This window comes from Mobula hypostoma, chromosome 5, assembly GCF_963921235.1.
Source record: "Mobula hypostoma chromosome 5, sMobHyp1.1, whole genome shotgun sequence".
NCBI lineage: Eukaryota > Metazoa > Chordata > Chondrichthyes > Myliobatiformes > Myliobatidae > Mobula > Mobula hypostoma.
In genome coordinates this window covers 193,026,873-193,098,412 of record NC_086101.1, presented here as the reverse complement: position 1 = coordinate 193,098,412, position 71,540 = coordinate 193,026,873, and the positions used below count along the sequence as shown (strand labels likewise).

At 47.3% G+C, this 71,540-nt stretch overlaps 2 protein-coding genes and 1 non-coding gene across 4 annotated transcripts; 2 read left to right on the top strand and 1 right to left on the bottom strand.

Moving 5' to 3' along the window:
• Positions 1 to 12,472: 12,472 nt before the first annotated feature.
• Positions 12,473 to 45,728, top strand: LOC134346396 (coiled-coil domain-containing protein 80-like). The gene is made up of 7 exons (XM_063047754.1): positions 12,473 to 14,327; positions 20,580 to 20,736; positions 22,989 to 23,122; positions 24,364 to 24,515; positions 31,862 to 31,965; positions 35,643 to 35,723; positions 43,186 to 45,728. The coding sequence occupies exons 1-7, from the start codon at positions 12,642 to 12,644 to the stop codon at positions 43,446 to 43,448; spliced, it is 2,577 nt and encodes an 858-aa protein (XP_062903824.1). The 5' UTR covers positions 12,473 to 12,641; the 3' UTR covers positions 43,449 to 45,728.
• Positions 45,729 to 52,203: 6,475 nt separating this feature from the next.
• Positions 52,204 to 63,691, bottom strand: LOC134346395 (olfactory receptor 1M1-like). Of its 2 annotated transcripts, none has more exons than XM_063047752.1 (3): positions 63,614 to 63,691; positions 56,018 to 56,150; positions 52,204 to 53,468 (listed from the first exon to the last, which is right to left on the bottom strand). In XM_063047752.1, the coding sequence occupies exon 3, from the start codon at positions 53,451 to 53,453 to the stop codon at positions 52,485 to 52,487; it is 969 nt and encodes a 322-aa protein (XP_062903822.1). In that variant the 5' UTR covers positions 53,454 to 53,468; positions 56,018 to 56,150; positions 63,614 to 63,691; the 3' UTR covers positions 52,204 to 52,484. The 2 variants fall into 2 exon arrangements, with proteins under 2 accessions (XP_062903822.1, XP_062903823.1); XM_063047753.1 differs by lacking the exon at positions 63,614 to 63,691 and adding an exon at positions 60,435 to 60,466.
• A 5,003-nt stretch (positions 63,692 to 68,694) lies between these two features.
• trnak-uuu (transfer RNA lysine (anticodon UUU)) lies at positions 68,695 to 68,767 on the top strand. Its single transcript has one exon. It is a non-coding gene; the product is annotated as a tRNA-Lys (tRNA).
• Positions 68,768 to 71,540: the final 2,773 nt, after the last annotated feature.

Below are 71,540 nucleotides of genomic sequence, written 5' to 3'. Positions count from 1 at the left end.
AAAACTTTTTCACACAGAGAGTTGTGGATCTGTGGAATGCTTTGCCTCAGAAGGCAGTAGAGGCCAAGTCTCTGGATGCTTTCAAGAAAGAATTAGATAGAGCTCTTAAAGATAGTGGAGTCAAGGGATATGGGGAGAAACGGGGTACTGATTGTGGATGATCAGCCATGATCCCAGTGAAAGGCAGTGCTGGCTCGAAGGGCTGAATGGCCTATTTCTGCACCTATTGTCTATTGTCTACAAACTCTTCTCCCTCCTGCCATCTGGCAAAAGGCACCGAAGTATTCGGGCTCTCACAACCAGACTATGTAACAGTTTCTTCCCCAAGCCATCAGACTCCTCAATACCCAGAGCCTGGACTGACACAAACCCACTGCCCTCTACTGTGCCTATTGTCTTGTTTATTATTTATTGTAATGCCTGTGCACTTTATGCAGTCCTGGGTAGGTCTGTAGTGTAGTGTAGTTTTGTGTTGTTTTACGTAGTTCAGTGTAGTTTTTGTATTATTCATGTTTTTACTGTGTACTGTATCAGCAGTTATGGTCGAAATGACAATAAAAAGTGACTTGCTTGAAAATACTCTGGAAGATTGGTTAGACATGACCATGACCTACAAGGCTCAAAGCCATGCTGACTATCCTGAGTCAGTCCATGTCTATTCAAATACTTAAATATCCAGTCTCCTAGAATATCTTCCAACAACTTTCCCCCAACTGATGTCAGACTGACTGGCCTATAATTTTATAACTTTTTTTCCTGGCCATTTCTTTGTCTTGGACACATACGAGTCTTGCAGTGATGGCCGCCTACAGAGAATGACCTTTTCTGCTGACCTAAAAGTTTGTTGTGGTTTCTGTATGTTGTGAGAGGGTGCTGCAGCAAGCCAGATAGGGCTTCGTGAGGATGCTCCCTGTGACGCCAGTGGAGAATTGCATCTGTATGTTCTGGGGAAGATGGGAGTGTAACATCGCCTGAGAAACAGAGCCAAGGCAGAAAGTAAACTGGAGCCAGAAGTGCAGAGCTGACCGCCAAAGAACAGTGCCAGAAGGCAGACAGCAGGCTGTGGATGAAGAGCCAGGGCCACGCCACACATCTGCTGAAGAGAACTGCTAACCACATAGAGAAGAGCTGCTACCCTGAACTGCAAGCAACGCCATCTCAAGTTTTTAAATAAACACATCCAGTTGGCAACCAACAAGCACATTACTTTCCAATCCCTTAATTCCGGTCCTTTTCTCCCCCTGTCTCTGAATACTTGTCCCATGTAATTGAACGAAATAGAACACTACAGCGCAGTACACATCCTTCGGCCCGCAATGTTGTGCTAGCTTTACAACCTTCTCCAAGATCAATCTAACCCTTCCCTCACACACAACCCTCCATTTTTCTATCATCTATTAAGAGTTGGTTAAGTGCCCTGAATGTATCTGCCTCTACCACCACCCCAGCAGCATGTCCCTTGCACGCACTACACTCTGTGTGAAAAACCTACCTCTCCACGTCCACGTCTTAGGCCTAACGGGATTCAAACTAAGCCTCACCAATATTTTACACAACTTTAACATAACATCCCAGCTCCTGTACTCAGTTCTTTGATTTGTGGGGGTGGGAGAGGAGGGAGGGAAGAGAGAAAGAGTTGTGAAGAGGATTACGGTGTTTTAAGGTGAAAGGGTGTAAGTTTGAATAAATACGGGGCAAGCATTTTTTCCCCAGAGGGGACAGCACAGTAGAGTAGTGGTTATCACAACACTTTACAGTGCCAGTGATCAGGGTCCAGTTCCTGCCACTGTCTCTACATTCTCCCCATGACTGTGTGGGTTTCCAAACACGTACGGGTTAGGGTTAGTAAGTTGTGGGCATATTGGTGCCACAGCTTGGTGAGACTTGGGCTGCCCTGGCAAGTCTTTGGACTATGTTAGTCATTGACACAAGTGGCATAATTCACTGTTTGCCTTGATGTACAATTAAAGTTAAACTTTTTCTTTATTTCACCAGTTCTGGCAGCCTGTTCCAGGCACCCGCCACTTTGCGTAAAAAAGCCTTGTCCCACGCCCCCCCCACATCTCCATTAAACTCCTTTTAACATCCTGGTGAAGGGTACAGCCTGAAACGTCAACAGTTTCGTCCTCTTCATAGATTCTCCTTGACCTGCTAAGTTCCTCCAGCATCTTGTGTGTGTTGCTCTGGATTCCCAGCATCTGCGGAATCTCCAGTGTTTATCCTTTAAACTTTCATTCTGGGGAAAGGACTTTGGCTTCTACCCTATTATAAACCAGCATCAGTTGTGTCCTTGTCCCATCTAAGAGACTTGAGCACAGTATCCAAATTCAAGTTTATTGTCATCTGACTGTACATCTACACAACCAAATGAAACAACGTTCCTCCTCACCCACAAAGCATATTGCACACAGCACATAAAACAAAATATTATCACAAATAAATTGATAAAATACAATTCAAAGTGCATGCAGTGCACAGCTCAGGTAAGCAGTAAAGAGCTAACCATCACCACACTCCCACCACTCTGCGTAAAAAATACTTTCTGATATCCCTCTGTACTCTCGTCCAATCACCTTAAAATCATGTCCCTCATATTAGCCATTGCTACCCAGGGGAAAAAAGCCTCTGTCTGTCCAGTCTTATGCTTCTTATCATCTTGTCCACCTCTATCAAGTCACCTCTCATCCTCCTTCACTCAATAGAGAAAAGCCCAAACTCACTCAATCTATCCCTGTAAGACACGCTCTCTAATCCAGGCAGCATCCTGGTGAATCTCCTCTGCACCCTCTCTAATCCAGGCAGCATCCTGGTGAATCTCCTCTGCACCCTCTCTAATCCAGGCAGCATCCTGGTGAATCTCCTCTGCACCCTCTCTAATCCAGGCAGCATCCTGGTGAATCTCCTCTGCACCCTCTCTAATCCAGGCAGCATCCTGGTGAATCTCCTCTGCACTTCTCTCTAATCCAGGCAGCATCCTGGTGAATCTGCTCTGCGCCGTCTCTAATCCAGGCAGCATCCTGGTGAATCTGCTCTGCACCCTCTCTAATCCAGGCAGCATCCTGGTGAATCTCCTCTGCACCCTCTCTAATCCAGGCAGCATCCTGAATCTCCTTTGCACCCTCTCTAATCCAGGCAGCATCCTGGTGAATCTGCTCTGCACCCTCTCTAATCCAGGCAGCATCCTGGTGAATCTCCTCTGCACCCTCTCTAATCCAGGCAGCATCCTGGTGAATCTCCTCTGCACGTCTCTAATCCAGGCAGCATCCTGGTGAATCTCCTCTGCACCCTCTCTAATCCAGGCAGCATCCTGGTGAATCTCCTCTGCACCCTCTCTAATCCAGGCAGCATCCTGGTGAATCTCCTCTGCACCCTCTCTAATCCAGGCAGCATCCTGGTGAATCTCCTCTGCACTTCTCTCTAATCCAGGCAGCATCCTGGTGAATCTGCTCTGCGCCGTCTCTAATCCAGGCAGCATCCTGGTGAATCTGCTCTGCACCCTCTCTAATCCAGGCAGCATCCTGGTGAATCTCCTCTGCACCCTCTCTAATCCAGGCAGCATCCTGAATCTCCTTTGCACCCTCTCTAATCCAGGCAGCATCCTGGTGAATCTGCTCTGCACCCTCTCTAATCCAGGCAGCATCCTGGTGAATCTCCTCTGCACCCTCTCTAATCCAGGCAGCATCCTGGTGAATCTCCTCTGCACCCTCTCTAATCCAGGCAGCATCCTGGTGAATCTCCTCTGCACCCTCTCTAATCCAGGCAGCATCCTGGTGAATCTCCTCTGCACCCTCTCTAATCCAGGCAGCATCCTGGTGAATCTGCTCTGCACCCTCTCTAATCCAGGCAGCATCCTGGTGAATCTCCTCTGCACCCTCTCTAATCCAGGCAGCATCCTGGTGAATCTCCTCTGCACCCTCTCTAATCCAGGCAGCATCCTGGTGAATCTCCTCTGCACCCTCTCTAATCCAGGCAGCATCCTGGTGAATATCCTCTGCACCCTCTCTAATCCAGGTAGCATCCTGGTGAATCTGCTCTGCACCATCTCTAATCCAGGCAGCATCCTGGTGAATCTGCTCTGCACCTTCTCTAATCCAGGCAGCATCCTGAATCTCCTCTGCACCCTCTCTAATCCAGGCAGCATCCTGGTGAATCTCCTCTGCACCCTCTCTAATCCAGGCAGCATCCTGGTGAATCTCCTCTGCACCCTCTCTAATCCAGGCAGCATCCTGGTGAATCTCCTCTGCACCCTCTCTAATCCAGGCAGCATCCTGGTGAATCTGCTCTGCACCCTCTCTAATCCAGGCAGCATCCTGGTGAATATCCTCTGCACCCTCTCTAATCCAGGCAGCATCCTGGTGAATCTGCTCTGCACCCTCTCTAATCCAGGCAGCATCCTGGTGAATCTGCTCTGCACCTTCTCTAATCCAGGCAGCATCCTGGTGAATCTGCTCTGCACCCTCTCTAATCCAGGCAGCATCCTGGTGAATCTCCTCTGCACCCTCTCTAATCCAGGCAGCATCCTGAATCTCCTTTGCACCCTCTCTAATCCAGGCAGCATCCTGGTGAATCTGCTCTGCACCCTCTCTAATCCAGGCAGCATCCTGGTGAATCTCCTCTGCACCCTCTCTAATCCAGGCAGCATCCTGGTGAATCTCCTCTGCACCCTCTCTAATCCAGGCAGCATCCTGGTGAATCTCCTCTGCACCCTCTCTAATCCAGGCAGCATCCTGGTGAATCTCCTCTGCACCCTCTCTAATCCAGGCAGCATCCTGGTGAATCTGCTCTGCACCCTCTCTAATCCAGGCAGCATCCTGGTGAATCTCCTCTGCACCCTCTCTAATCCAGGCAGCATCCTGGTGAATCTCCTCTGCACCCTCTCTAATCCAGGCAGCATCCTGGTGAATCTCCTCTGCACCCTCTCTAATCCAGGCAGCATCCTGGTGAATCTCCTCTGCACCCTCTCTAATCCAGGCAGCATCCTGGTGAATATCCTCTGCACCCTCTCTAATCCAGGTAGCATCCTGGTGAATCTGCTCTGCACCATCTCTAATCCAGGCAGCATCCTGGTGAATCTGCTCTGCACCTTCTCTAATCCAGGCAGCATCCTGAATCTACTCTGCACCCTCTCTAATCCAGGCAGCATCCTGGTGAATCTCCTCTGCACCCTCTCTAATCCAGGCAGCATCCTGGTGAATCTCCTCTGCACCCTCTCTAATCCAGGCAGCATCCTGGTGAATCTCCTCTGCACCCTCTCTAATCCAGGCAGCATCCTGGTGAATCTGCTCTGCACCCTCTCTAATCCAGGCAGCATCCTGGTGAATCTCCTCTGCACTCTCTCTAATCCAGGCAGCATCCTGGTGAATCTCATCTGCACCCTCTCTAATCCAGGCAGCATCCTGGTGAATCTGCTCTGCGCCGTCTCTAATCCAGGCAGCATCCTGGTGAATATCCTCTGCACCCTCTCTAATCCAGGCAGCATCCTGGTGAATCTGCTCTGCACCCTCTCTAATCCAGGCAGCATCCTGGTGAATCTGCTCTGCACCTTCTCTAATCCAGGCAGCATCCTGAATCTCCTCTGCACCCTCTCTAATCCAGGCAGCATCCTGGTGAATCTGCTCTGCACCCTCTCTAATCCAGGCAGCATCCTGGTGAATCTCCTCTGCACCCTCTCTAATCCAGGCAGCATCCTGGTGAATCTGCTCTGCACCCTCTCTAATCCAGGCAGCATCCTGAATCTCCTCTGCACCCTCTCTAATCCAGGCAGCATCCTGGTGAATCTCCTCTGCACTTCTCTCTAATCCAGGCAGCATCCTGGTGAATCTGCTCTGCGCCGTCTCTAATCCAGGCAGCATCCTGGTGAATCTGCTCTGCATCTTCTCTAATCCAGGCAGCATCCTGAATCTCCTTTGCACCCTCTCTAATCCAGGCAGCATCCTGGTGAATCTCCTCTGCACCCTCTCTAATCCAGGCAGCATCCTGGTGAATCTCCTCTGCACCCTCTCTAATCCAGGCAGCATCCTGGTGAATCTCCTCTGCACCCTCTCTAATCCAGGCAGCATCCTGGTGAATATCCTCTGCACCCTCTCTAATCCAGGTAGCATCCTGGTGAATCTGCTCTGCACCTTCTCTAATCCAGGCAGCATCCTGAATCTCCTCTGCACCCTCTCTAATCCAGGCAGCATCCTGGTGAATCTGCTCTGCGCCGTCTCTAATCCAGGCAGCATCCTGGTGAATCCGCTCTGCGCCGTCTCTAATCCAGGCAGCATCCTGGTGAATCTGCTCTGCGCCGTCTCTAATCCAGGCAGCATCCTGGTGAATCTGCTCTGCGCCGTCTCTAATCCAGGCAGCATCCTGGTGAATCTGCTCTGCGCCGTCTCTAATCCAGGCAGCATCCTGGTGAATCTCCTCTGCACTTCTCTCTAATCCAGGCAGCATCCTGGTGAATCTGCTCTGCGCCGTCTCTAATCCAGGCAGCATCCTGGTGAATCTCCTCTGCACCCTCTCTAATCCAGGCAGCATCCTGGTGAATCTCCTCTGCACCCTCTCTAATCCAGGCAGCATCCTGGTGAATCTCCTCTGCACCCTCTCTAATCCAGGCAGCATCCTGGTGAATCTCCTCTGCACCCTCTCTAATCCAGGCAGCATCCTGGTGAATCTCCTCTGCACTTCTCTCTAATCCAGGCAGCATCCTGGTGAATCTGCTCTGCGCCTTCTCTAATCCAGGCAGCATCCTGAATCTCCTTTGCACCCTCTCTAATCCAGGCAGCATCCTGGTGAATCTGCTCTGCACCCTCTCTAATCCAGGCAGCATCCTGGTGAATCTCCTCTGCACCCTCTCTAATCCAGGCAGCATCCTGGTGAATCTCCTCTGCACTTCTCTCTAATCCAGGCAGCATCCTGGTGAATCTGCTCTGCACCTTCTCTAATCCAGGCAGCATCCTGAATCTCCTTTGCACCCTCTCTAATCCAGGCAGCATCCTGGTGAATCTCCTCTGCACCCTCTCTAATCCAGGCAGCATCCTGGTGAATCTCCTCTGCACCCTCTCTAATCCAGGCAGCATCCTGGTGAATCTCCTCTGCACCCTCTCTAATCCAGGCAGCATCCTGGTGAATCTGCTCTGCACCCTCTCTAATCCAGGCAGCATCCTGGTGAATCTCCTCTGCACCCTCTCTAATCCAGGCAGCATCCTGGTGAATCTCCTCTGCACCCTCTCTAATCCAGGCAGCATCCTGGTGAATCTCCTCTGCACCCTCTCTAATCCAGGCAGCATCCTGGTGAATCTCCTCTGCACCCTCTCTAATCCAGGCAGCATCCTGGTGAATCTCCTCTGCACCCTCTCTGAAGCTCCCATGTCCTTCCTGTAGCGAGGTGACTTTAGCTGAACTGAACTTCAAACAAGTTACAATCCTTGAGGATAAGTGATACAGAAATATGTGAGGACTAGTACGGGGAAGGCTTGTTAAGCAGGGCACAGTTACAGGTCCCATGCCAACACAGAGAGCAGCAAGTTGATGATCCTTATCCAATGACTGGGACTGGATAGTCGCCCAGTCTGAACTCATCTGGTGTTCATAAACTGCACTAGCAGAGCTTCACATATCAGCCTGTTTATTTACTTTTCTTTGATAGCAGACAGTTCCAGCTGGAGTTAAAAATAGTGAGGAAATTCAGCGGGAAACCCAGGGTCCCACGGACTTTATATCTCTGATGCCAGTTAAATTTAGTGACACACCATACGAAAGCGACATACCTTTCCAGCCATTCGAATCATGCTGCCCCAACAACCTCTGAGAACCCCGATCTAAATTGGGACAATTTACAATGACAAATTCACCTGCTCACTATGTCTTTCAACTGTGGGAGGAAACCGGAGCACTGGGGGAAAACCCGGGGGTTCCACCGGGAGGATGTACACAGAGACTCCGGCATTGAACTCAGATCTCTGGAACGCCCCGAGCTGTAATAGCGATACTCCAACCACTACGCTAAAGATTAGTTTTATTTGTCATGTGTACATCAGAACATACAGGGAAATGCATTGTTTTGTCGCAGAGACCAACACAGCTCACCCTAACCCGTACAACTGTTGACTGTGGGCAGAAACCCATATGGTCACAGGGAGAACGCATAAGCTCCTTACAGACAACAGCGGGAATCGAACCCTGACCGCTGGCGCTGCGGAGCATTATGCTAACCACTACATTACTGTGCCTAAATTAACTGGAGTTGTCATTTAGAGCCATAAATAAACTAAAAGACAGAAGATAAAACATGGAACACAGCCTACAAACTTGTGCCAAAACAATTAAACTCATGCCGCCTAATCTATGCAATGTCCATAGTCCCTCCATTCTCCCAAAGCCTCCAGTGGGGCAGTTCACAGGTATACAATTGGACAACATAGAACACAGGCTCTAATGTATCTGCAGCTATCACCACCCCGGCAGGGCGTTCCACACACCCACCACTCTCGGCGTAGAAACCTACCTCTGATATCCCTTCTTATACTTTCCTCCAATCACCTTAAATTAATGTCTCCTCGTATTAGCCATTTCTGCCCTGGGAAAAAGTCTCTGGCTGTCTACTCAATCCATGCCTCGTATTCTCGTACGCCTCTATCAAGTCACCTCTCATCCTTCTTTGCGCCAAAGAGAAAAGCCCGAGCTCGCTCAACCTATCCTCATAATCCAGGCAGCATCCTGGTAAATCTCCTCGGCACCCTCTCTAAAGTTTCCATGTCCTTCTTATAATGCGGTGATCACAACCGAACACACTACTCCGAGTAACACACACACAACGCCGGAGGAACTCAGCAGGCCAGGCAGCGTCTAGGAGAAGAGTACGGTTGAGGTTTTGGGCCGAAACCCTTCGGCAGGACTGGAGAAAAAAGCTGAGTAGTAGATTTTAAAGGTGGGGGGGAGGGGAGGGGATAGGGGAAATCTGGAGGGTGAAGGATTGGTGAAAGAGACAGAAGGCCGTAGAAGAAAGAAAAAGGGGGAGTAGTATCAGAGGGAAGCAACGGGCAGGCAAGGAGATAAGGTGAGTGAGGGAAAAGGGGATGGGAAATGGTGAAGGAAGAGGGATGGGGCATCACTGGAAGTTTGAGAAATCAGTGTTCATGCCATCAAGTTGGAGGCTACCCAAACAGAATATAAGGTGCTGTTTCTCCAACCTAAGTGTGGCCTCATCACAACAGTGGCGGATTGGAATGGGAATGGGAAGTGTAATTAAAATGGGTGGCCACTGGGAGATCCCGCTTTGGGTGTGTGTTGCTTGGATTTCCAGCATCTGCATATTTTCTCTTGTTTGCGACTGGACAATGCTGGAGTATTATAGAGCTGCAGTGATACTTGCTCCATCTCTGCCGCCCTCCTGTTTTGCTGCCTCAGCAGTTCACCCTGTTCTGGAGATTCCTTTGGGGCAGCAGGTCAAAGTTACAAAATCTCAGCACAAGTCCGTGCAGGGTGGTTGCTGACTCATTTGCCCTGGGGCACTAATTCTCCTCGTCGTCTCACTGGTCTTTATATGACCTCCATGCAACCATTCCCCGTTTTCATTCCAATCCCCATTCCTGTTCTGACATGTTGATCCATGGCCTCCTCTCTTGCCATGATCAGGCCACTCTCAGGGTGGGGGAGCAACACTTTATGTTCTGTCTGGGTAGCCTCCAGCCTGACAGTATGAACATCAATTTCTCCTTCCAGTAATTTTTCCCTCCCCCTTCCCTCTTCTTCTATTCCCCTCTCTGGTTTCTACCTCTTCTCCTCACCCGCCTTTCACTTCTGCCTGGTGCCCCTCCTTCTTCCCTTTCTCCTTCTCCAGCCCTTGACCTTTCCCACCCACCTGGCTTCACCTATCTCCTTCTCCTCTCCCCACCTTCTAATTGGGCATCTTCACCCTTCCTTCCCAGTCCTGGTAGAGGGTCTCAGCCTGAAACATCAACTGTTTATTCCCCTTTGTTGATGCTGCCTGATCCGCAGGGTTCTTCCCACATTTTGTGTGTTGCTGTGAACCTCCAGCAGCTGCCGAAGCTCTCGTGTTCGTTCCCCGTTCTGCTGCTTCCTATCCCAGCTCCTCATGCCTCTCCAGTAGCTGTATGAGATGTAAAGTTGTAACTTACGTAGCTATGGATCCCAGAGCAGCAACCACCTCCATCTGCAAGCTGTCACCATGCTCCACGCCCTCCAGACTGGGAAGCATATAGGAGGGACGAGGAAGCTAAAGGGAGGGTGCAGAGGAAATTTACCAGGATGCTGCCTGGAATAGAGAGCATGTCTTATGAGGAAAGGTTGAGTGAGCTAGGGCTTTTCTCTTTGGCATGAAGGAGGATGAGAGGTGACCTGATAGAGGTGTATGAGATGATAAGAGGCATAGATTGTGTGGTCAGCCAGCGACTTCTCAGGGCAGAAATGACTAATACAAGGGGGTATAATTTTAAGGTGATTGGAGAAAAGTATAGGGGATGTCAAACATGTTTTTTTGCATAAAGAGTGAAAAAATCCATCTTTGGGGTTGTGGTAGAGGTAGATTTGCGAAGAAATTTTTTTAGTCAGAGGGTGGTGAATCTATGGAATTTGTTGCCACGGGCAGCAGTGGAGGCCAAGTCGTTGGGTGCATTTAAGGCAGAGATTGATAGGTATCTGAGTAGCCGGGGCATCAAAGGTTATGGTGAGAAGGCGGGGGAGTGGGATTAAATGGGAGAATGGATCAGCTCATGATAAAATGGCGGAGCAGACTCGATGGGCCGAATGGCCGACTTCTGCTCCTTTGTCTTATGGTCTTATGGTCTAGATACATTGGGGATGTTTAAGAAAATCTTGGATGGGCACATGGATGATAGGAAAATGGAGGCTGTGTTGGAGCGCAGTGGATAGATGAGAACAGACAGACGTTAATTACTTGGATTATCAGAAGACATTTGATAAGGTGCCACATAAAAGACTTAGCCATAAGATAAGGATGCAGAGTTGGGGGTGATATACTAGCATGAAGAGAGGATTGGTTAGCTGACAGAAAGCAGAGAGTTGGGATACATGGGTGTTACTCTGGTTGGCATCTGTGGTGAGTGGTGTGCCACAAGGGTCTGTGCTGGGCCTGTAACTGTTCACGATATACATTAACGATCTGGAAGAGGGGACCGAGTGTAGTGTCTCTTCATTTGCTAATGACACTAAATTGAGTGGAAAAGCAAATTGTACAGAAGATACGGAGAGTCTGCAAAGAGATATAGATAGGTTAAGTGAGTGGGCAAGGATCTGGCAGATGGAGTATAATGTTGGTAAATACAAGGTCATCCACTTTGGAAGAAAAAATGGAAGAGCAGATTATTATTTAAATGGTAAAAATTGCGGCATGCTGCTGTGCAGAAGGACTTGGGAATGTTTGTGCATAAATTGCAAAAGGTTGGTTTGCAGGTGCAGCAGGCTGTCAAGGTGGCAAATAAAATGTTGGCCTTCACTGCTAGGGGAATTGAATTTAAGAGCAGGGAGGTTACGCTGCAACTGTGCAGGGTACTAGTGAGGCCACACCTGGAGTACTGCGAGTAGTTCTAGTGTCCATACTTGAGGAAGGATATACTGGCTTTGGAGGCGGTGCAGAGGAGGCTCACCAGGTTGATTCCAGAGATGAGGGGGTTAGACTATGAGGAGAGATTGAATCGCCTGGGACTGTACTTGCTGGAATTCAGAAGAATGAGAGGAGATCTTATAGAAACATATAAAATTATGAAAGGGATAGATAAGATAGAGGCAGGAAAGACTAGAACTAGGGGACATGGCCTCCGGATTCGGGGGAGTAGATTTAGGATGGAGATGAGGAGGAACTGCTTTTCCCAGAGAGTGGTGAATCTGTGGAATTCTCTGCCCAATGGAGAAGTGGAGGCTACCTTGGCGAATATATTTAAGACAAGGTTGGATAGATTTTTGCAAAGTAGGGGGAATTTTTATGGGGAAAAGGCAGGTAGCTGGAGATGAATCCGAGGCCAGATCAGCCATGACCTTATTGAATGGAGGAGCAGGCTCGGCGGGCCAGATGACCTACTCCTGCTCCTATTTCTTATGTCCTTATGTGTATCTGGGTGTGACGTGTGTCTGTGTGTGAGACGTGAGTCTGTGTGTCTGTGCTGTGATGTGTGTCGGTGTGTGACATGTGTCTGGGTGTGTATATGTGTGCCTGTGGTGTGATGTATGTCTGGGTCTGTGTGTGATGTGTGTCTGGGTATGTGATGTCTGAGTGTGTTGTTTGTCTGAGTCAGTGGTGTGTGACTGTGAGTGAAGCGTGTCTGACTTTTGTCTTTATTTATGCCGGTTCTGACAGTAACCCGGAGAAAGGCGAATTTTTTTTCTCTTGTCCTTGAGTTCCCTGAATTAAGGGCGTGGGGTGACTGGGAGGGCGACAGCTTGTGAGGAAGGGACTCCCTCGGGGTTTGTAGGGCTGGCCCGTCCGTTACTCGGCTTGGATGCACACGTGGCTGAGCACTCAAATGCCTCTCCGCCTGGCCGGGCCGGGGGAGGGCGGTTAACCCTGCCCACTGTTGTTTAGGGTGTGCGTATGTTTTTGTGACTGTTTACATTTGGTTTGTACACCCCTGTAGTCACACCTGGTTAACAGTCGGCGAATATGTTACATTCCACACACACATATGCGCGGATTGCGGCACACTCCGCAGGCATTTGTATCGCGACTGGAACAGAGCTGTGGGCTGAGGAATTTTTCCTGGCCGATGGGATGGGATTTCTCGCACAGGGCTTTGCTCGTCAGTCGGGTCTCTGAATGCGGAGCGGAGAGGATGGGTATTCCGCACCGGCCGCTCGCCGCTTGCGTGCTGCTGCTCTCGCTGCTCCGGCTGGCGGCTGGAGACGGTTCGCAGTCCCCGACTGATCACAAGAGCCCGCCGGCGCCCGGCGCTCACCACGGCCCCCTGGCCCGGCACTTCGGCAAGGCTCGGCTGCTGGTGATCGCCGCTCCCGGTCCCCGGGACACGTCCTACCGACTGATGGAGAGGCAGGTGGACCTCAAAAACAGAGCGCTGAGGTGCGAGCTGGCGCTGAGGGACCTCCTGGTTCTAGTTCTGTTCCAGGGCAGCCGGCCGGCCCAGGGCAAGTTGCTGAGAGTGTCCCAGGAAGGTAAGGTGCTGGAGGAGAGGCTGAGGCCGGAGGTGGTGAAGCAGGTCAGCCAACGTCTGTCTTTGGAGCCTTCTCGCTTCGGTATGGTGCTGCTCCGGAAGTCGCTGCAGGTCTACGAGAGGTTCCCGTACGCGGTGAGGATGCAGGCGGTGCTGGAGACCGTGGACCAGATGCCCCTCAGGAAGGTGGAGAGTTTGACCAGGAGAGCGCAGAAGCAGAAATGCATCGGGTTCCGGGCCCGGAGACCCTCAGGGCAGGTCCCCGCCGGTAGGAATTTGGCCAACGGGACCTCACCCATTGGGACCCTCCCTAATAGGCCAGTAGCCAACGGGACGTCTTCCATTGGGACAGTGCTCACCCGGACTGTGCCCAGAGGTTCTCAATCAAATGCCCGGCTAAGACCAGGTTTGCCCAACTCACGGAAGCACTTTCGGTCTCCGAACGGAAGGTACCCGGAGACGCCCGGAGCACCGGCTGTGGGAGGGCGGAGGCAGAAAGCTCTGAGCTCGAAACGGGGCTCCGCTAGGGCGAGGAAAGCCAAGTCACCTCGGAACCTGGCTGGCCCGGGGCAGGAGACTGTGAAACAGCTGATGGGGCAGATCGAGAAGAAGGTGATGCTGAGGAAGACAGCCAACGCCAGGCAGCCCCTCCCGAGCGCGCCCAACGCCGACCACACACATGGGACCCCAACCGCGGCTGCTCTTCCTGACCTGGAACCCCCTGCCCCTGCAGTCCAGCGACTGGACGGGGGCAGCTCTGAAGGGTTCACGGTTCTAGCCTCCAATTCTGATACAGCAGGATCTCAGTACGGCCAACGCCAGGTCACTGAGGAGCCCATCCCCCGGACCACCCAGGTTCCCACCAGCAGCCCACCGGAGCGGCGGCCAACACCGGCTTCCAATGCCAAGCGCTCGCAGACGAGGAGGGGGCAGAGCGCGTCCCAGCCCAACAGAGTCTCCGCTCCCGGAGAGGGGAACGGGGACCGTCCCCGGCCGACGGGCTCGGGCCAGACAGCCCCGCCGACCGCTCGTGCCAAAGCCGGGAAGGTGAAGGGCAGGGACAGAGAGAACTCGGGAAAAGGTAGCAGAGGCAAGGGCCGGAAGAACAGGAAGAATCGGAAGAACAAGAAGGGGTCCAGGGGCTCGAAGCGGGGTGGCAGCCAGGATTTCCTAGAGCAGTTCCGCAACAAGAGGAGGCTCTTGGTGAGTACGCCCGATTTATGGAGCAATACTGCACGTATTCAGGCCCTTCGGCCCAACCAGTCCGTGCCGACCATGGTGCCCATCCAGCTCGTCCTGTGTTCGGTCCTTATTCCCCCATGTAACCGCCCAAGCGCTTCTAACATGTATCTGTCTCAATCGCCTCCTCTGGCAGCTCGTTCCACCCTCTGGGAGAAAGAAGTTACCTCGCGGGTCTCTTAAGTCTTCCCCTCCTCACCCTAAGTCTATGCCCCTAATTTTAGTCTCCCTACCCTGGGAAAAATATTAGATTAACTTTATTCGTCATGTAAATTGAACCAGACAGTGAAACGTGTCGTTTGCATCAACGATCAACACAGCGTGTGGTGGGGGGTCTGCCTGCAAGCATCCTCATACTTTTTACTTCAACACAGCACGTCCACGACTTACTGACCCTTTTGGAATGTGGGAGGAAACACGCGGTCGCGGGGAGACCGACAACGCGGCAATTGAACTCCATTCGCTGGCGCTGGAAAGCGTCACGCTAACCGCTACACTATCCGTCTTACTTATAAACCTAATACCTTCGATGTTACTGTAAGGTCGTCCTCCTTCTCCTTCTCCTGCCATGGGGTAAAGACCAAGCCCGACTACTCTCTCAGCCGCTAAAGTCCTCATAAATCCTCACTGTACGCTTTCCAGTTAATCACGTCTGCCTATAACAGGGCCACCAAAACTGTACACAGTAGTCCAAGTTCGGCCTCAGCAATGTCTTGTACAAATGTAGGGGAGGGAGAGTGGGGGTAATAAACTGGGCACTGGACCCTTTCCTACCCCCTCCCTCCCCCGCTACACTCACTCCCGTCCCAGAAGCGAATCCTTACTGCAGAGATTAAGCATCTTGCGGGTGTGTGACCTGGAGCACTGCGTGCAGTTGTCCTTGCCACTGGAAGAATGCAGAGGCTTTGGAGAGTGTCACCAGGATGCTGCCTGGATCAGATCGTTAAGGTACAATGCAAGGCTGGACAAACTTGCCTTGTTTCCTCTGGAACATCCGGCGCTGACTGAGGGGAGATTTGTTAAGAGTCATAGAGAAGTACTGCATAGAAACGGGCCCTTCAGCCCATCTAATTCATGCCAAAAAACATTTAAACTGCCTACTCCCATCGACCTGCACCATAGCTCTCCATATCCCTACCATCCATGTACCTATCCAAACTTCTCTTAATCATTGAAATCGAGCTCACATGCACCACTTGCGTTGGCAGCTCGTTCCACACTCTCACCACCCTCTGAGTGAAGAAGTTTCCCCTCATGTTCCCCTTAAACATTTCACCTTTCACCCTTAATCCATGACCTCTGGTTGTAGTCCCACCTAACCTCAGAGGAAAAAAGCCTGCTTGCATTTATCCAATCTATACCCCTCATAATTTTGCGTACCTAGAAGTTTATAAAATTATAAGTGGCTTAGAAAGAATCATTTTCCCAGGGTTGAAATGTCTAATACCAGAGGGCATGCATTTCAGGTGAGAAGGGGTAAGTTAAAAGGAGATGTATGGGTTAAATTTCCGTTACACAGGGAGAGGAGAATGGCCAGAGATGGTGGTGGTGTATGATAGATGTAGTTGCGAAGCCTTTAACCAATATGTGAACGTACAGACAGAAGAAATTTAGTTTAATTCAGCGTTGTGTTCAGCACAGATATGGTGGGTTGAAGGCCTGTTCTGGTGCTATACTGTTCTCTGTTCTGTGTTAAACTCTTTCAAGGAGCTATCAAGTGTAAAGGCAGAGAAAGAATCAGACAGTGCGGTGTCTGTCAGCCAAAAATGAAACTGCTTAGAACTGGATTTGAAATTGGTTTATTATTGTCACATGTACCGAAGGACAGTGAAAAGCTTTCACCACCCAGACAGATCGTTCCGCGTGTCAGGACATCGAGGGTGTACGAAAGGAAAACGGAATGCACAAGGACGTGTTACGGTTACAGAGCGCAGCGCCCGTCGACAATATGTTGCGAGGGCCATGATGAGGCAGACTGGCAGACCAAGAGTCCATCTTCGGTGTATGAGAGGTGTTAACAGCGGGCAGAAGCTGTCGTTGAGCCTGGTGGGACGTGCTTTCGGGCTTTTGTATCTTCTGCCCAGTGGGAGAGGGGAGAAGGGAGAATGTCCGGGGTGGCGAGTGGGGTCTTTGATTATGTTGGCTGCTTCATAGAGACAGTGAGAAGTGAGGTATGTCAATTCATCTAATCCCCTGCCCCGCTCCTTCTGCCTGTGCCATTGTAGTTTATGGTATGTGTGCGTGTGTGTGTGTGCGCGTGTGTGTGTGTGTGTGTGTGTGTGTGTGTGTGCGCGCGTGTCGCAGACACTGTCTGCTGTGGGGAGGGTCCCTTTCTGCACTACCCTTTCCCCCCACCCTCAAGATGAGGAAGCCTCACTCGATCTCCCCATCACTATTTCCCTTTCCCTTCGGTCTGTGCTTCTTGCCCAGTGAGGGGAGGCCGCTGCTGTCTTTTCACTTGCTATGCTTCTCATAGCATTCCAGGCTGCCCTTGGGTAACAAACAGGTTCTCTTCCTACAGACATCGTAAGCAAATTTTAGATACCAGAAATGGGAGCAGAATTAGGCCATTTGGCCCATCGAGTCTGCACCACCATTAGACCAAGGCTGATTTAATATCCCTCTCAACCCCATTCTCATGCCCTCTCCCTGTAACCTTTGACACACTTACTAATCAGGAACCTATTCACCTCCGCTGTAAGTATACACAATGACTTGGCTTCTATAGCTGTCAGTGGCAATGAATTCCACAGATGCACCACTCTCTGGCTAAAGAAATTCCTCCTCATCTCTCTTCTAAACAGGTATCCCTCAATTCTGAGGCTGTGCCCTCTGGGCCTAGACTTCCCCACTAAAGAAAACATCCTCTTCATATCCATTCTATCTAGGCCTTTCAATATTTGATAGGTTTCAATGAGACTCTTCCTCATTCTTCTAAACTCCAGCGGATAACACCAGTTATTGTCAAAGGCCTTCTGAAAATCCAAGTATACAACATCCACTGACTCTCCTTTGTCTATCCTGCCTGTTATTTCCTCAAAGAATTTCAAGAGATTTGTCAGGCAAGATTCCTATAAAGGAAACAATACTGACTTGGTCCTTGTTATCATCTGGCTCCAGGTACCCCAAAACCTCATCCTTATAATGGACTCCAACATCTTCCCAACCACTGAAGTCAGGCTAACTGGTCTATAATTTCGTTTCTTTTGCCTGCATCCCTTCATAAAAGAGTGGAGTGACATTTGCAATATTCCAATCCACAGGAACCATTCCAGAATCTAGTGGTTCATGAAAGTTCATTACTAATGCCTCCACAATCTCTTCAGCTACCTCTTTTGGAACGTTGGACTGTACACTATCTGGTCCAGATGACTTATCTACCTTCAGATTTTCAGCTCCTTAGTAATAGCAACTACACTCACCTCTGCCTCTGGACACTCTTGAATTTCTGGCATCCTGCTACTGCCTTCCTCATTGAAGACTGTCACAAAACACTTATCAGCTTTGTCCACCATCTCATTGTCCCCCTTCACTACCTCTCCAAACCATTTTCCAAACTTATCCAAACTTCTCTTAAATGTTGAAATCGAACCCCACTTCCACTGGCAGCTCATTCCACACTCTCACCTCCCTCTGAGTGAAGAAGTTCCCCATCAGATTCCCCTTAAATATTTTACCTTTCACCCCTAACCTATGACCTCTGGTTCTAGTCTCACCCAACCTCAGTGGAAAAAGCCTGCTCGCATTTACCCTATAATATACCCCTCATAATTTTGTATAGCTCTATCAAATCTTCCATCAAGTCTTGCAAGGTCCTAACCAACCTGTCCCAATAACTCAGGTCCTCAAGTCCCAGCAACGTCCTTGTAAATTTTCTCTGCACTTTTTCAGTGCTACTGATATTTTTTCTATAGGTAGTTGACTACTTTGTGAATACCTTGGAATGCTTTGAACATAGAACCAAGAACCTTACAGCACAGTACAGTCCCTTCAGCCCGTGTATATCCTGCCGAGTTTTTAACTTACTTGAAGATCAATCCAACTCTTCCCTAGCTCTTCATTTTCCTATTATCCATGTGCCTTGTTAAAGTGGCACTTAGATTCAAATTGCAGTCAAGGAGAGGATGGAGGTCATGGTGCGGTTGTACGGGTCATTGGTGAGGCTGCAGTTGGCGTGTTGTGTTCAGTTTTGGTTGGCCTGCTACAAGATGGATGTTATTAAACTGGGAAGAGTGCAGAAAAGATTTATTGTTGCCAGGACTAGAGAGAAGATGGACAGACTAGGACCTTTCCCCTGTGACTTTAGGAGATGGAGGTGACCTTATAGAAGCGAATAAAAGTCTAGTGGCAACACACATCAAAGTTGCTGGTGAACGCAGCAGGCCAGGCAGCATCTATAGGAAGAGGCGCAGTCGACGTTTCAGGCCGAGACCCTTCGTCAGGACTAGTCACCAGCAACTTTGATGTGTGTTGCTTGAATTTCCAGCATCTGCAGAATTCCTGTTGTTTGCGTTTAAAAGTCCAGTGGGTTTGGATAGGGTGAATTCACACTTTTTTTCAGGGCTGAGCAATCGAGAACTAGAGGGTACCAGTTTAGGTGAGAGGGGAGAGATTTAGTAGACACCTGAAGGCCAATTGTTTTTACACAGAGGTTGGTCAGTACATGGAATGAGCTTCCAGAGGAAGTGGTTACTGAGGCAGGTACAGTAACAACTTTAAAAGATATTTTGAGAGGGTATGAAGGCAGGAAAGGTTTGGAGGGATATGGTTCAAATGGGGAAAATGGAATTAGCTTGGTGAGCACCATGGTTGCTATAGAGATGGGAGAGCGAGAGACTGTGAGTATGTGAGATGGTGTGTGTGAGAGGGAGAGACTGTGTATGTATGTGTGAGAGAGAAGAGAGAGACTGTGTGTATGTGTGAGAGAAACTGTGTGTGTGTGTGTGTGTGTGTGTGTGTGAGAGAGAGAGAGAGAGGCTGTACTTGCTGTGGCTGTGAGTGCGTACAGCAGGATGGGGCTGACTGTCAATACCACCAAGACAGAAGTGGTTTGCCAATGGAGTGCCAGTGGCCCACCCACTCTACCTGCCTTCACTGTTGGTGATGAAAAGCTGTCAGTAGTGCCATCTTTCAAATATCTGGGGAGCATTCTCTCTGAGGATAGCGGCATTGACAACGACATCCAGAGCTGCATTAAACAGGCATCAGCTGCCTTTGGGAGACTTAGCATAGAGTCTTTCAGAACAGGAGCCTTCGTCCCTCCACAAAGGTCGCCGTATACCAAGCGGTCTGTGTCACCACCCTCCTTTATAGCTGTGAAGCTTGGGTAACCTACAGCCGTCACATCAAGTCCTTGGAGCACTTCCACATAAACTGCCTCCAGCGCATCCTGGGAATTACCTGGCGTGAGCGGGTGCCTCACACTGAAATACTTGTAAAGACCAACTGCAGGAGTATTGAGGCCATGATCACCCAGCATCAGCTGCAGTGGCTGGGGCACGTGATCAGGATGCCCCCATGTCGGCTACCCCACAGAGTGTTACACGGCCAGCTACATCATGGTCGACACTCAGCTGGAGGGCCGGAGAAGCGCCATAAGGATCAGATGAAGAATGCTTTAAGGAAATGCAAGATCAGACCTGAGGACCTGGAGGAGGTTGCTGCTGACCGTACCACTTGGCGACAGCTGTGTAGGGACGGGGTTCATATTCTGGAGATGGAAAGAACAACCAGAAGACAGCAGAAGAGAGCCAGGAGAAATGCAGCCATGGGTGCCACCACTACCACATATACATGTCCCACCTGCAATAGAGCTTGTGGGTCCAGGATAGGACTGTGTAGTCATCAAAGATCTCACTGTTAAAGGAGTGGACATCGTCATCGGATTTCGATGGACAAACAAAGAAGAGAAGTGTGTGAGAAGGAGAGACTGTGTGTGAGAGAGAGAGAGACTATGAGTATGTGAGATGGTGCGTGTATGTGTATGAGAGAGAGACTGTGTGTACGTGTGAGAGAGAAGAGAAAGACTGTAAGAGGGAGAGACTGTGTGTATGTGTGGAGAGGGAAGAGAAAGACTGTGTGTAAGAGGGAAAGACTGTGTGTATGTGAGAGGGAGAGAGACTGTGTCTGTGTGAGAGAGACTCTGTGAGAGAGAGACAGACTCTGTGTGTGTGTGTGTGTGTGTGAGACTCTGACTCATCTCAGTGTCTCTGACAGGTGATTACTGCACCCAGCGCAGACAGCCGGCTCTATATTCAGCAGAGGGATGAGTACCTGGAGCACGTGTGTCAGCTGGCACTCCGGCGGATCAGTGTGATCATCATCCTGGGATCACTGTCCAACAGCACCCTGACCGTGGAACACTACCAGACCGGTGAGTGACCTCGCTCATCCCAAACCCTTCTATTCCAATCTCTCTCCCTCTGCTTTGCTCCTTTCTTACTGATTCCAACCCTCTGCCTCCCTCTTCCAACCATCCCATCTCCCACTTCTCACTTCCAACTCTCTAATCTCCCACTTCCAACTCTCTCCTTCCCTCCTTGCCTCCCTCCTCCTCTTCCCACTTCCAACCCTCCCTTATTATTCCAGTATAAAAGTATAACTCATCAGGCTCCTGAACCGGCGAGGATACCTTCTCTCACTACCACTCTGAACTGATCACTGAACACAACCTATAGACTCACGTTCAAGGACTCATTCTCTTAGTATTATTTTTTATCTATCTATCTATTTATTTATTTGCAGAATTTATCTTCCTTTGCACATTGATTGTTTGTTTGTCTGTGTGTAGTTTTTCACTGATTCCACTGTATTTCTTTGTCCTGTTGTGAATGCCTGCAGGGTGTTGAACCTCAGTGTAGTAGGCGGGTGACATATGCAGTATATATTTTGATATTCTATTTACTTTAATCTTATTTCAGACCCATTCCTCCATTCCAACCCTCTAGTAATCCCCCTCTTCTCCAAACGTCCTGTTACCCCAATCTCCAAAACACAGGAGTTTCTGCAGATGCTGGAAATCCGAGCAACACACACAAAGTGCTGGAGGAACTCAGCAGGACAGGCAGCAACTATGGAGGGAAATAAATAGGTGATGATTCAGGCCAAGACCCTTTGTGAGGAATTCAAACAGAGTTATTTAGAACAGTATAGTGCAGGAACAGGCTCTTCAGTCCTCAATATTGTGCTGAACCAATTACAGAAGTAATCAAATGGCCAACTCAACTCATCTCTTCTGCCACATCCTTCCGTTTTCCTCACATCCTTGTGCCTATCTGAAGTTCTCTAGTGTTTCTGCCTCCACCACCACCTCAGGCAGTGCTTTCCAGGAAGCCACCACTCTGTGTAAAACCAAGACTTGCCCCTCCCATCTCCTTTGAAATTACCCCTCTCTCCTTCAGTGCATGCCCTCGGGTATTAGACATTTCCAGCCTGGGGAAAAGGAAGTCCCTGTCTAATTGTCTGTCAAGAGATTCAGTGCAAAGGCAGACAGACGTTTAAATACTATACAAAGAAGTTTTTCACTGGACCAAGTTCCCAGTTCAGGATGCCAGACAACGAAGACTGAGTGCAGAATGAAGCCAGTCGATTATTCATGCAGAAAGGAAAGATCTGGAACTCAGCCAGTGTGGAAACTGGGGCCTGCCAGAGGTCCCAGGACTGAGTCAGACATCTTAATGGGCTGTCAAGAGGTACAAATCAACGCAGAGAAATGTTGAAATACAATGGTGAAATATGGCCTGCTCGTGACCCCAATGGTTCCTTCAGGCTGTAATGGCTGGGGGGAGTTGGGGGTGGTAATGGGGACAAGCTCCCACTACCTATTAAATGCTCCCAATGGCGTGTGCCTCAAACGGCCTCTGACAACCAAGTCCAGCTCCCGGCCTTCATGTGTGTCTCAGCTACTGAGCCCAGAGGAACCATTTCTACTGACAGGAGAGAGTCGCCTCGGGCAGATGGGGTGTTCATCAGCGTGGTTGGCAGTCCATCTAGGAGTAGGAAAACTGTGATTTCATACCTCCGCTGCTTTGTGGCCATACCCGCTTATGGGGGAGGCTTCAGGAGTAAACCCTGAGGGAAAGACCTGGAGCTGCACTCCCTACATTGAGTTCAACGCTGACTGGCAACTCCTACGGTGCTTCTGGTGCCAATCTGTCCCTGTAATTCCTTTGGATTCATCAGCTGTGAGGAGAGGGGGAGCCTGCTGTACGGGCAACAGCTCTCTCTCCATATCGTACTGCCCTGGCTCGTGTATCATGTAGACAACGAGGACACAACATCCATGGTTGACTCTGGCCAGCAGAGGGCCTCACGTTACTCCAGTTCACAGACTGGCCAGTTATTCGGCCTCAAGATACTGTAACTCAGATGACCCCATGTTACAACAGTGGTGTGCAGAAGAATGTCTCTGAATGCAGAGCACATTGAACCTTGAACTGAGTGGGCTCCAGCAGCAGAAGACCATGAACATACGCTGAGTGGCCACTGTCGTATGACTATGATAGTGAACTTGTCCCAGGCACGTGGGTGGATGTGGAGGGAGGGCATGATTGAAGAGCATATGTTCCTTTCAGAGTCTCTGCGGTTACTATTTCCTTGACATGTCTCCCTGTTTCTGTGTTTCAGAGAATGAAAAAGCCCTGGATGATCCCGTGACTGAACCTGTCAGCGATGAGGTGATCACAGAGCTCAGGAAAGATTTCGGCATGACCTTTGATGAATTCTTTATGGTGCTGGTGGATTACAACATGAAAGTGAAGGTGAAAGTCGACACAGTTTTGCCATTTTGGAACACAAGATTAGTACTTCAGATTCAGTATTTACTTATTTGGGGACACAGCATGGAATAGGCCTTTCCAGCTCTCTGAGCTGTGCAGCCAGCAACCCTAGCCTAATCATGGGACAATTTACAATAACGACCAATTAACCTGTCAACCGGTACATCCTTGGACTGTGAAGAAACCAGAGGACCTGAGGAAACTGCCGCCTTCCATGAGAGGATATTCAAAGTCCTCTCGGAGGACTGCAGCATTGAACTCTGAACTCCAGCGGCCCGAGCTGTAATAGCGTGGCGCCAACTGTTACCGTTATGTTACCTTGGTACATGGACATAGGTCGTGAATTGTGTTACTTTGTAGCAGCAGTTCAGTGCAATAATGAAATAAAAACTACCATAAGTTACAACAACTACATAAGTAAAGGAAAAGGAAATTGCTGGGACTTGACGACCAGAGTTGTAGGGAAAGGTTGAGCAGGTTAGGACCTCTCCCTGGAGCACAGGAAAATGAGGGGGGATTCGAAATGAAAACTCTGATCTCAAATGTCCACAGCATGCGGCCATACCCACACATGGGGGAAGGGTTCTGGAGTAAACCCTGAGGAAAATTCCGGAGCTGGAGTCCCTAAAGCAGACCAATATTGAATTCAACACTGACTGGCAATTCCTGTGACGGTGCCGGTACCAAACTGTATCGGTCTCTGCTGCCCCTTTGGGTTCATCAGCTGTGTGGAGAGGGGGAGCCCACTACATGGGCAACAGCTCACTCTCCATATCGTACGGTCCTGGTTTGCATTCCGGCTAGGACGCAATCTCGATGGTTGACCTCGACCAGTTGTGGGCCTTACACAAAATTCCAAGTAAATTTATTATTAAAGTACATATATGTCACCACATACAACCCTGAGATTAATTTCCTTGCAGGCATTCACAGTAGGTACAAAGAAACACAACAGAATCAATGACAGACTGCCCCCAACAGGATGGACAGACAATCAATATGCGAAAGCCAACAAATTGTGCAAATAAAAAAAAGAAAGGGCAGTATTTTAAAAAAAGTAATAAATATGGAGAACATGAGATGAAAAGTCCTTGAAAGTGAGTCCACAGGTTGTGGGAACAGTTCAGGTTGGGCTGAGTGAAGTTATCCCCTTTGGTTCAAGAGTCTGATGACTGAGGGGTTGAGATGTTGCCTGCTCTAAACCAATTGCTCTGTTTCCACAGCAATACTTTGATGTCCCCATTCCTATCAAAGTTCTGGTGAATTACATGGACACGTTGCCCTCCAGGCTACCAGAGATTGAACAGGAGAAGAAGACTGGTGTCACCTGCCTCAACTATCAAGGTCAGGTTAACATCAACAGATTCCTCTTCAGGTAAGATGTGTGTGGGACCTTGTGCCTCCCCGAAGTGGAACTGCAGGTAGCGGGACAGTCAAGAAGGCACATGGTGTGCTTGCTTTCAGTGATGGAGGCATGGAGTCACGTTGCATCTATTGTATAAAACTTTGGTTGAGCCGCATTTGGAGTCTCTGGTGTCCCATTACAGGATGGATGTGGAGGCTTTGGACAGGGCGCAGAAGGATGCTGCCTGGGTTAGAGGCATGTGCTGTAAGGGGAGCTTGGACAATCTTGGGTTGTTTTCTCTGGAGTAGAGTGGGCTGACAGGAGACCTCATAGAGGTTTATAAGATTATGAGAGGCAGAAATAGAGAAGATAGTCTTTTTCCTAAAGTAGAAATGTCAAAATTATAGGGCTTTAAAGTGTGGGCACGTGGCCAAGTGGTTAAGGCATTGGCTAGCGATCTGAAGGTCGTGACTTTGAGCCCCAGCCGAGGCAGCGTGTTGTGTCCTTGAGCAAGGCACTGTGCTCTGCGACAACACCGGTGCCAAGCTGTATCGGCCCTTGCCCTTCCCTTGGACAACATCGGTGTCATGGAGAGGGGAGACTTGCAGCATGGGCCAGTCTTCCATACAACCTTGCCCAGGCCTGCGCCCTGGAGAGTGAAGACTTTCCAGGCGCAGATCCATGCTTTCGCAAGACTAACGGATGCCTTTAAATCTAAATCTTTAAAGTGAACGGGGTAAGGTGTAGAGGGCAGGTTTTTCTTACATGGAGAGTGGTCCATTTCCTGGAATGTGTTGCCAGGGGTGGTGGTGGAGGCAGATACGATAGAGGATTTTAGACAGACACATGGATGTGCAGGGAATGGGTGGATATGGACCATATACAGCAGCTAGGATTAATTATATTTGACATCATTTTCAGCACAGCCACTGTGAGCCAAAGAGCTGGCGCCTGTCCCGTACTGTTCTACATAAAGTGTGAGCAAGTCTCAGTCTCTGCTTTGAACAGTATGGGTGCAGATGTCTTATGTTACAACTAGAATCAGCAGGAATAGTCCATCTGGTCCTGTCACTGATCGGGATCAGAGCCGATCTCTGCCTCAGCACAGCTTTCCTGCACTGACCTCATTAACACAAGACATAGGAGCAGAATTAGGCCATTCGGCCCATCGAGTCTGCTCCATCTTTCGATCATGGCTGATATATTTTCCCTCTCAACCCCATTTTCCTGCCTTCTGCCCGTAACCTTTGATGTCCTTACTAATCAAGAATCTATCAATCTCCGCTTTAAATATAACTGACGATAACCGTCTGTGTCAATGAATTCCATGGATTCACCACCCTCTGGCTAAAGAAATTCCTCCTCTCCCACTACAGGAAACATCCTCTCCACATCGGAATTCAATTCCAAAGTCATCTGTAGGATGTTTGTACATTCTCCCAGTGACTGTGTGGGTGCTCCAGTTTTCTCCCACAGTCCAAAGTCCTACTGGTTAGTAGGTTAGTTGGTCATTGTAAATTGTCCTGTGGTTAGGCGAGGGTTAAATAGATGGGTTGCTGGGCGGTGCATTTAGGTCAGAGATGAGGAGGAATTTTGTTAGCCAGAAGGTAGTGAATCATTGCTTCATTTAATTGTATACACTATACAGTATGTCCAGTCATACAGAAGTACAGCACAGAAACAGGTCCTTTGGCCCATCTAGTCCATGTGAAAACCACTTAAACTCCCTACTCCCACCAACCTCACTGGGACCATAGCCCTCCTATCCATGTACCTATCCAAACTTCTCTGAAACGTTGAAATTGAGCTCACGTACACCACTTGTGCGGACAGCTTGTCTCACTCTCTCACAATCCTCTGAGTGAAAAAATTTCCATTCATATTCTCCTTAAACTTTTCACCTTTCACCCTTAACCCATGACCTCTAATTGTAGTCCCACCCAACCCCAGTGGAAAAAAGCCTGCTTGTATATACCCTATCTTTGCCCCTCATAATTTTGTGTACCTCTATCAAATCTCCCCTCAATCTTCTACATTCCAAGGAATAAAGTCCTAACCTATTCAATCTTCCCCTATAACTCAGGTCCTCTAGACCCAGTAACATCCTTGAAAATTTTCTCTGTACTCTTTCAACCTTATTTACATCTTTCCTGTAGGTAGGTGACTAAAACTGCACACAATACTCCAGATCAGGCCTCACCAATGTCTTATACAACCTCAACATAATATCCCATCTCCTGTACTCAATACATTGATTTACGAAGACCAATGTGCCAAAAGCTTTCTTTACGACCCTATCTACCTGTGTCTCATTTTCAATGAACTATAGACCTGTATTCCCAGATCCCTTTGTTCCATTGCACTCCTCACTGCCCTACTGTTCTCTGTGTAAGACCTACTATGGTTGGTCCCACCAAAGTGCAACACTTCAGACTTGACAGGATTAAATTCCATCTGCTATTTTTCAGCCCATTTTTCCATCTGGTCCTAATTCCACTGCAAGCCATGATAGTCTTCCTCACTGTCCACGACACCCCCATTCTTTGTGTTATCTGCAAATTTGCTGATCCAGTTAACCACATTATCATCCAGATCATTGATATAGATGACAAACAGCAACGGGCCCAGCACCGATCTCTGTGGCACTCCACTAGTCACAGGCCTCCACTCAGAGAAGCAACCATCTACTACCACTCTCTGGCTTCTCCCTCCAATCCAGTTTCTAATCCAGTTTACTACTTCATATTGAATGTCGAGTGACTGAACCTCTTGTCCAACCTCCCGTGTGGGACCTTGTCAAATGCATTGCTGAAGTCCATGTAGACAACATTCATGGCCTTGCCTTCATCAACGTTCCTGGTAACTACCTTGAAAAGCTCTGTGAGATTGGTCAGACACAACCCGCCATGCACAAAACTGTGCTGACTGTCCTTAATCAGTCCATGTCTATCCAAATACTAATATCTCTGACTCCTTAGAATACCTTCAAATAACTTTCCCACCTCTGATGTCAGACTCACTGGTCTATAATTTCCTGGTTTATTTTTCGATCCTTTCTGAAACAGTGGAACAACATTGGCTATCCTCCAATACTCCAGTACCTCATCTGTCACTAAGGATGATTTAAATATCTCTGCTAGGGCTCCTGCAATTCCTGTACTAGCCTCCCACAGGGTCTGAGGGAATATCTTGTCAGGCCCTGGGGATTTATCCACCCTAATTTGCCTCAAGACAGCAAACACCTCCTACTCTGTGTCTATCTCCCAAGTAAATACAGATGCAAAAATTTCATTTAGGATCTCCCCAATCCCTTTTGGCTCCACACACAGATTACCATTCTGCTGTTCCAGTGGACCAATTCTGTCCCTTGCAATTCTTTTGCTCTTAACATACCTGTCATATCTGTAGAATCCCTCAGGATTCTCTAGCAGACTGTCTTCTCTGCTAGCTGGTCTGCTAGAGCAACTTTATGGCTGCTTTTAGCCCTCCTGATTTCTTTCTGACATGTTCTCTTGCATTTCTTGTACTCCATAAGCACCTCATTTGTTCCTACCTCCTTTCCTTTCTTAACCAGGGTCTCAGTATCTCTTGAAAACTGAGGTTCCTTACACCTGTTATCTTCCCTTTTACTCTGACAGGCACGTACGAGCTTTGCACTCTCAACATTCCACTTTTGGAGGCCTCCCACTTACCAAGTATGCCTTTGCCAGAAAATAATCTGTGCCAATCCACACTTGCCAGATCTTTTCTGATACCACCAAAATTGGCCTTTCTCCAATTTAGAATTAGATGACAATAAATTTGAACTTGATCTTGGACTTAAGTCTGTGAAATTCATTGCCACAGGTGGCTGTGTATATTTAAGGCAGAGGTTGATAGATTCTTGATTAGTAAGGGTGTCAATGGTTATGGGGGGAAGGCAGGGGAATGGGGTTGAGAGGGAAAATAAATTGGCCATGATGAAATGATGGAGCAAACTCAATGGGCTGAATGGCCTAATCCTGCTTCTATGTCTTATGATGGGAGGAAACTGGAGCATCCTGAGGAAATCCACACAGTTACTACGAGAATACACAAACTTCTCACAGGCAGCGACAGGAACTGAACCGGGTTGCTAACTGCTACTCTACCATGCCAGCCCAGCAGTCTGCAGTCTCACTTGTGTCTCTGTTTGAAAATGTAATCCCCCAGTGTCCCCGTCCCACTTCACCCCCACCCACTCTCCAGTTCTGAGCAAGGGTTACTGACCTGAGACATTGACTGGTTTCTCTTTCCACTGTCTGGCTGATTTCTTACAGCTTTCTTCTGTCCTATTTGTTTTCTCAGTTACAAACCCATACCTTCTCTGTTATTGTAAGAATTTTTTAAACTTCTGTGAAATTATCAAGTGGATTCTGGCATTTTCCCATGTCCCAGATCTCCGGCTAGCTGTCCTTCCTTGTATCTCCCCTCTTTCTCGAGCGGTGACCTTGTAGCTTTTGAGAGCTAGGGCGGTAGGGTAGTGTAATGGTTAGCGTAAAATTTTGCCACGCTAGCGACTGGGGGTTCAATTCCCACCGCTGTCTGAAAGGTGTTTGTACGTGCTCCCTGTGTTTGTGTGAGTTTCCTCTCATATTCCAAGGACGTATGAGTTAGGGTTGCCTTCAATGCCTTATAAGTGTACATCCATATTTCTCTTAAATATGTTACATCTGATTTCACCACCTTCCTGGGCAGTGCATTCCAGGTATCAACCATACACTGTGTAAAATAAAAACCTTCCTCTCACTTTATTAGGTTAGATTAGACTAGATTAGATTCAACTTTATTGTCATTGTGTGGAGTACAGATACAAAACCAATGAAATGCAGTTAGCATCTGACCAGAAATGCAAAAAATAGTTATTTACAAAATAACTGCGAGTAAAAAAAGTGCTACAACACACAAATATGAAAGTACTGAGACAGTACAATAGGAATGCAATACTGCTTAGCGCTGTGATGAGAGGTTCAGCAGTGTCACAGCCTCAGGGAAGAAGCTCTTCCTGTGCCTTTTGGTGCAGGAGCAGAGGCTCCTGTAGTGCCTACTGGATGGGAGGAGAGTAAAAAGTCCGTGTTTAGGGTGAGATGCATCCCCGATAATGCTTTTCGCCCTGCCCAGGCAGCATTTATGGTAGATGTTCTCAATGGTGGGCAATTGGGTGCCAATAATCCGCTGGGCAGTTGTCACCACCCACTGGAGTGGTTTGTGGTCCGATATGGGACAATTGCCATACCACACTGAGATGCAGTTGGTGAGTATGCTCTCAATGGTACAGTGGTAAAAGTCCGTCAGTATCCTGGGACAGAGGTGAGCTTTCTTCATGCTCTGCAGGAAATAAAGGCGCTGTTGTGCCTTTTTGATCAGGATGGAGCATCTCCCCTTGTGTTTTTATTACCCTTACCAGAACATGGAACATCGAAGAGTATAGAGAGGCCATTTGCCCACCAAGTTATGCTGAATGATTTAAGCTTGTCTGCTTCCACATAAAGATTAGCTTTATTTGTCACATATACTTCGAAATATCAAAATATACAGTCAAATGCATAATTTGTGTCAACAGCCAACACAGTCTGAAGGTGTTGTGGGGGCAGCCCACAATCAGGAAAGCTCACCAACACCTCTGCTTTTCTGAGGAGGCTGCAGGGAGCTGGACTGTGCACATCTGTACTCATGTCATTCTACAGATGGGCAGTAGAGAGCATCCTAACAAGCTGCATCTCTGCTTGGAATGGGAACTGCACGGCGGCGGATAGGGAGGCTCTACAACGGGTAGTCAGAACCGTCCAGCGCATCACTGGCACCAGCCTATCCACCATCATGGACGTTTACACAGAAAGGTTCTGGAAAAGGGTCAGGAACATCATGAAGGATCCCACCCACCCTGCTCATCGACTGATTGTCCCTCTCCTATCAGGGAGGAGGATATGTAGCATCCACTAGACTCAAAAACAGTTACTTCCCCCAAGCAGTAAGGCTGATCAACACCTCCACCCACTAATCCACTCCTCCACACCCCCAACCACCACTACTTTATCATTTCCAGTCAGTCACCTTATGTACAGACACTCCAGTGCCTGGCGTCACTTTATGGACATACACTCAATCTGAGTATATAAGTGATCTTGTGTGTGATTATATTTATTGCGTTTTTTGTGCTGCATCAGATCCGCAGTAACAATTATTTTGTTCTCTTTTACCTTTGTGAACTGGAAATGCCATGAAATAAGCCTGAGTGTTGAAGTTTGGTCACACTTCTGCATCAAGATAACATACCCACAACTTTTTATCTTTACTAACATGGTCCATATCCCTCCATTCCTGCAGATGCTTGTTCCTACCTAAGAGCCTCTTAGATACCTCTATTGTATCTGCCTCCACCACTACCTCAGGCAATGCATTCCGGGCACCCACCACTCTCTGCATAAATAAAACATTGCCCCTCACATCTCCTTTGAACTTCTCCCCTCTCACCTTAAATGCATGCCCTCTAGTATTAGACATTTCAACCCTGTGAAAGAAACTCTAGTCTATGCCTCTATTGGGTGACCCATTAGCCTCCACTGCTCCAGGGAAAGCAAACGGTGGTTCCATACATATTGTGCCTGAGGTTAGTTTTTTAAATCCAGTTTTATTTGAATTTAAGTTCCTTAGCTGCTGTGGTTGGATGTGAAATCTCATCACTCTGAGCTAACTACACTCAGTGGCCAGGTACACCTGCACACCTGCTCGTTAATGCAAATATCTAACCAGCCAATCAGGTGGCTGTATCTCAACGCATAAAAGCATGCAGACGTGGTCAAGAGGTTCAGTTGTTGATCAGACCAAACATCAGAATGGGGAAGAGGTGACTTTGACTGTGGAATGACTGTTCGTACCAGTTTGGGTAACTCAGAAACTGCTGGGATTTTCACACACAACAACCTTCAGAGTTTACAGAGAATGGAGTGAAAAATCAAAAAAACATCCAGAGAGTGGCAGTTCTGTGGACAAAGACATCTTGTTAATGAGAGAGGTCAGAGGAGAATGGCCAGGCTGGTTCAAGCTGACAGGAAGGTGACAGTAACTCAAATACACACGCGTTACAACAGTGGTGTGCAGAGAAGCATCTCTGAACACACAACACGTTGAACCTTGAAGTGGGTGGGCTACAGCAGCCGAAGACCACGAACATAGACTCAGTGGCCATTTTATTAGGCACGGGACGTATCTAATAAAGTGGCTGCTGAGTGTAGAACAGGTCTTTTAGCCTATGTTGTGCAGAACCATTTAAATGCATCCTTTCTGCCTACACAAGTCCGTATTCCTCCGGTCTCTGCATCTTCATGGGTCTGTCCATTGTCCGTTTTCTTTCTAAGGTTGCAGTGGAAGCGAAGGCTGCTGATAATTTCAGCTCCTGACGAGGAAGAATGGATGTTCCAGCAGCAGATGTCGGCTGTCACCGGCCAGGACTGCCACTTGGGTAAGTTATTTTGACAGCTGTTTACACCTCAGGACCTGTAGCACATACCCTGCTGATCCTGGGCCAATTCATTTCATGATCAGCGCACCCTTCTTAACGCAGGTAGGCCCCTCGACTCTCATCCCTCTCAGATAGTATCACAGGTGTGAGAGGCAGGGAGTTTTAGACCATAGGAGCAGATAGAACATATAGGAGCAGAATTAAGCTGTTCAGCCCATCAAGTCTTCTCCACCATTTCATCATGGCTGATTTATTAACCCTCTCAACCCCACTCTCCTGTGCCATAACCTCTGATGCCCTGACTAATGAATAATCTATCAATCTCTGCTTTAAATATACCCAATGACTTGGCCTCCACAACCCTCTATGGCGATGATTCACTACTCAATGGCTGAAGAAATTCCTCTTCATCTCTGTTCTAAAGGGGTGTCCCTCTATTCTGAGGCTGTGCCCTCTGTCCCCAGACTCCCCCACTATAGGAAACTTCCTCTTCAGATCCACTGTCTCCAGGCCTTTCAATATTTGACAGCTTTCAATGAGATGCCCCACACTCCACCCCCCCCCCCCACTGTCATCCTTCTAAACCCCAGCGAGGTTTTCCCAGAATGGGAAAAGAATTCCAGAATTTCCCCGCTAAGTTCGCAGTCCTGTCTTTCCTATCCTCATTTTCCTCACTATCTGCTCCCTTCCTGGTGCTCCCTACGTTCCCTCTGCTCTTACAACTTTAATCTTTTGCCTCATTTTAATGACCGTACAAATGGTGCCTACTGTTGCTAAGGTGAGTCCAGGGATGGGAGACCAAGGTACAGCTGACAAGCCTGACTTAATCCAAGCTGTGTCCAGATTAGGGGATTTAGCCCGAAACGTCGACTGTCTATTTCCTCCCACAGATTCAAGATTCAAGAATGTTTAATGTCATTTCCAGTACACAAGTGTAAAGGGGAACAAAATCATTGTTACTCCAGATCCGATGCAACACAAAAACACATAATAAGATAAAGAACACAATAATAATAAAAAACACAATAAATATAAATACAGAAGATAGCTTATGTACATAGATTGATCGTATGTCCATGAAGTGACGCTAGACACTGGAATATCTATACATAAGGTGACTGACAGGAAATGATAAAGTACTGGTGGTTGGGGGCGTGGAGGGGTGGGTTAGTGGGTGGAGGTGTTGATCTGCCTTACTGATTGGGGAATCCTGGCGTGGATGGTACGTACGTAGTCTTCTCCCCGATGAGAGTGGGGCAAGAGATGCTGCCCAGCCTGCTGTTCCTCCAGCATCTGCAGTCTCTTGTGCCACATCCAGAGGGTAGAGTGCCACCAAAATAGGCATCACGTCACCCAAGACCACTGAGAAACTTCACAAGTAGTCCCAGCATTGTTAGTGTGTTCCATCACAAAGACAGAAGTTCAAATTTAATTGTCATTCAACCACACAGCTAAAGGAAACAATGTCCTTCCGGGGCCAAGGTGCGAAACACTGTACATTGTCACACACAGCGCACAGCACACATAGAAACTGCAGTAAAAACTGGTAAGTCACACAGCCTCAGTGCAACAAGAGGCAGTCAGTGTTTTGGGTCTGTGCAGAACAAAGGGATAACACAAATTTCTGAACCCATGAACACTGCCTCGCTTTTTGCTCTTTTCTGCACTGTGTTTTTTTTCATATATATTTCTTATTGTAACACTGGGCGGCACGGTAGTGAAGTGGTTAGCACAACGCTTTACAGTACAGGCGACTGGGGTTCAATTCCCACCGCTGGCTGTAAGGAGTTCTCCCCGTGACTACATGGGTTTCCTCCAGATGCTCCGGTTTCCTCCCACAATCCAATGATGTGATGCTTGGTGGGTTAATTGGTCCATAAGACCATAAGATTTAGGAGCAGAAGCAGGCCATTCGGCCCATCAAGTCTGCTCCGCCATTCAATCATGGGCTGATCCACTTCATCCAGTCATCCCCACTCCCCTGCTTTCACCCCGTACCCTTTGATGCCCTGGCTAATCAAGAACCTATCTATCTCTGCCTTAAATATACCCAATGACTTGGCCTCCACAGCCGCTCATGGCAACAAATTCCACAGATTTACCACCCTCTGACTAAAGTAATTTCTCTGCATCTCAGTTCTAAAAGGACATCCTTCAATCCTGAAGTTGTGCCCTCTTGTCCTAGAATCCCCTACCATGGGAAATAAGTTTGCCATATCTAATCTGTTCAGGCCTTTTAACATTTGGAATGTTTCTATGAGATCCCCCCTCATTCTCCTGAACTCCAAGAGCTGCCAGATGTTCCTCATACGGTAACCCTTTAATTCCTGGAATCATTCTCGTGAATCTTCTCTGAACCCTCTTCAATGTCAGTATATCCTTTCTAAAATAAGGAGCCCAAAACTGCACACAACACTGCAAGTGTGGTCTCATGAGTGCCTTATAGAGCCTCGACATCACATCCCTGCTCTTATATTCTATACCTCTGGAAATGAATGCCAACATTGCATTCGGCTTCTTCACAACCAACTCAACCTGCAGGTTAACCTTTAGGGTACCTTGCGCAAGGACTCCCAAGTATTGTAAATTGTCCCATGGTGAGGCTAGGGTTAAATCGGGGGATTGCTAAGCAGCGTGGCTTTAGGGGTCAGAAGGGCCTATTCTGTGCTTTGTCAATAAATAAACAAATAGATAAAGAGAGCCAGACTCATGTAGTCATAGATGCACTACAGCAGAAACAGGCCATCCAGCCCATCCAGCCTGTGTTCTGCCTGTTCCCATCAACCTGCAGCTGGACCATAGCCCTCTATATCCCTCCCATCCATGTACTTAACCAAATTTCTCTTAATCGAACGTGCTCTCAGCTCGTTCCATTCTCTCACCACCCTCTGAATGAAGAAATTCCTTAGTTCTAGTATCACCCAAACTCAGTGGAAAAAGCCTACTTGCATTTACCCTATCAATATCCCTCATAATTTTAATCAAATCTTCCCTTACTCTCCTTCGCTCCAGGAAATAAAGTCTAACCTATTCAACCTTTCCCTATAACTCCTATCCCCAAGTCCCAGCAACATCCTTGTAAATTTCCTTTGCATTCTTTCAATCATATTGACATCTTTCCTGTAGGTGACCAGATCTGCCCAATAATCCAAGTTAGACCTCACCAGCATCTTATACAACCACAATGTACATCACAACTCCTGAACTCAGTACTGCAATTTATGAAAGCCTCTGTGCCAAAGGCTGTCTTTATGTCCCTATCTACCTGTGATGTCACTTCCAAGGAATTATGGATGTGTGTTCCCAGATCCCTCTGTTCTATCGCAATGCCCCACTGTTCACTGCATAAAAAACAGAGTGGTGTATAAATAGAACAGGAAAGTGTTGGAAAACCTCAGCAGGGAAGACGTGTGCGGAAAGATTTGCAACTGCGTTAAACTGTTTATCCTATCACAGACATTCCCTTTGCTCTACTTAACCCTCCCTGTTTCCAAAAAATTACCATCTCTTTCCCAGTCCTGACAAAGGATTGCAGACCTGAAAATGTTGGCCATTTCTCTCTCTCTCCCTCCACAGATACTGAGTGTTTCCAGCATTTTCCACCTTTGTTTCAGACCTGCATCTTCTGTAGCTGTTATTTTTGTGTATCATGTATTGAAATGTTTGTATTTCATTAGGGATTCGCCACTTTGCTCTGTTGAAGTTGACAGGAACAGGGGAAGATACCTCAGGAACGCTGGAGCTGTTTCCTCCCAGTGGTAAGGATGATGTTTGATGGGTTGTGTTATCATTGCACTATCCATGGCTGGACTGACTGACTGACAATTTTTCTATCCTGACACAGTGGCATTGCTTTGGGACTGGGTTGTTGAATCTACCTGGATTGACTGAGCTCTGTCTAAAGCAGGGGTTCCCAACCTGAGGCCCACTGTTAACGTAGGGGTCCATGGCATAAAATAAGATTGGGAACCCCTGGTCTAAAGTATATGTGTATGTGTGTTGGAGATGAAAGATTAGCTTTATCTGTCACGTGTTCATGAAACATATTGTGAAATGCATTGCTTGTGGCAATGACCAATGCTGTTCGAATTTACGCTGGGGGGAGAAACCTGCAAGTGTCGTCATACTTCTGGTACCAACATAGTATGCTGACAACTTACTAACCCTACCCCAGACATCTTCGGGATGTGGGAGGAAACCCACATGGTTACGGGGAGAACATTTAAACTTACAGACAGTAACAAGAAATGAATGCTGATTCTAGAATAGTGTTATGCTAATGGCTACACTACCATGCCGTGTGTGTGTGTGTGTGTGTGTGTGTGTGTGTGTGTGTGCGAGCTGCAGTGGCCGGGGCACGTGATAAGGATGCCCCCATGTCAGCTACCCCGCAAAGTGTTATACGGCCAGCTACATCACAGTCGTCGCTCAGCTGGAAGGCCGAAGAAGCGCTATGAGGATCAGATGAAGAGTGCTTTAAGGAAGTACAAGATCAGACCCGAGGACCTGGAGGAGGTTGCTGCTGACCGTACCGCTTGGCGACAGCTGTGAAGGGACTGGGTTCGTATTCTGGAGATGGAAAGAACAACCAGAAGACAGCAGAAGAGAGCCAGGAGAAACGCAGCCATTGTTGCCACCACTACCACATATACATGTCCCACCTGCAATAGGGCTTGTGGGTCCAGGATAGGACTGTATAGGCATCAAAGATCTCACCGTTAAAGGAGTGGACATCGTCATCGGATTTCGATGGACAACCGAAGAAGAAGAGTATGTGTGCGCATGTACACAGATTAGACTTGTCAATTTCAACATTTCAGAACTGGGTGCAATTTATTACAGAAAGGATGTGGAAACTTTGGAGAGGGTGCAGAAGAGGTTCACCAGGATGCTGACTGGTTTAGAGCATGTGGCCAAGTGGTTAAGGCGTCGGTCTAGTGACCGGAAGGTCGCTAGTTCGAGCCTCAGCTGAGGCAGCGTGTTGTGTCTTGAGCAAGGCACTTAACCACACATTGGTCTGCGACGACACTGGTGCCAAGCTGTATGGGTCCTAATGCCCTTCCCTTGGACAACATCAGTGGCGTGGAGAGGGGAGACTTGCAGCATGGGCAACTGCCGGTCTTCCATACAACCTTGCCCAGGCCTGCACCCTGGAAACCTTCCAAGGTGCAAATCCATGGTCTCATGAGACTAACGGATGCCTATGGTTTAGAGAACATGTGCCATCGTCCCTGCCAGTATCGTCCTCCAATCCACCTGGACAAGCTCCACTCTCATGCCTCAGTAATTCCCTTCAATTCCATTGTGATACTGATACATGTGACTTATGCTTCTCCCTCTCAAACTGCAGTATGAATTCAGAATCAGGTTTCTTATCACCAGCATGCATCGTGAAATTTGATAACAGCAGTAGTAGAAGGAGAAGCAGAAAAAGAGAAAGAAATCAATCAATCAAATACAGTATACGTATAATGAATAGATTAAAAATCGTGCAAAAACAGAAATACTGTATATTTAAAAAAGTGAGGTCGTGTCCAAGGGATCAATGTCCATTTAGGAATCGGATGGCAGAGGGGAAGAAGCTGTTCCTGAATCGCTGAATGTGTGCCTTCAGGCTTCTGTATCTGGTAACAGTGAGAAAAGGACATGCCCTGGGTGTTGGAGGTCCTTAATAATGGATGCTGCCTTTCTGAGAGACCGCTCCCTGAAGATATCCTGGGTACTTTGTAGGCTAGTACCCAAGATGGAGCCGACTAAATTTACAACCCTTTCTTTCGGTCCTGTGTAGTAGCACCCACCCTCCCCCCCCCCAACACCAGACAGTGATGTAGCCTGTTAGAATGCTCTCCACAGTACATCTATAGAACTGATCACATAATATGATCACATCTATGGAAGTGATCATATTATGATCACTGCCTCCTAAGGGTTCCTTTACGTTAAGCTCCCTAATAATATCTGGGTTCCTACACAACACCCAGTCTAAGGGTCTTTCCCCGAGTAGGCTCAAGCACAAGTGGCTCTAAAAAGCCATCTCGTAGGCATTCTGCAAATTCCCTCTCTTGCGATACGACACCAACTTGATTTTCCCAATCCCCTTGCATATTGAAGACTTGCATTACAATTGTGTCATTACCCTTATTACATGCCTCTTCCAGCTCCCTTTACAATCTCAACCCCACACCTTGGCTACTATTTGGAGGCCTCTTTATGATTCTCATAATGGTTTTTTCACCCTTGCAGTTTCTTAACTCCACCCACAAAATTCAACATTCTCTGACCATATGTCATCTCTTTCCAGAGATGTAATTCCATTTCTTACCAACAAAGCCACATCACTGCCTATGCCTTCCTGCCTGTCCTTTGATACTAAGCTTCCAATCATGGCCTTCTTTCAACCATGACTCAGTAATGCCACAATGTCATACTGATTGTGCCAAGGGTTCATCCATCTTATTTCAAATGCTATGCACATTTAAATAGAGCACCTTCAGCCCTGCATTCTTCATCTTTTTGACTTTTGTCTCTGTGGTGTAATTTAACTCTTTGTTCTGTCTGTATTTGTACCTAATCATTGGCTTGTCCTTCCTTACTTGTAAACCTGCTGGCTTGTCCTCAGCTCTATCATCCTGGTTCCCATTCCTCTGCCATATTAGTTTAAACCACTCCCAACAGCTCTAGTAAACCTGCCTGCAAGATATTGATCCCCCTTGGATTCAAGTGCAACCCGTCCCTTTTGTACTGGTCCCACCTGCCCCAGAAGAGGTCCCAATGATCCAGAAATCTGAATCCCTGCCCCCTACTCCAGTTCTTCAGCCACATATTTATCTGCCACCTCAATCTATTCTCGCTATTGCGTGGCACAGGCAGCAATCCCGAGATTACTACCCTTGAGGTCCTGCTTCTCAGCTTCTTTCCTAACTCACTGTATTCTTTTTTCAGGACCTCCTCCCTTTATCTACCTATGTCGTTGCTACCAATATGTACCACGACTTCTGGCTGCTCACTCTCTTTTCAGGATATTGTGGACGCGTTCAGAAACATCTTGGACCCTGGCACCTCCGAAGGCAAACTACCATCCGTGTTTCCTTTTCATGTCCACAGAATCACCTGTTTGTCCCCCTGACTATAGAGTCTCCTATCACTGCTGCCCTCCTCTTCAGTTCCCTACCCTTCTGAGCCACAGGGTCAGACTCAGTGCCAGAAGCACTGCCACTGTTGCTTCCCCCAGGTAGGTTGAAGCTCCCAACTATACTCAAAATGGAGTTCTTATTGTTGAGAAGGACAGCCATAGTGGTTCTCTCCACTATCTGACGTTCTCCCTTCCCTCTCCTGACAGTCACCCATTTAACTGTCTCCTGTAGCCTTGGGGTGACTAACTCCCTGTAGCTCCTGTCTATCACAAACTCACTTTCCCTAACAAGCTGAAGGTCATCGAGCTGCAGCTCCAGTTTCCTAACACGATCTCTAAAGAGCTGAATCTCGATGTATCTATTGCAGATGTGGCCATCGGGCAGGCTGGGAGTCTCCTAGAAATCCCACATCTGTCACCCAGAGCAGAACACTGCCTCTGTAGACATATCCCCTATTCTCTCAAGATTTAAATAAGGAATGAACGTACTTACTTACCTCCTTGCTGACGATCAACACTGGTGCACCTCAGGGGTGTGTGCTTAGCCCACTGCTCTACTCTCTCTATACCCATGACTGTGTGGCTAGGCATAGCTCAAATACCATCTATAAATTTCCTGATGATACAACCATTGTTGTTAGAATCTCAGGTGGGGACGAGAGAGTGTACAGGAGTGAGATATGCCAACTAGTGGAGTGGTGTCGCAGCAACAACCTGGCACTCAATGTCAGTAAGACTAAAGAGCTGATTGTGGACTTCAGGAAGGGTAAGATGAAGGAACACATACCAATCCTCATAGAGGGATCAGAAGTGGAGAGAGTGAGCAGTTTCAAGTTCCTGGGTATCAAGATCTCTGAGGATCTAACCTGGTCCCAACATATTGCTGTAGTTATAAAGAAGGCAAGACAGCAACTATACTTCATTAGGAGTTTGTAGAGATTTGGTATGTCAACAAATATATTCAAAAACTTCTATAGATGTACCATGAGGAGCATTCAGGGAGCGGTGTCTCAGAAAGGCAGCGTCCACTATTAAGGACTTCCAGCACCCAGGGCATGCCCTTTTCTCACTATTATCATCAGGTCAGAGGTACAGAGCCTGAAGGCACACACTCAGCCATTCAGGAACAGCTTCTTCCCCTCTGCCATCTGATTCCTAAATGAACATTGAACCATTAGACACTGCCTCACTTTTTAAATATAATTTCTGTTTTTGCACAACTTTTAATCTATTCAATATACGTATACTGTAATTGATTTAGTTATTTATTTATTACTACTGTTATTTTATTTCGTTTTTTTTCTTCTATATTATGTATTGCATTGAACTGCTGCTGCTAAGTTAACAAATTTCACGTCACATGCCGGTGATAATAAACCTGATTCTGATTCTGGAATGTGTTGATCAGTATACGGAATGAGCTGCCAGAGGAAGTGATTGAGGCCGGTACGTTAACAATATTTAACAGTTACTTGGACGGGTACATGGATAGATAGGAGATGTCTGGAGGGGATTGAAAATCCGACAAAAAGTTGTGTATACAGCCCAGTCCATCATGGGTAAAGCCCCCCACCCCACTATTGAGCGTATCTATATGAAATGCTGTCTCAGCAAAGCAGTCTCATCATCAGGGACTCCCACCACACAGGACCTGCTCTTTTCTCACTGCTCACTGGCAAAGGAGGCACAGGGCCTCAGGACTCACATCACCAGTTTCGGGAACAGTTATTACCCCTCAACTATCAAGCACCTGAACCAGAGAGGATAACTTCACTCACCCCAGCACTGAACTGTTCCCACAACCTATGGACTCACTCTCAAGAGCTCTTCATTTCATGTACTGATATTTAGAAACCATAGAAACCATAGAAACTACAGCACAGAAACAGGCCCTTTGGCCCTTCTTGGCTGTGCCGAACCATTTTCTGCCTAGTCCCACTGACTTGCACACGGACCATATCCCTCCATACACCTCCCATCCATGTATCAGTCCAATTTATTCTTAAATGTTAAAAAAGAACCCGCATTTACCACCTTGTCTGGCAGCTCATTCCATACTCCCACCACTCTCTATGTGAAGAAGCCCCCCCTAACGTTCCCTTTAAACTTTTCCCCCCTCACCCTAAACCCATGTCCTCAGGTTTTTTTCTCCCCTTGCCTCAGTGGAAAAAGCCTGCTTGCATTCACTCTATCTATACCCATCATAATTTTATATACCTCTATCAAATCTCCCCTCATTCTTCTACGCTCCAGGGAATAAAGTCCCAACCTATTCAGCCTTTCTCTGTAACTGAGTTTCTCAAGTCCCGGCAACATCCTTGTAAACCTTCTCTGCACTCTTTCAACCTTATTTATATCCTTCCTGTAATTCGGTGACCAAAACTGAACACAATACTCCAGATTCGGCCTCACCAATGCCTTATACAACCTCATCATAACATTCCAGCTCTTATACTCAATACTTTGATTAATAAAGGCCAATGTACCAAAAGCTCTCTTTACGACCCTATCTACCTGTGACGCCACTTTTAGGGAATTTTGTATCTGTATTCCCGGATCCCTCTGTTCCACTGCACTCCTCAGTGCCTTACCATTAACCCTGTATGTTCTACGTTGGTTTGTCCTTCCAACGTGCAATACCTCACACTTGTCAGTATTAAACTCCATCTGCCATTTTTCAGCCCATTTTTCCAGCTGGTCCAAGTCCCTCTGCAGGCTCTGAAAACCTTCCTCACTGTCTACTACACCTCCAATCTTTGTATCATCAGCAAACTTGCTGATCCAATTTACCACATTATCATCCAGATCATTGATATAGATGACAAATAACAATGGACCCAGCACTGATCCCTGTGGCACACCACTAGTCACAGGCCTCCACTCAGAGAAGCAATTCTCTACCACCACTCTCTGGCTTCTTCCATCGAGCCAATGTCTAATCCAATTTACCACCTCTCCATGTATACCTAGTGACTGAATTTTCCTAACTAACCTCCCATGCGGGACCTTGTCAAAGGCCTTACTGAAGTCCATGTAGACAATATCCACTGCCTTCCCTTCATCCACTTTCCTGGTAACCTCCTCGAAAAACTCCAACAGATTGGTCAAACATGACCTACCATGCACAACGCCATGTTGACTCTCCCTAATAAGTCCCAGTCTATCCAAATGCTTGTAGATTCTGTCTCTTAGTACTCCCTCTCATAACTTACCTACTACCGACGTTAAACTTACTGGCCTATAATTTCCCGGATTACTTTTCGATCTTTTTTTAAACAACGGAACAACCTGAGCCACTCTCCAATCCTCCGGCAGCTCACCTGTAGACAGCGACATTTTAAATATTTCAGCCAGGGCCCCTGCAATTTCAACACTAATCTCCTTCAAGGTCCGAGGGAATACCCTGTCAGGTCCCAGGGATTTATCCACTTTAATTTTCCTCAAGACAGCAAGGACCTCCTCCTTTTCGATCTGTACAGTTTCCATGATCTCACTACTTGTTCCTTAATTCCGTAGACTTCATGCCAGTTTCCTTAGTAAACACAGACGCAAAAAACCTATTTAAGATCTCCCCCATTTCCTTTGGTTCCGCACATAGCCGACCACTCTGATCTTAAGAGGACCAATTTTATCCCTTACAATCCTTTTGCTCTTAATATACCTGTAAAAGCTCTTTGGATTATCCTTCACTTTGACTGCCAAGGCAACCTCATGTCTTCTTTTAGCCCTCCTGATTTCCTTCTTAAGTATTTTCTTGCACTTCTTATACTCCTCAAGCACCTTAGTTACTCCCTGCTTCCTATGCATTTATTACTTATTTGTTTATTATTATTATTATTATTTTGTTTTTCTTTCATTTTGCATAGTTTGTTGCCTTTTGCACATTGTTTTTCTGTCTGTTTTGTTGTGTGTGGTTTTTCATTTTCTATTGTGTTTTTTGGATTTACTGTGAATGCCCACAAGAAAATGAATCATATATTAGGGTTGTGTATGGGGACATATATGTATCCTGCCCAGCATTGAAAAGCCTGTTTGCATACCGTGTGAGTTTGTGTTTAATGTTAACTTCTTTAATGTATTTAACACAGGGAGATCCCAAGTGGAAAAGGAGAAACTTTCCTCGCTGGTGGTAAATGGCCTGCGTGAACACTTCCAGGTCAGTGAGGAGCACTTTATGATGCTGCTAATCGGCAAAGATGGCACCATACTCTCCTGGTACCTGTCTCCTGTGTGGTCGCTGGCGACTATTTACGAGCTGGTGGACTCGGTGCAGCTCAGACAGGAGGAGGTGCAGATTCAGGAGTCGTTGGGTATCAGTTGCCAGGACCATGAAGACTCCCCACACTACTGAGGCCTGAGGCCCTCCTCGACATCCACAGCAACTGAGGTTAATGGACGAGATTCTGATCATGGTTTTGAAGCATCCTGTTACAAACTCTGTTTAATTATATCAGGAAATGTGCATTGGACACTTCACCAACGTTAATCCGCACTTTGTACTTCTTAGGACGATGCCTGTGTTGTAGTAACCAGTATAACGTACTAAACTCTTCATGTTAAATGTTTTTCTGTTTTAAAGGTGCAAGCCACAAAACCCTATCCTACAGTTGAAAGGGTCTTGTATCTCTCACTAGACTGTATGACACAGGAGCAGAATTGGCTATTCGGAGTCTGCTCCATCATTACATCATGGCTGATTTATTATCCCTCTCAACCCCATAACTTTTGATGCCCTTTCTAATTAAATATCTACAAATATTTGTTCCAAATATACCAAATGTCTTATCTCCAGCTGTCTGTGCCAATGAATTCCACAAATTTACCACTCTCCGGCTGAAAAAAATTCCTCCTCATCTACATTCTAGAGTGGGGTACCCAACCTTTTTATGCCGTGGACCAATACCATTAAGCAAGGGGTCCATGGATCCCAGGATGGGAACCCCTGCCTTAGGAGGATGATCCACCAGCTTTGGAGAGAATGTACATTACATTGCAACTTTGCCAGAATCATACAGGGTTTTAAAAGATTAAATCTCGATTCCTTTCAATTATTGAGGAATTTCATTCAAGACATTAACAACAGCAGCAACTCATTGTTACCGATAAACTTCTCAGATATTGTGAAAAATGAGTCTTGAAATCTGAAATTGCTTCTTTAATGAAATCAGGAAACAAGGGGTGCCGGGAATCTCAAACTCGATTCCAAGTGTGATTGAAAATTTCTGGATTCGGAAAAGAGGTTTTTGTTGGGTGGTCTCGTCTAGCAAGAGAGAGGTAAGATAAACAAATGAGCTGAGATACAATGGTGTGACAGACTCAAATGGCTGAATCCAAGACATAGGATCTGCGGGGAAATATCCACTAATCCTATCTTTTAATGGGGGGCGGGGAAGGTTATGTGAAACTTAGGAAAGTTTGGGAAAGCTGCAGTCATCACTAACATCAGGGAAATACAGACCAAGAGAAGCTTGTTGGCATGAAAGGCCAGAAGCAGCTGCCTCTCACATCTCCTGTTTTCACCCATGTCTGGTGTGAGAGCACAACCTCAGCATGGAGGAATGTCCCTTTAGAACTGGGATTTCCAACCTTGGGTCCCATGGTCATTATACACAGCAACAAACACAAAACATTGAAGAAACTCAGTAAGTCAGGCAGCAGCTATGGTGGGGAATAAACGGTCAACATATTGGGCCAAGACCCTTTATCGGGATGAGGAAGGAAGGGGAAATAACCAGGTTAAGATGGTGGGGGGAGAGGAAGGATTACAAGTTGGCAAATATTAGATGAGGGGAAGGTGGGCGGGTAACCTGCTAAGTTCCTCCAGCACATTTTTGTGCATGTTGCTCAAGATTTCCAGCTTTACTGCCTGGTGGCTCATGGCTGATCGTGTAAATCCCTTATTTTGTTCTAATATCTGAAGAGGTAATTTAAGGAATTAGTGAAAGAGTGCAAGTTAACACAAGGGAAAAGATGACTGCATGGCAAGTTGTGTTGATCTGGAGGACATTATAGAGAAAGATTAGCTTTATTTGTGCATTGAAACATACAGTGAAATGTGTTTGTGTCAGTGACCCACAGAGTTCAAGGATGTGCTGGTGTCAGCCCACAAGTGCCGCCATGCTTCTAGCACCAACATAGCATGCTCACAACTTCCTAACTCTAAACTGTATGTCTTTGTAATGTGGAGGTAACTGGAGCACCCAGAGGAAACCCATGGAGTCCCAGGGAGACGTACAAACTCCTTACTCTCAATGGTGGGAATTCAGCCTGGGTTGCTGGCACTGTAAAGCATTAAGATAACCACTTCTCTACCATGCATTAGCCTCTGGAAAAGAATTGGACAAATATCTGCAAGGGAAGCTTTTTTAATGGGTCATAGAAGGAAGAGACATTATTCGTCAGCTCTTTCAAAGTGCTAGGCTGAATGAGCAGAGTCAACATGTGATACTTATCACACACACACATAAAACGCTGGAAGAACTCAGCATGTCAGGCAGCATCTAGGGAGGAGACTAACCAGTCAATATCAAAATTTCAACCCATCCACCTCCTCCCTCATCTGGTCTCACCTATCAGCCGCCAGCTTGTACTCCTTCCCCTCTTCCATCACCTTCTTATCCAACTTCTGCCCTCTTTCTTCCCACTTATTGAATCCTGATGATATTGTGATCCAAGGTTCTTTGGGAGTCAATAATGAGGCAGGAAACTTGTTGCTTATGATCATTTTGTTAAGTGTTACAAAAACAAAGGAATTGAAGGGTAAGGATAGAGAGACAATAGACAATAGGTGCAGGAGTAGGCCATTCCGCCCTTCGAGCCAGCACCACCATTCACTGTGATCATGGCTGATCATCCACAATCAGTACCCCATTCCTGCCTTCTCCCTATATCCCTTGAATCCACTATTTTTAAGAGCTCTATCTAACTCTTGCTTGAAAGCATCCAGAGAATTGGCCTCCATAGCCTTCTGGGGCACAGCATTCTACAGATCCACAACTCTCTGGGTGAAAAAGTTTTTCCTCAACTCCATTCTAAATGGCCTACCCCTTATTCTTAAATTGTGGTCTCTGGTTCTGGACTCCCCCAACATCAGGAACATGTTTCCTGCCTCTAGCGTGTCCAATCCCTTAATGATCTTATATGTTTTAATCAGATCTCCTCTCATCCTTCTAAATTCCAGTGTATACAATCCCAGTTGTTCCAATATTTCAACATATGACAGTCCTGCCATCCCGGGAATTAACCTCGTGAACCTACGCTGCACTCCCTCAATAGCAGGAATGTCCTTCCTCAAATTTGGAGACCAAAACTGCACACAATACTCCAGGTGTGGTCTCACCAGGGCCCTGTACAGCGGCAGAAGGACCTCTTTGCTCCTATAAATTCCCCTTGTTATGAAGGCCAACATGCCATTAGCTTTCTTCACTGCCTGCTGTACCTGCATGCTTACTTTCAGTGACTGATGAACAAGGACACCTAGATCTCGTTGTACTTCCCCTTTTCCTAACTTGACACCATTCAGATAGTAATCTGCCTTCCTGTTCTTGCCACCGAAGTGGATAACCTCACATTTATCCACATTAAACTGCATCTGCCATGCATATTATTATCTGAATGGTGGCCGATTAGGAAAAGGGGAGGTGCAACGAGACCTGGGTGTCATTATACACCAGTCATTGAAAGTGGGCATGCAGGTACAGCAGGCGGTGAAAAAGGCGAACGGTATGCTGGCATTTATAGCGAGAGGATTCGAGTACAGGAGCAGGGAGGTACTACTGCAGTTGTACAAGGCCTTGGTGAGACCACACCTGGAGTATTGTGTGCAGTTTTGGTCCCCTAATCTGAGGAAAGACATCTTTGCCATAGAGGGAGTACAAAGAAGGTTCACCAGATTGATTCCTGGGATGGCAGGTCTTTCATATGAAGAAAGACTGGATGAACTGGGCTTGTACTCGTTGGAATTTAGAAGATTGAGGGGGGATCTGATTGAAACGTATAAGATCCTAAAGGGATTGGACAGGCTAGATGCGGGAAGATTGTTCCCGATGTTGGGGAGGTCTAGAACGAGGGGTCACAGTTTGAGGATAGAGGGGAAGCCTTTTAGGACCGAGGTTAGGAAAAACTTCTTCACACAGAGAGTGGTGAATCTGTGGAATTCTCTGCCACAGCAAACTGTTGAGGCCAGTTCATTAGCTATGTTTAAAAGGAAGTTAGATATGGCCCTTGTGGCTACAGGGGTCAGGGGGTATGGAGGGAAGGCTGGGTTCTGAGTTGGATGATCAGCCATGATCATAATAAATGGCGGTGCAGGCTCGAAGGGCCGAATGGCCTACTCCTGCACCTATTTTCTATGTTTCTATGTTTCTATATGGCAACTCACCCAACCTGTCCAAGTCATCCTGTATTCTCATAACATCCTCCTCACATTTCACACTGCCACCCAGCTTTGTGTCATCTGCAAATTTGCTAATGTTACATTTAATCCCTTCATCTAAATCATTAATGTATATTGTAAATAGCTGCGGTCCCAGCACCAAGCCTTGCGGTACCCCACTAGTCACTGCCTGCCATAATGAAAGGGACCCGTTAATCCCTACTCTTTGTTTCCTGTCTGCCAACCAATTTTCTATCCATGTCAGTACCCTACCCCCAATACCATGTGCTCCAATTTTGCCCACTAATCTCCTATGTAGGACCTTATCAAAGGCTTTCTGAAAGTCCAGGTACACTACATCCACTGGCTCTCCCTTATCCATTTTCATAGTTACATCCTCAAAAAATTCCAGAAGATTAGTCAAGCATGATTTCCCCTTCGTAAATGCATGCTAACTTGGACCAATCCTGTTACTGCTGTCCAAATGTGTGGCTATTTCATCTTTTATAATTGACTCCAGCATCTTCCCCACCACTGATGTCAGGCTAACTGGTCTATAATTCCCTGTTTTCTCTCTTCCTCCTTTCTTAAAAAGTGGGATAACATTAGCTACCCTCCAAGCCACAGGAACTGATTCTGAATCTATAGAACATTGGAAAATGATTACCAATGCATCCACGATCTCTAGAGCCACTTCCTTAAGTACCCTGGGATGCAGACCATCAGGTCCCGGGGACTTATCAGCCTTCAGACCCAACAGTCTATCCAACACCATTTTCTGCCTAATGTGAATCTCCTTCAGGTCCTCCGTTACCCTAGGTCCTCCGGCCACTATTACATCTGGGAGATTGTTTATGTCTTCCCTAGTGAAGACAGATCCAAAGTACCTGTTCAACTCGTCTGCCATTTCCTTGTTCCCCATAATAAACTCACCCGTTTCTGTCTTCAAGGGCCCAACTTTGGTCTTAACTAATTTTTTCCTCTTCACATACCTAAAGGAGCTTTTACCATCCTCCTTTATATTCTTGGCTAGCTTACCTTAGGATCTCATCTTTTCTCCCCGTATTGCCTTTTTAGTTATTTTCTGTTGCTCTTTAAAAGTTTCCCAATCCTCTGGCTTCCCACTCGTCTTTGCTATGTTATACTACTTCTCTTTTATTTTTATACTGTCCTTGACTTCCCTTGTCATCCACGGTCGCTCCTTACTCCCCTTAGAATCTTTCTTCCTCTTTGGAATGAACTGATCCTGCACCTTCTGTATTATTCCCAGAAATATCTGCCATTGTTGTTCCACTGTCATCCCTGCTAGGGTATCTTTCCAGTCAACTTTGGCCAGCTCCTCCCTCATGGCTCCATAGTCCCCTTTGTTCAACTGTAATACTGACACTTCCGATTTTCCCTTCTCCTTCTCAAATTGTAGCTTAAAACTTATCATATTATGGTCACTATCTTCTAATGGCTCCTTTACCTCGAGTTCCCTTATCGGAGCAAAGACAGAAAGAGGTCAAACAAATGTGATCTGTACCAGACTACTGGTAGCACACGTTATTGCCTCATTATTGACTTCCAAAGAACCTTGGATCACAAAACCATCAGGATCCAACAACCAGGAAGAAAGAGGTCAGAAGCTGGAATAAGCGGAATAAGAAGCTGAGAGGGAAGGTGGATGGGTTGAAATTTAAGATAACCAATAAAGTAGCCCTATTCACATAATGGGTGCCACAATAGCTTAGCAGCTAGTGTGATGCTATTATAGTTTGGTACGTCAGAGATAAGAGTTTAATTCCAATGTCATCTGCAAGGTGTCTGTACATCCTTCCTGTGGAATGTCTGTGTTTCCTTTTCCCACAATCCAAAGGCTCAAAGCGCCTGTTATGTACTGTACTGTATCTCTAATTAATGTGATACCCACCGCTGAAACTGGGAATTTTTCAGAATAATGTGAAGACAACTGAAAACACTAGAAAACTCACTGAACAATTACAGGTACATGGGTGATTATATAAACATACAAACAAGCATAAGGAAGTTAAATTCCAAGAAAAATAATGATTAGACAGTTCAATCCAACAGTTCTCTCTCTCTCTCTGTCCTGTTCTACTGTGAATTCCCACAAGACAATGAATCTCAAGGTGGTATATGGTGACATATAGAGTCACAGCACAGGCTCTTCAGCCCATCTAGTCATTGCCAAACCGTTAATTTGCCTGGTCCCATTGACCTGCACCTGGATCATAGCCCTCCATACCCCTCCCATCTATATACCTATCCAAATTTCTCTTAAATGTTGAAATCAAACCTACATCCAGCACCTCGGGCAGCTTGCTCCACACTCTTACCACCCTCTGAGTAAAGAAGTTTCCCCTTAAACATTTCACCTTTCATTCTTAACCCATGACATCTAGTTTGTGTCTCACCCAACCTCTGTGGAAAAAGCCTTACATTTACCCTATCTATACCCCTCATAATTTTGTATACCTCTATCAAATCCCTTATTAATCTTCTACGTTCTACAGAAATCCTGGCAACATCCTTGTTATATATGTACTTCGATAATAAATTTACTTTGAACTTTGATGAAGGGTCTGGGCCCAAAATATCGACTTCTTATTCCCCTTGATAGATGCTACCTGACCTGCTGAGTTCCTCCAGCATTTTGTGTGCATTGATCTGGATTTCCAGCATCTGCAGAATGTGTTGTGTTTATATATCAGGCTTAGAGGTTTTTGGCCATAACGTGGTTCAATTTCATACACAAGCCTCCTTCTTGGGCAGTCCCAAATGTATTAGGCTGAAGTGCCACTTGAGCTGAGAAGTGGGTAAGATTCATTGGCCATCTGTTAAAGGTGCAGTTTTAAACATTAAACAAAGGTGCAGGGCAACGAGTTGTCTTACAATATTGAACGTATGTTATTTATACTGGATTTTGTTACAGATTTGTTAAGTATGAAAAAAATCTAGTTACGTCCTGAAGAAACGTCTTGGCCTGAAACATCAACTGTTTGTTCATTTCTATAGATGCTATCTGACCTGATGAGTTTCTCCAGGATTTTGTGTGTGTTGTTTTGGATTTTCAGCATTTGCAGACTTCCTTGTAGCTATGATTTATTCTACATTGTAATATACACCAACAATGTTATTTTCTTCTACTCACTTGGATTGTAATATGATTAAATTTACAGTTATAATGATGAACATGTCAATCATTCACACGTCACCCACCTGGCTGTGCTGACGCTTGCTGGCTGCTGTGGGGACCAGTAGGTAACTGGTGGGTTCTGCTCTGATAATGTACAAGCAAGTTATTGTCAGGAATTCTGACTGGTATACAGCATGAAAATAGGCCTTTTGGTCAAACTGAACCATGCCGAGGTACAGGAGCCTCAGGACCCACATCACCAGGTTCAGGAATCAGGCTCTTGAACCAGAGGGGATAACTTCACTCACTCCAACACTGAATTGATTTTATGACCTACAGATTCACTTTCAAGGACTCTACAACTCATGTTCTCAATATATTTATTATTGTTTTGTTCCTTTTTTCATTTTTATATCTCTACAATCTGTTGTTGTTTTACAAATTGGTTGTTTGTCTGTCTTGTGTGTGGTTTCTCATTGATTCCTTTGTGTTTCTTTGTATTAATTGTGAATGCTCACAGGAAAATTAATCTCAGGGTTATGTGTGGTGACATATGTACTTTGATAATAAATTTACTTTGAAGATGCCCATCCAAATTAGTCCCGTTTCCTAACGTTTAGCTCATAACGTCATAATGTCCTAAACCTTTTCTATGCATTGCCCTGTCTGTCTGTTTTCTAAATGTGTACAAGATAATTTGGCATAGACCTTTTCCTCAGGATGGAAATGGCTTATGCAAGGGGGGCAGAATAAGAAGGTTGGCAGAATGGTACAAGCTGGCAGGTGATCAGTGAGACCAGGTGAGGAGGTGGGTGGTGGGGGGACGAGGATGAGGTGAGAAGCCGGGAGGTGATAGGTTGAAGAGATAAAGGGCTGAAGAAGGAATATGATAGGAAAAGACAGTGGACTATGGAAGAAAGGGAAGGAACAGGAAAACCAGGGCAGCATAGTGGTTAATGCAATGCTATTACAGCGCAGGGCTCTAGAGTTTGGAGTTCAATCCTGGCGTTCTCTGTAAGTGGTCTCTGTACGTCCTCCCCATGGAATAAGTGAGTTTCCTCTGGGTGGTTCAATTTCCTCCCACTGTCCAAGGCCATGCTGGATAGGTTAATCGGTCATTGGAAATTGTCCGGTGATTAGGTTAGGGTTAAATCGGTGTAGTTGGGTGCTGCTGCTCGAAGGACCTATTCCATGCTGAATCTCTCAGTAAATAAATAATCCAGAGGGAGATGGTGGCCAGGTGACGAGGGAACCACCTTCCTATTCTGCATTCTGCCTTCTGCCCCCTCCCCCTTCCCCTACATTCCTGATGAAGGGTCTCGGCCTGAAACAATGACTGTTTGCTCCCTTCCATAGATGCTGCCTGACTTGCTGAGTTACTCTTGTGTAGTGTGTGTGTTGCTCAGGACCTGCAGAATCTCTTGTATTTATAATTGGCTATAAATAACTCTGGAGCATCCTTAGAGACAGGAAATGCAAACTCCCGGAGACAAGACTAGAACAGTTCATTTTAGTTCCAAGTTTATTTATTTGTTTGTTTACAGATACACCACAGAACAGGCCCTTCCGGCCCAACGGGCTGCACTGCTCGTCAATACACCGATCTAATTTACACCCATCACTTTACAATGACTAATTAACCTACTAACCAGTACGTCGTTGGAATGTGGGAGGAAACCAGAGCGTCTGGAGGAAACCCATGGGCTCAAGGAAAGGGTGTTGGAATTGAACTCCGAAGCCCTGAGTTGTAATAGCGTCATGCTGAACACTATGCTATTGTGGTCCAAATCACAATACTTAACTTTAATGCCAAAAAAAAAGCAGAATCTTCAGGTTAACTAATCAACACAAACATGACTGGAACAGTTAATACCTCAGTGCCCTTCCACACTGACAGTGCTTCCAATGTGAGGAGTCTTTATGATGAGTTTTGCAATCTTTTCCTTCATTTCCTTTGTTGTAATTATGTATATGAAGGGACTAACCAAAGGGTTTAGGATTACATACAGAAGGGCAGAGCTCACACCAAAGGCTGGCGAGAGACAGCTGGCACAGAATGCTGTACTATAAAGTATCTTGAGGGGGAAGAACATGCAAATGGCAGCCACATGAGGGATGCAGGTCGACCAGACCCTTCTCCTCTCTGGCTGGGTTGTGATTCTGACTGATTTAGCTATTTTGATGTATGAACAGACAATGATCAGCAAACTTGACAAGAGCAACAACACGTTTAAAAGAACGATGAACAATGTGACTGAGACAGTTTCTGGGCAAATCAGGCGTGTCACTGACAGTAGCTCACAGAAGGAATTGTAAACTTTATTTGATCCACAGAGTGGGAAAATGGAAGCCTGAACCACTGGAGGCAGAAAGCAAGTCAAACCGAGGACCCAGATCACAGCTGCCATTTTGACAAAGATATCATCCCTATTGAGGGAGAGATGACGTTGGGGGTTACATATTGCTACTGAATGCTCGTAAGCCATCAGGGAGAGGGTCATTGTCCTTACTACTGACATACCATGAAAAAAGTACATCTGAATAAAGCAGTTTCTCCACAGAATAACTCTGGCATCCCACATGAGACCCACCAACATCGTCGGAAGGACCACAGTTGCCAACACCAAGTCCACGACGCCCAGGTTAGCGGTGAGGAAATGCGTGGATCTGTGCAAGCGCTTGTCCGTGGTGACCATGTACACTACAGTGCCGTTGCCTGCCAGGATTAAAAGATATATAACCAGCAACAGGGGCCACAGGTAGGAATGCCCATCTTGGGGTCCTGCAACTCCGACAAGAATGAATCCTGAGAGTGGGGATCGTCTTGGATCTGCGTCAGCCATTCACTGCTTGTTCCCCTATTGAAGTAAGAGTTGTGAATAAGTGAAGAGGACAACTGTATCAACCAGGTCCAGGATCGGTTATTACCCTTCAACCATGGCTCCCGAACCGGTGTGGATAACTTCAATCACCTGAATGCTGAACTGACTCCAAAAGACACTAGTAGTGGCTAGTGTGACGCAATTACAGCTCGGGGCATTGGAGTTTGTACATCAGATGTAGACCGTCCAGACGGTACTAGTCCCACCTCCCCCTGAGGTGGTACTAATGCCACAGGAATCTGAAACCCTCCCTCCTGCCCCACCGCTCAAGCCACATATTCATTCTAGCTATCCTGCTATTCCAACTCTGGCTAGCACGTGGCACTGGTAATAATCCTGAAATGATTACCTTTGAGGTCCTACTCTTTAATTTATCTCCTAGCTCCCTAAACTCAGGCAGCAGAAAGGAAATTATAGACCAGTTAGCCTGACCTCGGTGGTTGGGAAGATGTTGCAGTACTCTGAGATCAATGGACTTTTGAGCACTGAGGGAATTGAGATTATGGAGTACTTGGTGACACAGGACAATATAGGACAAAGTCAGCATGGTTTCCTTAGGGAAAATCCTGCCTGACGAATCTGTTGGAATTCTTTGAGGAGATTACAAGTAGAATAGATAAAGTGGAAGCAGTGGATGTCGTACATTTGGATTTTCAGAAGGCTTTTAACAAGCTGCCACACATGAGGCTGTTTACCAATTTAAGAGCCCATGATATTACAGGAAAGTTACTGGCATGGTTAGAGCACTGGCTGATTGGTAGGAGGCAGTGAGTGGGAATAAAAGGATCCTTTTCTGGTTGACTCCCGGTGACTAGTGGTACTCCGCAGGGGTCGGTGTTGGGACTGCTTCTTTTCATGCTGTATATCAATGATTTAGATGATGGAATACATGGCTTTGTTGCCAAGTTTGCAGATGATACTAAGATCGGTGGAAGGGTGGGTAGTGTTGAGGAAACAGGAAGGCTGCAGAAAGAATTAGACAGATTAGGAGAATGAGTAAGAAAGTGGAAAATGAAATATAATGTTGGAAAATGCATTGTCATGCCCTTTGGTAGAAGAAAAAAATATGCAGACTATCTTCTAAATGGTGAGAAAATCCAAATATCTGAGATGCAAGGGGACTTGGGAGTCTTGTGTAGAACACTCTAAAGGTTAACTTGCAGGTTGAATTGATGGTGAGGAAGGCAAATGCAATGTTAGCATTTATTTCAAGAGGTCTGGAATATAAGAGCAGGGGTGTGATGCTGATGCTTTATAAGGCATTGGTGAAGCCTTACCTTGAGTATTGTGAACAGTTTTGGACCCCTCATCTTAGAAAAGATGTGCTGACAGTGGAGAGGGTTCAGAGGAGGTTCGCAAAGATGATTCCAGGAATGAAAGGGTTATCATACGAGGAACGTTGGATGGCCCTGGGTCTGTACTTGCTGGAATTTAGAAGGGTAAGGGGGGATCTTATTTAAACCTTTCAACTGTTGAAAGACCTTGAGAGAGTAGATGTGGAAAGATGTGGGGGGGGTCTAGGACAAGAGGGCACAGCCTCAGGATAGAGGGGCATCCATTTAAAACGGAGATGTGGAAAAAAATTTCTTTAGCCTGAGGGTGGTGAACTTGTGGAATTTTTTTTACCATTGCTGGAAGCTAGGTCATTGGGTGTATTTAAGGCGGAGATTGATAAATAGTTGATTGGTCACAGCATCAAAGGTTACGGGGAGAAGGTCGGGGAGTGGGGCTGAGGTGATTGAATGGCAAAGCAGACTCGATGGGCCAAATGAGCTAATTCTGCTATGTCTTATGGTCTTAACTTAATTTATAATTATTTTTTAATGTATTCTCTGTACTGGTGCTGCAAAACAACACATATTCCTGTGATATTAAACCTGATTCTGATTCTGAGTCTGATTGAATGTGAGAGTTGCTGGGAGAGGCAATGTGGCTGATTCTCGTTCCCAATCACACAACTCCACTACTCATTTTACCTGCTTCATATGTTCAGTATCAGCCCTTCCCTGCATTGTTTAAAAATTCACGTTTTACGGAGAGCAACAACTTTTCCAAACATAAGCCACATTTCACAGGCAGGGTGTGGTCACCAGATAGACAGACACACAATAAATGCTGGAGAAACTCAGCATGTCAGGCAGTATCTATGCAGAGGAATAAACAGTCCACCTTTCAGGCTGCGACCCTTCATCAGGGCTGGAAAGAAAGGGAACAGAAGCCAGAAAAAGAAGCTGTGAGGAGAGTATAGATGAGACCAGGTGAGGGAGAAAGTGAGTGGGTGGGGAATGGGGGGATGAAGTAAGGAGCTGGGAGGTGGTAAGTGGAAGAGGTAAAGGGCTGAAGAAGAAGCAATCTGGTAGGAAAGGAGGGTGAACCAGGGTGAAAGGGAAGGAGGGGAAGCAGGATGTGATGACGGGAGGAGAAGAGAAAGCGTAAGAGGGGAGCCCGAATGGGGAATGGAAAAAGAAAAAAGGGAGAGGGAGAAGAAATTATCCGAGGTTAGAGATATCAATGTTCATGGGTACCTGAGATCTTTGTCTGCCACTCAATGGAATCGACTGTAATTGTTCTGTCCTCTCTGCACCCAGTGGCACTGCCGGTTGACGTTACACATCTATCTTGTGTTGATTGTCCAAAAAAAGCAGAAGCAGAAGAGATCTGAAAATAATTCAAGTGAAACTTCATTATTCAGTACACCACCACAACAAGGTTCCCAGTAACGGCAGAATTATTCTCATGCTCTCCAGTGCAAGGTCCTATTGTTTAATCACTTATTTAGAGATACAGCATAGAATAGGCTCACCACTGCCCAGCAACCCACCTATTTAACCCCAGCCTAATCACAGGACAATTCACAATGACCAATGAACCGACTAACTGGTTCGTGTTTGGACTGTGGGAGGAAAGCAGAGCACCCGGAGGAAACCCACGTGATCATGGTGAAAATGCACAAACTCCTTATAGAGGATGCTGGAATGGAACTCCAAACTCCGACACTTCAAACTGTATTAGCCTCACATCAACCACTATGCTACTGTGGCACCTGATTAAGTCACCTTGGATCAGCTATTTTCTAAATCACAGTGTGGATTCCTTCCATCTTGAAGCTCCTGATCCTAAAAGCAGTTGGTACAGCAACTGCTCTGCCCAACACCCCAGGAAACTGCAGAACGTAAGAACATAAGAAATTGGAGCAGGAGTAGGTCATCCGGCCCATCGAGCCTGCCCCACCATTCAATAAGATCATGGCTGATCTGTCCATATACTCAGTTCCATCTACCCGCCTTTTCCCCATAACCCTTAATTCCCTTACTATCTAACTGTTTCTTAAATATATTTAGTGAGGAAGCCTCAAATGCCTCCCTGGGAAGAGAATTCCACAGATTCACCACTCTCTGGGAAAAACAGTTTCTCCTCATCTCAGTCCTTCCTCAAGTACGGAGACCAGAACTGCACACAGTACTCCAGGTGCGGCCTCACCAGTACCCTGTACAGTTACAGCATGTCCTCCCTGCTCTTGAAGTCAATCCCTCTAGCAATGAAGGCCAACATTCCGTTTGCCTTCTTAATAACCTGTTGTACCTGCAAGCCAACTTTTTATGATTCATGAACAAGCATCCCAAATCCTTCTGCACAACAGCATGCTGCAATCTTTCACCATTTAAGTAATACTCTGTTCTTCTATTATTCCTTCCAAAGTGGATGACTTCACATTTACCAATGTTGTATTCCATCTGCCAGACCTTGGCCCACTCACTTAACCTATCTGTATCCCTCTGCAGACTCTCCATAACCTCTGTACAATTTGCTTTTCCACTCAGTTTAGTGTCATCAGCAAACTTGGCTACGCTACACCAGTCCCCTCTTCCCAATCATCAATGTAAATGGTAAACAGCTGTGGGCCCAGCACCGACCCCTGCAGCACCTCACCCACCACTGACTGCCAACCGGAGAAACACCCATTTATACCAACTCTCTGCCTTCTACTGGTTAACCACTCCACTATCCATGCCAATACACTTCCTCCGACTCCATGCATCTGTATCTTACTTATAAGTCTCTTGTGTGGCACCTTATCGAACACCTTCTGGAAATCCAAGTATACGACATCCACCTGTTCCCCTCTATCCACTGCACTCATTATGTCCTCAAAAAACTCCAGTAAGTTTGTCAAACAGGATCTGTCCTTTCTGAATCCATGCTGCGTTTGTCGAATGGAACCACTCCTTTCTAAATGTTTCGCTATTTCTTCCTTAATGACAGCCTCAAGCATTTTCCCGACTACAGATGTTAAGCTAACTGGCCTATATTGCCCGACTTTTGCCTACATCTTTTTAAAAAGTGGCACGACATTTGCTGTCTTCCAATCCGCTGGGACCTGCCCAGAGTCTAGAGAGTTTTGATAAATGATTACCAACGTGTCTACTATAACCTCCGCCAATTCCCTCAGCACCCTGGGGTGCATCCCATCAGGACCAGGGGACTTATCTACCTTCAGGCCATCTAGCTTTCTCATCACTATCTCTTTAGTGACAGTGATTTTATCGAGGTCCTCACCTCCCATTTCATCCATAACATCCTTCTCTGGCATATTAGACACGTCCTCCACCGTGAAGACTGACACAAAATAGTCGTTCAATGTCTCAGCCATTTCCTTATCACCCAATATCAATTTTCCCTTATCGTCTTCCAAGGGACCTACGTTGACTTTAGCCACCCTCTTCCGCTTTATATATTTATAAAAATTTTTGCTTTTTAATATTTTGTGCTAATTTACTTTCATACTCTATCTTCCCTTTCCTTATTTCTTGTTTAGTTGTTCTCTGTTGCTTTTTAAAGTTTTCCCAATCCTCCAGTCTCCCACTACTCTTTGCGACTTTGTACACGAGTTTTTAATTTGATACTATCTTTTATTTTAGTTATCCAAGGCTGGCACTCCCCACACTTACTGTTCTTACTTTTGACTGGAATGTACTTCTGCTGAGCACCATGAAAAATCTCTTTGAAAGTATTCCACTCTTCCTCAACTGTCCTACCAAATAGCCGTGCTCCCAATCTACATTAGCCAACTCCTCCCTCATCCCATTGTAATCTCCCTTGTTGAGAGTTGAGAATGCAGTTTATTCTATCATGCACAACGTGGACCCCTCCATGGACTCTGTCCCAACTTCCCGCCACCTTGGAAAGCAGCCAACATAATCAAAGACCCCACCCTGAACATTTTCCCTTTATTTATTTATTGAGATATAGCACAGAATAGGCCCTTCCGGCCCTTTCAGCAGTACCACAAAGCAATCCACGAATTTAACCCTTGTCTAATAACGGGACAGTTTACAATGACCAATTACATCATTGGACTGTGGGAGGAAACCCATACAGTCATGGGGAGAATGTACACGCACCTTGCAGGCAGCGACGGGAATTGAACCTGGGTTGTCTGTGTGATAAACTAACCACTATACTACTGAACATTGGATACTATAGAGAGAGTGCAGGGGAGATTTACAAGGATGTTGCCTGGATTGGGGAGCATGCCTTATGAGAATAGGTTGAGTGAGCTTGGCCTTTTCTCCTTGGAGCAATGGAGGTTGAGAGGTGACCTGATAGAGATGTATAAGATGATGAGAGGCATTGTTTGTATGGATAGTCAGAGGCTTTTCCCCAAGGTGGAAATGGCTAACACTACGGGGCATAGTTTTAAGGTGCTTGGAAGTAGTTACAGAGGGGATGTCAGGGGTAGGTTTTTCACACAGAGTGGTGGGCGCGTGGAATGCACTGCCAACGAAGGTGGTAAAGGCGGATACAATAGGGTCTTTTAAGAGACTCTTAAGATAGGTACACAGAGCCTAGAAAAATAGAGGGCTATGCGGTAGGGAAATTCTAGGCAGTTTCTAGAGTAGGTTACATGGTTCGCACAACGTTGTGAGCCGAAGGGCCTGTAATGTGCTGTAGATTACTATGTTCTATGAGGAGACGTACAAAAGTCTGAAAGCACATACTACTAGGCTTGAGGAGTTTCTATCTCACTATTATCAGACTCTTCAGCAAGCCTCTTGTAAAATTAACTCAATCTCCTCTTCTACCTTACTGCACCTTCTCTGTAACTTTATACTTTATTGTCGCCAAACAATTGATACTAAAATGTACAATCATCATAGCAATATTTGATTCTGCGCTTCCCGCTCCCTGGATTACAAATTGATAGTAAATATTAAAAATTTAAATTATAAATCATAAATAGAAAATAGAAAAATGGAAAGTAAGGTCGTGCAAAAAAACCGAGATGCAGGTCCGGATATTTGGAGGGTATGGCCCAGATCCGGGTTAGGATCCATTCAGCAGTTTTATCACAGTTGGAAAGAAGCTGTTCCCAAATCTGGCCATACGAGTCTTCAAGCTCCTGAGCCTTCTCTCGGAGGGAAGAGGGACGAAAAGTGTGTTGGCTGGGTGGGTCGTGTCCTTGATTATCCTGGCAGCACAGCTCCGACAGCATGCGGTGTAAAGTGAGTCCAAGGACGGAAGATTGGTTTGTGTGATGTGCTGAGCCGTGTTCACGATCTTCTGCAGCTTCTTCCGGTCTTGGACAGGACAACTTCCATACCAGGTTGTGATGCACCCTAGAAGAATGCTTTCTACGGTGCACCTATAAAAATTAGTGAGGGACAGGCCAAATTTCTTTAGTTTTCTCAGGAAGTAAAGGCACTGGTGGTGTAACACCATTTTAGAACCTTGATGTTCTTAGATGTGGTACGATCTGTCTGATGTCACACAGACAAAAGCTTTTCATTGTCGGTACATATGACAAATAAATACTACAACTCCATGGAGCAGTTCCTTCATAAATCCAAGTACTGAGCACAGGTATTGGGATGTTATGTTGAAGCTGTAGAAGATGTCGGTGAGGCCTTATTTAGGGTATTGTGTGCATCTTTGGACACCTACCAGTTCTGGTCAGTTACAGAAATTGCTCTTCATGGACATCCAGACTGAAAAACACCTTTATCCCCAGGGCTGTCCTACAACTGAACGTCTCATTTTAGGGCTGTTTGTTTTTAATTCAGTTGTGACTCAGACGTTATTTTAAATGTAGTTGTGTTTTGAGTAATTGAATTGCCAGAGTGATGGATTGGCACTTAATGGAGTAATAGTGGAATGTCACTGTCCTCAGCAATGACAATGAAGCTCGAACTGACTACCTACAGAAAAGATAGCAGTAAGATTGAAAGTGTGCAGAGAAAATTTACAAGGAGATTGCCAGAATTTGAGTTACAGGGAAAGATTAGGACTTGATACACTAGAGTGTAGGAAATGAGGGGAGATTTGACAGGTGTACATAAGTATGAGGGGTAAATACAGGAAGGCTCCTCCCCCACTGAGGTTGGATGAGACTAGAGCTAGAGGTCATAGGTTAAGGGTGATATATTTAAGAGGAACATGAAGGGAACTTCTTCATGCAGAGGGTGATGAAAATTGGAGTGAGCTGTCAGCAGAAGTGGCGGATGCTGGTTCGATGGGAGGAGGCAGAACGACAGTTCTGCATGGACTAAACGTTCTTTTCAGTAGTGCTCTATAATTCCAAGAGCAACACCAACCACAGATCCCATTAAGAATGACAGTGCAAAAGCAGCCCCTATGCTGAGGGGTGTCACAATGGCCCAGCAGGTAGGGCTACTGCCTCACAACTCCATGGACCCAGGTTCAATCCTGAACTCTGGCGTTGTTTCTGTAGAGTTTCCATGTTCTCCTTGTGACCGAGTGGGTAGGTGGCATATCTGGCTTCTGTACCCAGTGAGGGGAAAAATCTGGGGGGGGGGGGATGTGGCTAAAGCTGTGAGAAAGGTAGGGTGGGGTTTCTGCTAGGGACCTGAGGAGGGGGAGGGGGAGGTGAGATTGGGTTGTGGTCTGTTGGCTCCCCATCTCCGATTTGTGAGGGTGAAGGTTTGCGATGGGAGATATGGAGTTTGGGTTCTGTCCCGAGAGGTTGAGGTGAGATTGGGATGTGGTGTGGTGTGCTGGGCTTTGGGCTCAGACACAATTTGTGAGGGTGAAAGTTTGGGCTCTGCCCCGAGGGGTTGGGTGAGGGGGAGGTGAGATTGGGTTGGGGGTAGGGTTTGGATTTCTTCCCCCCCCCGGGTTGTTTGCCCCAGTGGAGGTGAATGGGTTGTGAGGGGTGGGGTTTGGGGTCCCCAGGGGAGGTGAATAGGTTGGGTGGGGTGGGGTTTGGGGTCCCCGGGGGAGGTGAGTGGGTTGGGAGGGATGGGGTTTGGGGTCCCCTGGGGAGGTGAATGGGTTGGGAGGGATGGGGTCCCCAGGGGAGGTGAGTGGGTTGGGAGAGGTGGGGTCCACCAGGGGAGGTGAATGGGTTGGGAGGGGTGGGGTTTGGGGTCCCCGGGGGGGGGGGAGGTGACTGGGTTGGGAGGGGTGGGGTTTGGGGTCCCCGGGGGGGGGAGGTGACTGGGTTGGGAGGGGTGGGGTTCCGCAGGGGAGGTGAATGGGTTGGGAGGGGTGGGGATTGGGGTCCCCGGGGGAGGTGAATGAGTTGGAAGGGGTGGGGTTTGGTATCCTCGGGTGAGGTGAGGGGGTTGGGAGGGGTGGGGTTTGGTGTCCCCAGGGGAGCTGAGGGGGTTGGGAGGGATGGGGTTTGGTGTCCCCAGGTGAGGTGAATGGGTTGGGAGGGTGGGGTTTGGGGTTTCTGGGGGAGGTGAATGGGTTGGGAGGGGTGGGGTTTGGTGTCCCCGGGTGAGGTGAGGGGGTTGGGAGGGGTGGGGTTTGGTGTCCCCAGGGGAGGTGAGGGGGTTGGGAGGGGTGGGGTTTGGTGTCCCCGGGTGAGGTGAATGGGTTGGGAGGGTGGGGTTTGGGGTTTCTGGGGGAGGTGAGTGGGTTGGAAGGGGTGCGGTTTGGGGTCCCTGGGGGAGGTGAATGGGTTGGGAGGGGTGGGGTTTGGGGTCCACGGGGGAGTTGAATGGGTTGGGAGGGGTGGGGTTTGGGGTCCCCGGGGAGGTGAATGGGTTGGGAGGGGTGGGGTTTGGTGTCCCCAGGGGAGGTGAGGGGGTTGGGAGGGGTGGGGTTTGGTGTCCCCGGGTAAGGTGAGGGGGTTGGGAGGGGTGGGGTTTGGTGTCCCCAGGGGAGGTGAGGGGGTTGGGAGGGGTGGGGTTTGGTGTCCCCAGGGGAGGTGAGGGGGTTGGGAGGGGTGGGGTTTGGTGTCCCCAGGTGAGGTGAATGGGTTGGGAGGGTGGGGTTTGGGGTTTCTGGGGGAGGTGAATGGGTTGGGAGGGGTGGGGTTTGGTGTCCCCGGGTGAGGTGAGGGGGTTGGGAGGGGTGGGGTTTGGTGTCCCCAGGGGAGGTGAGGGGGTTGGGAGGGGTGGGGTTTGGTGTCCCCGGGTGAGGTGAATGGGTTGGGAGGGTGGGGTTTGGGGTTTCTGGGGGAGGTGAGTGGGTTGGAAGGGGTGCGGTTTGGGGTCCCTGGGGGAGGTGAATGGGTTGGGAGGGGTGGGGTTTGGGGTCCACGGGGGAGTTGAATGGGTTGGGAGGGGTGGGGTTTGGGGTCCCCGGGGGAGGTGAATGGGTTGGGAGGGGTGGGGTTTGGGGTCCCCGGGGAGGTGAATGGGTTGGGAGGGGTGGGGTTTGGTGTCCCCAGGGGAGGTGAGGGGGTTGGGAGGGGTGGGGTTTGGTGTCCCCGGGTAAGGTGAGGGGGTTGGGAGGGGTGGGGTTTGGTGTCCCCAGGGGAGGTGAGGGGGTTGGAAGGGGTGGGGTTTGGTGTCCCCGGGTGAGGTGAGAGGGTTGGGAGGGGTGGGGTTTGGTGTCCCCGGGTGAGGTGAGAGGGTTGGGAGGGGTGGGGTTTGGTGTCCCCGGGTGAGGTGAGGGGGTTGGGAGGGGTGGGGTTTGGTGTCCCCGGGTGAGGTGAGAGGGTTGGGAGGGGTGGGGTTTGGTGTCCCCAGGGGAGGTGAGGGTATTGGGAGGGGTGGGGTTTGGGGTTTCTGGGGGAGGTGGGTTGCGTTTCTCCCTTCCAGGTGACGGTGTCGGGATGGTTGGGAGTTTAGTCTCTCCCCTCCCCGGATGAGGGTGGGGGTCTGGGCTCCGGCCCGAGGAGAGAGACGTCGAGACTCGGAGGCGCAATTTACCTCAGGTAAAACAGGAACGCCGAGGCGCATGCGCACCGAGCCCCCGCGACGATCACGGGTCACGTGCCTCTCCTCCGGCGCTGCGCAGGCGCCTGTCCCCCGAACTGTCAATCAAGTCCCGGGGCGGGGGGAGGTGTCAAACTCTGCAGGGAAAGGGGCAAAGGGTGGGGTTGGGGGCAAGTGAGGCTGGGGGATGGCAACGCTGGAGAAGGAGGGGACAGGAAGGGAGGGACTGTCTGAGTTGCAGTGATGGTTTTGGTTACTAGAGATACAAAGCCTTAGGTCCCACACCACTACGTTCAGAAGGTTATCAGTTTCTTAAACCAGTGTGGATAACTTCACTCACCACAATACTGCACTGATTCTACGATCTACAGACTCACTTTCAAGGACTCGTGTTCGCAGTATTTTATTTTATTTGCACCTTTCTTGCACACTGGTTATCAGTCTTTGCTTATGTAGAGTTTTTCATTGATTCTATTGTATTTCTTTATTTTCCTGTAAATTCCTGCAAGAAAATGAAATTCAAGGTAACACATACAGATAAAAGTTGCTGGTGAACGCAGCAGGCCAGGCAGCATCTCTAGGAAGAGGTACAGTCGACGTTTCAGGCCGAGACCCTTCGTCAGGACTAACTGAAGGAAGAGTGAGTAAGGGATTTGAAAGTTGGAGGGGGAGGGCGAGATCCAAAATGATAGGAGAAGACAGGAGGGGGAGGGATGGAGCCAAGAGCTGGACAGGTGATTAGCAAAGGGGATATGAGAGGATCATGGGACAGGAGGTCCGGGAAGAAAGACAAGGGGGGGGGACCCAGAGGATGGGCAAGAGGTATATTCAGAGGGACAGAGGGAGAAAAAGGAGAGTGAGAGAAAGAATGTGTGTATAAAAATAAGTAACAGATGGGGTACGAGGGGGAGGTGGGGCATTAGCGGAAGTTAGAGAAGTCGATGTTCATGCCATCAGGTTGGAGGCTACCCAGACGGAATATAAGGTGTTGTTCCTCCAACCTGAGTGTGGCTTCATCTTTACAGTAGAGGAGGCCTTGGATAGACATGTCAGAATGGGAATGGGATGTGGAATTAAAATGTGTGGCCACTGGGAGATCCTGCTTTCTCTGGCGGACAGAGCGTAGGTGTTCAGCAAAGCGGTCTCCCAGTCTGCGTCGGGTCTCGCCAATAATTAGCTTGTAAGTCATCGACCCAGAATGCCCTCTGACATAATGTCATTACGCTTGGCATGTAACATGGGGAAACTCGATGGTAATCCATAAGGGTCAAAATATACCTCAATATAGAACATATCCCTTCCTCCTTATTTTCAACATCTCCCCGTTCCCATACGTAGACCAACTGCTGAACTATTAACATTCAATCGACATGATCAGCATTATGAGGCGAGTTGATTGACTGGGTGATCAGGGTCTTTCCATCAGCATGACTGTTTTTGGTAATTATTTCTACTGAACTGGTTTGCCATTGCCTGCTTCTGGGCAGTGTCTTTGCAAGACGGGTAACCCCAGCCATTATCAATACACTTCAGAGATTGTCTGCCTGGTGTCAGTGGTCATATAACCAGGGCTTGTGATATGCGCCAGCTGCTCTGTTACCTGCCCCGTGGCTTCACGTGACCCTGATCAGGGGGCTGAGCAGGTGCTCCACCTTGCCCAAGGGTGACCTGCAGGTTAGCGGAGGGAAGGAGCGCCTTACACCTCCTTTGGTAGAGACGTATCTCCACCCTGCCACCCAGTGGAGTTACCATCAAATTCAATCAACAACAAAAAACACTTTTTCTAAAGCAGGGAAAGAGGGTAGACTGCCTCTCTTCCCTGACATTAACCCTGGGGATTATTCTGTCCCATGTGCAGAGGGCTAGGCACTAGGCAACCCATAAGGGTCAAAATATAAATGAATACATAATAATAACAACAGCAAAACAAGCCTCTTTGTGATCAAGGACATTTTCAATCTCTCTTTGCTACGGTCAGAAGTTCCCACCTGTATCAAAGGGCAACAATGACACCCTTGAGCAGGGTGAATGCCTTAATGACGATCGCCGAATACTATTCACATCTATGGTGATGAAATGCTTGGAGAGGTTGGTTACGGCTAGAATCAACTCCTGCCTCAGCAAAGCCCTGGACACACTGCAATTTGCCTATCACCATGATAGGTCAACGGCAGGCGCGACTTCATTGGCTCTTCACACAACCTTAGATCACCTGGACAATGTCAGGATGCTGTTTATTGATTACAGCTCAGTATTTAACACCATCGTTCCTACAGTTCTGATGGAAAAGCTCCAAAACCTGGGCCTCTGTACCTCCCTCTTCAACTGCATCCTCGACTTCCTCACCAGAAGACCAAAGTCTGGGGAGGATTGGAAATAGCATCTCCACCTCACTGATAATCGACACTGGTACATCTTGAGGATTGCTCTACTCTCTCTACACCCATGACTGTGTGGCTAGGCACAGCTCAAACGTCATCGATCAATTTGCCGATGACACAAATATAGTTGGAAGAATTTCAGGTGGTGACGAGGGGGCGTACAGGAGTGATTTAGATCAGCTTGTTGAGTGGTGTTGCAGCAACAACCTTGTACTCAATGCCAGTGAAACCAAAGAGCTGACTGTGAACTTCAGAAAGGGAACATGCGCCAGTCCTCATGGGGATAGAAGTGGAAAGGGTGAGCAATTTCAAGTTCCTGGGTGTCAACATCTCTGAGGATCTATCCTGGGCCCAACACATCGATGCAGTGACAAAGAAGGCATGAGGGCAGCTCTTCTTCATTCGGAGTTTGAGGAGAGTTGGTCTGTCATCAAAGGCACTCGCAAAAATCTACAGATGTACTGCGGAGAGCATTCTGACTGGCAGCATCACTGCCCGGTACGGGGAGGGGAGGGCGACTGCACAGGATTGGAATAAGCTGCAGGGAAGGGTGCAAACTCAGCAGCTCCATCATGGTACTAGCCTCCGTAATCCTCAAGGAACAACGCCTCAAAAAAGGCTGCATCCATCTGTAAGGGCGTCCATCATTGAGGACCCCCATCACCCAGGACATGCCCTCTTCTCATTGCTATCACCAAGGAGGAAGCACAGGAGCCTGAAGACTCACACTCAACGATTCAGGAACAGCTTCTTCCCCTCCACCATCAAATTTCTCAATGAACAATGAACACTACCTCGCTACCTTCTATTCTTGCACTGTTTATTTAATCTAACCATCATATACATATACTTCTTACAGTAATCATGGTTTTTTCCTGTTATTATGTACTGCTGTTGTAAAGACAACAAATTTCATGGGGTACTAGTAATATTCAGCCTGATTCTGTTTCCTCCCCCCAACCCCAGGACAGGCTGCCTCTCGGCCTCCAACGTCCAGTGGACACGGGGCCTTCGAATTCCCTGGTGGATTTACACATCTAGGGCTGTGACCACGGGCCTCGACTTCCCTGACTACTGATCGACGTCTAGGCTTCGATCTTCAGGTATCGACCCGAGGACTCGCCGATGATGGGTCGACGAACTCAAGGCTTTAAACACTTGGCTCGCCGACTTGCCAACCTCAGGAGTCACCAAACGTTGTACCTCCTGCTCTGGTGCCTGCCGGCCTGGGTTCAACAAGTCAAAACATTTATAAGGCACTTGAAATATTAAACACAAGAGATTTTGCAGATTCTGGATATCTTGAGCAACACACACAAGGTGCTGGAGGAACACTGTAGATGTAATCCCTCCCTGTAGATGCAATCTTCTTTGATTCTATTATGGGTATTGGATTTATTGAGTATGCCTGCAAGAAAAAGAATCTCAAGGTTTTATATGCTGACATGTACGTACTTCAATAATAAAATACTTTGAATTTTGAACGCAGCTAGTCAGGCAGCATCTATGGAGGTTGAAGTTTCGAGCTGGGGCCTTTCGTCAGAGACACTTCATCTTGAAGTCGAGACATTTACTTCATTTAAAAAGCAGCTACATAGAAAGGAAGGGGTTAGGGAAATGGGACAAACACGGGCAAACAGGTCCAGCTTAGATAGACATCTGGGTTGACACAGATCAGATGGGCCGAGTGGCCTGTGCCCATGCTGTAAAAAACGATAAGAGGCTGTGAGAATTTTTCCCAGGGCAGAAATGGTTAATACAAGGGGGCATAATTTTAAGGTAATTGGAAGAAAGTATAGAGGGGGATGTCAGAGGTAGTTGGGGTGGGGGTGGTGGGGGTGGTGGTGGTGGAATTTGACCTGCTGAGTGCCTCCAGCACAGAGTAGTGGGTGTGTGGAGCTCGCTGCCGGGGGTGATGGTAGAGGTGGCTACATGTATTACATTTGCTCTGTGCATGGTACGTGTACGTATGTATATGCACCAGGTCTGTGTGACTGCACTCACCTCAACACTGAACTGGTTCCACAACCTATGGACTCAATCTTAAGGACCCTACAGCTCATGTTCTCAGTATTATTTATTTATCTGTCTACCTGGTTCAAGAGCCTGAAGGTTGAGGAGTAATAACTGTTCCCGAACCTGGAGATGTGGGTCCAAAGGCTCCCGTACCTCTTTCCTGATAGTGGCAGCGAGAAGAGAGCGTGTTTCTGGGTGGTGGGGGTCCCTGATGATGGATGCTGCTTTCCTGCGACAGCGTTTCATGTAGATGTGCTCAATGGTGGGGAGGACATTACCCGTGATGGACTGGCTCGTATCCACTACTTTTTGCAGGATTTTGTGAATTCTGTACACATTTGTTGAGTCTGTGCATTGCATCTTATTTATTGTGGTGCGTCTGCAGCTTCTATGTTTGCATTGGGTACAGTACTTGTGTCGGTCGCGATCTTTTTCTTCAGCGGGAGATAACAGCTCCGGAAACATTACAGGGCAGACTCCCCGACCGGCTCTGCGGCTGCGCAGGCTGGCCGAGTCCCCGGGTCACGTGGGGTCGCGGGGAACTCCCTCTCCGACAGAAACAATGTTGCGGATGGAGTGACGCGCCGGCGGCATCCTGGCACCGTGACGTCATCACATCGCCCGCGAAAGCGAGCGCGGCTCGCAGTCAGTAACGCTGCAGCGAAGCCTCCGAGCAGGGCCCGGATAGCTCAGTCGGTAGAGCATCAGACTTTTAATCTGAGGGTCCAGGGTTCAAGTCCCTGTTCGGGCGCTGCATTTTTTTTACTCACTAGCTATCCAGGTAATCACTATACATTCATATATAATAATAATACTTATTTATAGAGCACTTTTCATACAAACGATGTAGTTCAAAGTGCTTCACAATGGGATAAAGTGGAAAAATTAAAAAAACCCAAATTATGTTAGTTAAAAGCAAAATAACGTAGCCCACACAAAATGCTGGAGTAATTCAGCAGGTCAGGCAGCATCTATGGAAAAGAATATTGTCGACGTTTTCGACCGAGACCCTTCGGCAGGAGTACAGAAAAAAAAAGATGAGGAGACATCTCCAGTCCTGCTGAAGGGTCTCAGCCCAAGACGTCGGCTGCGCTTTTCTCCCCCCGTAGATGCTGCCTGGCCTGCTGAATTCCTCCAGCATTCTGTGTGTGTTGTTGGGATTTCCAGCATCGACAGATTTTCTCTTGTTCAGATAGGAGGGATTAGTTTTGGGTTTTTTTTCGATTTGATTTTTAGCTGGCTCGGCACAACATTGCGGCTGAAGGGCTTGTTCCTGTGCTGTACTGTACTGTGTTTCAGGCTGAGACTCTTCAAGACTTCAGGTTAAATAACTCACCAATCACAAACCTGAGATTCGTTTTCTTGCGGGCATTCACAGTAAGTACAAAGAAACACGACAGAATCAATGAAAGTACGCCCCCAGCTGGACAGACAACCACTGTGCAAAAGTCAATGAACTGCAAACACAAAAATAGAGAAACAAACAATAAATATCGAGAACATGAGATGAAGAGTCCTTGAAAGTGAGTCCATAGGTTGTGGAAACAGTTCAGTGATGGGGCAAGCGGAGTTCAGTGAAGTTGTTCAAGAGCCTGATGGTTGAGGGGTAGTAACTGTTCCTGAACCTAGTGGTGTGAGTCCTGAGGCTCCTGTACCTCCTCCCTGATGGTCGAGAGGTAATAACTGTTCCTGAACCTGGTGGTGTGAGTCCTGAGGCTCCTGTACCTCCTCCCTGATGGTCGAGAGGTAATAACTGTTCCTGAACCTGGTGGTGTGGGTCCTGAGGCTCCTGTACCCTCTTCCCGATGGTTGAGGGGTAATAACTGTTCCTGAACCTGGTGGTGTGAGTCCTGAGGCTCCTGTACCTCCTTCCCGATGGTTGAGGGGTAATGACTGTTCCTGAACCTGGTGGTGTGAGCCCTGAGGCTTCTGTACCTCCTTCCCGATGGTTGAGGGGTAATGACTGTTCCTGAACCTGGTGGTGTGAGCCCTGAGGCTTCTGTACCTCCTGCCTGATGGCAACAGTGGAAGAGAGCGTGATCTGGGTGCTGGGGGTCCCCAGTGATGGATGCCGCTTTCCTGCGACTTATAACTTGATGTGTGGGGATTGTGGGGATAGGGATGGGCTGGGTGGAGTTCAGGAGAAAATGGATGATACCTCTGGACTTCCATTAGACACTCGTTGAAACGGGTCGAGAGGCTGGAGGTAGAAACCTGAAGGTTGGAAACTAGAGCTGGCAAGTCCGGAGATGGAGCCTGAAGGTCAAAGCCCCTGAGTCGGCTTGTCCAGAGGTCGGAGGCCGGATGGCTGAGAGTGTGAGAGTCTGGGGCCAAGGACTGGAGGCCTGGAGGTGGCCTGTACTGGGCGTCTGTGTGGGAAAGGGGCTGTTTATCTGTTCCCATTGTTGTTTGTGTTGTCCTACTGAACGCGGTGGACATACGATGTTGGCACCGGAATGCGTGGCAACGCTTGCGGGCTGCCCCCGGCGCATCCCTCGCTTGTGTAGGTTGTTAAACGCATTTTGCTGTATGTTGCATTGTACATGCGATTGGATTGCCTGGATTGGAAGGCGTACCTTATGAGAATAGGTTGAGTGAACTCGGCCTTTTCTCCTCGGAGCGACGGAGGATGAGAGGTGACCTGATAGAGGTGTATAAGATGATGAGAGGCATTGATCGTGTGGATAGACAGAGGCTTTTTACCAGGGCTGAAATGGCTAACATGAGGGGGCAGAGTTTTAAGGTGGTTGGAAATAGGTAGCGAGGGGATATCAGGGATGAATTTCACACAGAGAGTGGTGGGTGCGCAGAATGCACTGTGCTGGTGGTGGAAGCGGACATGATAGGGTCTTTAAACAGACTCTCAGATGGGTACATGGAGCCTAGAACCAGAATCAAAATCAGAATCAAAATCAGGTTTATTATCACCGGCATGTGACGTGAAATTTGTTAACTTAGCAGCAGCAGTACGACACAATACAGCAGTACAGCAGTACAAAGTAATATGTATAGAAGAAAGAAAAAAAAATAATTAAGCTAATTACAGTATACATATATTGAATAGATTAAAAATCGTGCAAAAACAGAAACACTATACTGTATATTAAAAAAGTGAGGTAGTGTTCAATGTCCATTTAGGAATTGGATGGCAGAGGGGAAGAAGTTGTTCCTGAATCGCTGAGTGTGTGCCTTCAGGCTTCTGTATCTCCTACCTGATGGTAACAGTGAGAAAAGGGCATGTTCTGGGTGCTGGAGGTCCTTAATAACAGACGCTGCCTTTCTGAGACACTGCTCCTTGAAGACATCCTGGGTATTTTGTAAACTATTGCCCAAGATAGAACTGATTAAATTTACAACCCTCTGCAGCTTCTTTCAGTCCTGTGCAGTAGCCCCTCCATACCAGACAGTGATGCAACCTGTCAGAATGCTCTGCACGGTACAACTATAGAAGTTTTTGAGTGTATTTATTGACATACCAAATTTTTCAAACTCTTAATGAAGTATAGTTGCTGTCTTGTCTTCTT

Bases quoted from the DNA above. Each gene is read 5' to 3' on its own strand.
- LOC134346396 (XM_063047754.1), top strand. From the start codon at position 12,642: ATGCGCGGATTGCGGCACACTCCGCAGGCATTTGTATCGCGACTGGAA. The intron at 14,328-20,579 runs GTGAGTACGCCC...TGTCTCTGACAG, and splicing joins GCAACAAGAGGAGGCTCTTG to GTGATTACTGCACCCAGCGC. The intron at 20,737-22,988 runs GTGAGTGACCTC...TCTGTGTTTCAG, and splicing joins CGTGGAACACTACCAGACCG to AGAATGAAAAAGCCCTGGAT.
- LOC134346395 (XM_063047752.1), bottom strand. From the start codon at position 53,453: ATGGCTGACGCAGATCCAAGACGATCCCCACTCTCAGGATTCATTCTT.